We start from the raw sequence: 62,597 nt of genomic DNA, 5'->3' as shown, positions 1-62,597 counted from the left end.
ATTTTAAATATTTATATTTATGTTTTTATATCTATGTTATTGTGATTAAAATTAATATAGAATTAAAAAAAAAAATTTAGAGCGAGAGAGAGAGAGATGGTGCCCCACTGACAATTTGTGCCCTACACAAACTCTGCATATAGGTAGCAGCGGTACTGCTCAGGTGTCATTATTCATTGTTTCTGGCACCTATTCCAGCAGTAACAATTTTATCTAGTACTAATTTGATAGACACTATTAACTATTGGACACTAATGTGAATTCCAGTTGTTACTAGTCACATTTTAAATCTTACTAGAAGATAGCAGTACAAACTAGTAACAACTATAAAGTAAAATTTTTGATTAGTCATTGCATATGACACGTAAAGCAACTGTAGAAATGTTACATATAAAACATCAGCAGAAATGCTACTAGTAACAGTTGATATATATACTAGTGTTCATAAATAGGTATTTGTCTAATAAATAAGTACTAGTAAAACAATCAGTAGATGCTACAAACTACTTATGTAAAATAAAAAATCTTTATTTTTAAAGAATAAATGTTAAAATGGCTTGCCATATAGGTGCCTCACTCATGATGTAATAGTCCTTATATGGGAGTCAAGAGGCCACATATCAGCAGTGATGATGATGGCACATTAGAGGTCTTCTAAGAACAAATGCAATATGGGAGAATGAGTCACCCCCTATTACCATTTCTAGCACCCCTCCTGTATGGAGTGGAGGATTTTGGGGATGATACAATTATGATAAAATTTGGGGTGGTGTGTCTCATGTTTTGTCTATGCCCAGAAAGGTTATAGATATGGAACAGACAAACAACTTGGTTCTTCATATGGGTCATTTTACAAGACGGGTGTAATTTCTAGCCCTTAAATAGGGGAGACTGGGTCTATTTGTAACCTGGGGAATTTGGCACAACGTTTAACTCATCTTTAGCATTCTCTTTATGAAGTCATTTTCTATTCATTGTTCTCTATAAGTAGGTAATTGAAAAGTATCACAGATAAAGCTGGCCAAAATATGGAACAACCATACTTAAATAAGTGCCAGAATATGGTAATTACAAATGGAAAATTCCAGAATAGAATAGAATAGAATATGGAAGTGTCAGTGAAATGGCAATTACAAATAGGACATTTCAGAATATAATAGAATTTGGAAGTGTCAGAAATGGCTTCAATAGAAAATTATAGAATAGAATAGAATAGAATAGAATAGAGTATGAATGTGTCAGAAATAAGGTAATTACAAACAGGAAATTCCAGAATAGAATAGAATAGAATAGAATAGAATAGAATAGAATAGAATATGGAAGTGACATGAATATGGTAATTACATATATGAAATTCCAGAATAGAATAGAATAGAATATTGAAGTGTCAGTGATATGGTAATTACACATAGAAAATTCCAGAATAGAATATGGAAGTGATATGAATATGATAATTAGATATATGACATTCCAGAACAGAATAGTTTATAATAGAATAGAATATGTACGTGCTAGGAATAAGGTAATTACAACCAGGAAATTCCAGAATAGAATAGAATAGAATAATAAAAACAGGAAATTCCAGTATAGAATAGAATAGAATAAGGTAATAAAAACAGGAAATTCCAGAATAGAATAGAATATGTGTCAGCAATAAAGTAATTACACATAGAAAATTCAAGAATAGAATAGAATAGAATATGGAAGTGATATGGATATGGTAATTACAAATAGGAAATTCCAGAATAGAATAGAATATGTAAGTGATATGGATATGATAATTACATATATGACATTCCAGAACAGAATAGTTTATAATAGAATAGAATATGTACGTGTTAGGAATAAGGTAATTACAAACAGGAAATTCCAGAATAGAATAGAATAGATTAGATTAGAATAGAATAGAATAAGGCGATAAAAACAGAAAATTTCAGTATAGAATTGAATAGAATAGGGTAATAAAAACAGGAAATTCCAGAATAGAATAGAATAGAATAGAATAATAAAAACAGGAAATTCCAGTATAGAATAGAATAGAATAAGGTAATAAAAACAGGAAATTCCAGAATAGAATAGAATATGTGTCAGCAATAAAGTAATTACACATAGAAAATTCAAGAATAGAATAGAATAGAATAGAATAGAATAGAATAGAATATGGAAGTGATATGGATATGGTAATTACAAATAGGAAATTCCAGAATAGAATAGAATATGTAAGTGATATGGATATGATAATTACATATATGACATTCCAGAACAGAATAGTTTATAATAGAATAGAATATGTACGTGTTAGGAATAAGGTAATTACAAACAGGAAATTCCAGAATAGAATAGATTAGAATAGAATAGAATAGAATAGAATAGAATAAGGCGATAAAAACAGAAAATTTCAGTATAGAATTGAATAGAATAGGGTAATAAAAACAGGAAATTCCAGAATAGAATAGAATAGAATAGAATAGAATAGAATAGAATAGAATAGAATAGAATAGAATAGAATATGTGTCAGGAATAAGGTAATTACACATATTAAATTCCAGAACAGAATAGAATATAGAAGTGATATGGATATGGTAATTACATATATGACATTCCAGAACAGAATAGTTTATAATAGAATAGAATATGTAAGTGTTAGGAATAAGGTAATTACAACCAGGAAATTCCAGAATAGATGCTGTTTTACATTACCAGTCAACAGTAGAACTGTGAATCAAATTTTTTTCTATAGCATCTGGTTTATAGAATATCTCCACAATATTCTACACAATTTTGGTTCTCCTTAGGTAGGTCCATGCAAACCATTTTTTATTTTTTTGTTGTTGTTCACAAAGGATTGTCCTGAAAAGGTGAAAAGGACATGCTGGGTTACTTCCTTGGCGATAATACGGTTAACAGCTAGCTCTACTTGGCACAGTTCAGAACGGATGGCTCAGCTAATCGGCATGGCTGTGAGCAGCAGGACTGGGCCAAATCCAATGCCAGAGTCTTATTCCTTTTCCTCAGTGCTTCAAGTCTGTCCTTTTTCACTGTAATATGAATTTTGTTAATTCACTAAAGAATTCTGTAGACTTTAAAAAAAAAAGAGAGAAAAGGACTTTGACGTTTCAGGTTTGCAGTTGGGGACGTTTCAGGTAAAACTGATCCATTTCCCCCAAGAGGATTAGTCTCAGGCAGATTATCTTGTTTACCTCTCTTAACACTAAAGCTATAGGGAGCATATGGGTGTTTGATAACCACCTGTCTGCCTACTGAGGGGACTTCAGACGGACAGTCACAGGCATAGAGGAAGAAGACTGGAATGATTGGGCTGGATGTCTATCTGTATCCAGATGGTCTTAGGGTTGCTACACCAGAAGATATAGAGAGGTGGGAATCAGAGAGGGAAATGTATGAGCCGGATGTGCGCCTCTTTGTGGCTTTGTTCTCATACAACCCTGCAGTGATGTCACCAAACCCTGAAACAATGGAGGAGGAACTTCCTTTTGATCAAGGACAGATCATTAAAGTAAAGATGTTTTTTTTTTTTAAATCTCAATTCACAATCAGTCACAAATACATCATCTTCTGATCATTTCTGCTTAGCTCATGTTGTGATGGGAAGCCTCAGAGTCAGGGATATGTTCTCTCGTAGGTATATGGAGATAAAGATGCTGACGGCTTCTATAGTGGGGAGACTGGTGGCCGCTTTGGTTTTGTGCCAAGCAACATGGTATCTGAGATTCCCGTGGAAGACGGAGAGCTTAAACATCATCTGTTCCAGCAGGGGTATTTACCAGAGGAGACGCCTTCTATAGGCAAGTATTCTTTATTTTTATTTGGTAAAACTATCCACGTAATTATTAAAAGTATTAAACTAATATGGATTTATTGATTGATTCATGGATACTTTGTACTATTAATATTAGCACCCAGTGAAACTTCTAGTGTGCCGGATGGAGCGAAGGTCCACAGGATGGTGGCCGTTTTTGATTACGACCCTTGGGAAAGTTCTCCAAACATGGATATTGAGGTGATCGCATTTTCTAGTTGTTTGATTCCCTGACATCCATTAATTATTGTAAAAAATGGTCACTTTTATATATCTCCATGTGCTCTGAATATTAATTGTACATACAGTATCTGTGTGTGTGGTCCTGGTAAACTCGTTATGAGGACAAAATGTGCCCACAAAGATGGCAATATCTGAAATCCTTTGCCTTGTGGGGCCATTTTTTGGTCCCCATGTGGAAAACAGCTTATAAATCATACATACATAATGTTTTTTGAACATGTAAAAATGCAGAATGTTTTCTGTGGTTTAGTGGTAGGGTTATGGTTAGGGGTAGAATATACAGTTTGTTCAATATAAAAATCATTATGTCTATGGAAATTCCCTATGTCCCCAACATGTGTGTGTGTGTGGTCCTGGTAAACCCTACATTATGAGGACAAAATGTCCCCACAAAGATGGCAATATCTGAAATCCTTGTCCTTATGGAGCCATTTTTTGGTCCCCATGAGAAAAACAACTTATAAATCATACAGAATAATGTTTTTTGAAAATATAAAAATGCAGAAAGTTTTCTGTGATGGGTAGGGTTAGGGTTAGGGGATCGAATATACAGTTTGTACAGTATAAAAATCATTATGTCTATGGAAAGTCCCCATGTCCCCAACATGTATGTGTGTGTGTGTGTGTGTGTGTGTGTGTGTGTGTGTGTGTGTGTGTGTGTGTGTGTGTGTGTGTGTGTGTGTGTGTGTGTGTGTGTGTGTGTGTGTGTGTGCTTTTGTTTATATTACATTGTGGGGACCAAATGTCCCCATGATGTAATATAAACCTGAGTTCACCTACACCGTGGGGACCAGCCAGCGGTCCCCACAATGTAAATGGGTTTATAAATCATATAGAATGAGTTTTTGTGAAAAAGTAAAAGTTTGCACAGTTTCCTGTGAGGTTTAGGGGTAGGGGCAGGGTAGGGGGATAGAATGTACAGTTTGTTCAGTGTAAAATGCATTGAAGTCTATGGAAAGTCCCCACAATTCACAAAAACAAACATGTGTGTGTGTGTGTGTGTGTGTGTGTGTGTGTGTGTGTGTGTGTGTGTGTGTGTGTGTGTGTGTGTGTGTGTGTGTGATTTATTTAAAAAAATATATTTCATAAACTATTTAAATAATAAAATATAAAATATTTAATTGTTAAAATATTTTGATAATAAAATGATTTAATTGTTAAACTATTTTGATATTGAAATTATTATTATTAAACTAATAAGCTTAATGTTTTATATTAAAATATTTAAATAATATTCCAATATTATTGTATTTTTTAATATGAAAATATTATATCAATATAACAAGTCTGGAATATTATTTATTTATTTATCAAATAATAATCAGGACAACATCCTAGCTATTTATTTGTCCTTTTTTTTTATAAAATACCACATGAATGAATCTTAAAATATCAAATATAATTTTAAATCAGTGTATTTTGGTTGTTTTCTTCTTTAGGATGAGCTTCCCTTTCGTGCAGGAGACATTATATATGTTTTTGGGGAAATGGACAGTGATGGATTTTATTATGTGAGTATTATGACTCCATCTATATGTATTATTTTTTTATATTATTTAAAATATTAATATATGTAATTTTTTTCATGAGTTAAAGAACGTCTCGGTTACAAAGGTAACCCTCGTTCCCTGAAGGAGGGAACGGAGACGTACGTCGGACAGACCGACGAATAGGAATCTCGCTAGAGAGGCCAATCTACTTCGAGTGTAACTAAAACGAGCCAATGCACATTGGCATGCAATCATATGCATCAGCTGCTCGCCTCGCAGCACGGATATATAATGAGCAGCAGGTGCGTTGCATCTTCAGGTTTTCGCTGAGGAGCCGAACCGGATAGGCGGCAGCATCAGCGGGGTACAGCGACTGTGGCGACGGGACGTACGTCTCCGTTCCCTCCTTCAGGGAACGAGGGTTACCTTTGTAACCGAGACGTTCCCATTCAGTCGGTCACGTTCGACGTACGTCGGACAGACCGACGAATAGGAATCCCTACCAAAGCGCCACAGGAGCTGCCCCCTTCCAGCGCTCTGTTGTAAGCCACCTGAACCCCCTTGCCTGAGGATGGTGGGACAGGGCTAACACAGAGAGAGTCGATCACTGCTGTTCCCCAAAAACCCATTCAGTGAGACTATTGGATAACGCTGGGAAAGCGTACCCTTCGCTGGGAAAGGAACGCTGCGGAAGCCACATCCTTCCCCGAAGGAGTTATGTGGAGAAGTACATATGGACTAACCCTGTAGGGCTGTGCTACATATGGAAGAACTGGGGTGACTCCAACTCGATAGAGATGGGTTCTCCCAGAGGGAAAGACACGGGCTTCGTTTAAGAGCAGCCGTGGAAAAAGCCATATGGGATCCCCGTAGGGTCACACATATGGAACCCAGCCTAAATCCGGTTCTCAAGGATACAACGGAGTATAGGCCTGGCGCCAGACGCTCCGCCACGTCGGCTGCCGAAGGGATATCGGAGGACTCAACAGGGTCTGCCCGTAGGGACTCTCTGGAGAAAAGAAGCGCATGTAGCGCAGCAAGCCGACACTAAGCCAGGGCCTCTCCGTGCCTCTGACCTGAGGCGAGGACACGGGAGGAGACCGGCTCGACACGAAGGCTATAGTATCTAGCGAACGTGTTAGGTGTCGCCCAGCCCGCAGCTCTACAAATGTCTGTCAGCGAGGCGCCACGAGCCAGCGCCCAGGAGGATGCGACACCTCTCGTGGAGTGAGCATGCAACCTGAGCGGGCAGGGCACGCCCTGAGCTTGGTAAGCCAGGGCGATGGCATCCACTATCCAGTGGGCCATCCTCTGCTTGGAGACAGCCTTTCCCTTCTGCTGGCCTCCATAACAGACAAGAGCTGGTCTGAGGTCCTGAGGCTTTAGGTTCTGTTTATGTACAGTCGCAAAGCGCGGACTGGACAGAGTAAAGCCAGGGCTGGGTCTGCCTCCTCCGAGGGCAGCGCTTGCAGGCTCACCACCTGGTCCCTGAAGGGAGTGGTAGGAACCTTGGGCACATAGCCAGGCCGGGGTCTTAGTACCACGTGGCTATCACCCGGCCCGAACTCCAGGCACGATTCGTCGACCGAAAATGACTGCAGGTCCCCTACCCTCTTGATGGAGGCCAATGCCACCAGCAGCAAAGTCTTCATAGACAGAATCTTTAAGTCTGCTGACAGCAAAGGCTCAAAGGGAGCAATCTGAAGTGCTCTCAGCACCAGAGTGAGGTCCCAAGAGGGTATGGAGAGGGGACACGAAGGATTTCACCGTCTCACCCCCTAAGGAACCTGATGACCAGGTCGTGCTGACCAACAGATTTGCCATCTAAGTGGTCGTGGTAAGCGGATATAGCAGCAGTATGGACTTTGAGGGTGGAGGGGGGACAGCCTACGCTCCAACTCTACTGCAAGAAGGAAAGCACGACTCTGATCGAGCATATTCGGGGGTCTTCCCGGCGAGAAGAGCACCACTCGACGAACAGGTTCCACTTTGAGGCGTAAGCACGTCTCGTAGACAGTGCACGTGCCGAAGTGATGGTGTTAAGTACCTCAGGGGGTAAGTCACCTAGAACCTCCGCATCCCGTCCAAGGGACCAGACATGGAGTTTCCAGAGGTCTGGACGCGGGTGCCAAAGAGTGCCCCGTCTCTGAGAAAGAAGTTCTTTCCTCAGAGGGATGGGCCAGGGAGGGGCTGTCGCGAGGAGTGAGAGTTCTGGGAACCAGGTCCGGTTGGGCCAGTAAGGCGCAACTAACAAGACCTGCTCCTCGTCCTCCCTGACACAGGGTTCTTCTGTGCAAGTAGGCTCACTGGGGGAAACGCATATTTGCGCAGGCCCCGGGGCCAGCTGTGAGCCAGTGCATCTGTCCCGAGTGTCCCCTCGGTCAGAGAGTAAAACAACTGGCAGTGGGAGGTTTCTGGTGAGGCAAACAGGTCTACCTGAGCCTCTCCGAATTCTCTCCAGATCAGCTGAACCACCTGGGGGTGGAGTCGCCACTCTCCTGGCAGCGCAGCTCGTGATAGCTCGTCGGCCACACGGTTGAGCACACCGGGGACATGAATGGCGCGAAGCAACCTCAGAAGCTTCCGACTCCACAGGAGGAGATGGGGGGCGAGTTGCGACATGCGACGGGAGCGTAGACCACCTTGACGGTTGATGTACGCAACGGTCGCAGTGTCCGTACGGACCAGTACATGCTTGCCCCGTAGCAGGCCTTTGAGGCGGCTCAGAGCAAGGCGTACTGCCAGCAACTCGAGGCAATTGATGTGCCAATGCAGATGGGGTCCCGTCCAAACCCCTGAGACTGCATGCCCGTATTACGTGGCACCCCAACCGGTGGCAGAAGCATCTGTGAACACCACAGCATGCCGGGACACCTGTTCTAGGGGCACTCCTGCCCGAAGAAACAAGGGGTCCGACCACGGACTGAAGGTTCGGCGGCACTCCTGAGTGATTGGCACCCGGAACGTGCCGCGCTGCCACGCCCATCTCGGGACTCCGCCGTGAAGCCAGTGCTGAAGCGGTCTCATATGAAGCAGACCGAGCGGTGTTACAGCCGCAGCAGCCGCCATATGCCCCAGGAGCCTCTGAAAGAACTTCAGTGGGACCGCTGTCCTGCCATTGAATGTATTCAGGCAGTTCAACTCCATACCGAGAAAAGAGATCCTCTGCACCGGGGCGAGTTTGCTCTTTTCCCAGTTGACCTGAAGCCCCAACTGGCTGAGGTGTCTGAGCACCAAATCCCTGTGTTTGCACAACTGATCCCGGGACTGTGCTAGAATGAGCCAGACGTCGAGATAGTTGAGAATGCGAACACCTGGTTCTCTCATGGGAACAAGGGCTCCCTCCACGACTTTCGTGAAGACGCGGGGAGACAGGGCCAGCCCGAAGGGTAGGACTCTGTACTGATATGCTCGACCTTCAAACGCGAATCTCAGGAATGGCCTGTGTCGCGGAAGAATTGAAACATGGAAGTACGCGTCCTTCAGGTCAATCGCTGCAAACCAATCTCGGGGACGGATGCACTCGAAATGCGTTTCTGCGTGAGCATTTTGAATGGTAGCTTGTGGAGGCTCCGATTCAAAACTCGCAGGTCCAAGATCGGTCGTAACCCGCCGCTTTTCTTGGGTACAATGAAGTAGGGGCTGTAGAACCCCGACCTCAAATCGGCTGGAGGGACCGGCTCTATCGCGTCCTTCGCCAGTAGGACTGCGATCTCCGCACGCAGGACAGGGGCATCGGCATCTTTCACTGTAGTGAAGAGGACGTCCCTGAACTTGGGGGGGGGGAAGCCGGGCGAACTGAATCGCAAAGCCGACCCTGATGGTCCGAAGGAGCCAGCGAGACGGACTGGGGAGCGCTAACCCGGCTCGCAGAGACCGTACAAGCAGGACCAAAGGGACCACCGGTGTACCCGCAGCAGGGCAGCGAGGTGGAACACAGGGACGCGGCTCGGGGGCTCTCTTTGTGAGGGCGGCCCGAAGCGGCGTCACAGTGTGCTAGGCAACACTTACCTGGCTCCACGGATGGACAGAGGGAGCAGTCGAGGCTTTGGCTGCCCGCTGCTCGCTGCTGTCCGCTGGCGACAGAAGAGGGGATGAGAGTGGTGAGGTTTTCTCCCCTCCCACTGCTCTCCAAACCCTCTTCAGACCTGGAAATGGAGGAACTGCTCTTTGAAATTTGGGTACCGCTGCCTCTTGGGTCAGTGGCGGAACAGAAACAAACCCAATAAAGGATTTACCACCTGGCCCTCCTCCAGGGGTGGAAGAGCAGCCCCACCCATCTCTGGGTCGCCCGTCTCAGGGGTGATTCTCACCAACCAGTTAAACAGCTGCAGAGACGTGAGGAGTCATCACCCCGCAATGGATACAGCAGAGCCTGCTGGGCAGGAGTTTCTTGCAGGGGACGACACCCTTGTCGACGAGCAGAATGAGGGCGACCCAAGAGGAACTCAATGGTTTGTCATGGGAAGCTCCCCGATCCGCTACTAACTGAGGAGAACTGCTGGGCTCAGTCCTCGACAGTGTCACCGAAAGGCCACCTCATAAGATGGGAGCATTGAGAAAGCATTTAGCTTGACAACCTCTCACACCTCACAAGGTAAGCCAGGGGGCACTTCCGGACCACGGAGGTGGACATCGTCTGGCTGAGGGCCTGCGCTGTGACTTTGATCACGGTTAGTCAACAAGCGCAGCTCAACCCCAGCACAGAACTACCCTCATGCAAAAAGAGTGCCTTGGCCTCACATGCAGGGTGGGTGTGGTCTGTGTTCAGCCACCCCATCCAAGAGGGTAGTGAGAGAGGAAAAACTTATGCAGATTCTGGCACCTTTGGCATTCCATATTTATGGCACCAATATACCCCCATACTGCCAAGTTTTCCATGCACATCTGGAAAGACCCAGGAAAGCATGGCTGTAAACTCTGAATCTGAGTCAGCATAAGCACACACCATTACAGTGGGCAGCGTCACCCTCATTTCCAGAGAATAACAGCACTCTCTCCGATGCTGCAATCGACGTCTGTCCCTCAGCTGGAGCTCTGAATGAAATGCTAGGTTCCCCTATGAAAAAGGACCAGCAATCCAATCCAGAAACTGCACAGCTTGCAATGCGCTAGAGAGGAGGGGCCCTAGGGGTTGGTTCCCCGAAGGAACCCCTCAACCTCATGTCACCCAAGCCATATCAGCAAAGTAGACCTCTTCTGGTGCACCAGAGAGGGCGCTACAATGGAGATTACGCAAGGGAACCGCGCATCTAGAGCGCCGAGCGAGCGCTGGGTTGCCGTGACAACCCGCGCTGCAGCCCGGCAGCTCGACGGCACACGACACGCAGAGGAGCGAGAGGTTTGCTCTCGCTGATCTCCGCGGTCTCCCAGAGTGTCGGGCAGACCCGCGGCTGTGCTTTTACACACAAGCGGCAGCTGGCCAACAACAGAGGGGACTCAAGCTTCCCGGAGAAAGAAGAGTCACGACCGGCGTGTCGACGTGATCATGTTCTCATATGAAAACATGAACACCCACGAACATCATTTCAGCACGCGCCCAGACATGCGAAACGGTGATCGTGGCCGTCAGTGAGGACAGGAACGATCGCATCCAGAAGCACAAGTAGGATGTCGTCTTTAAAAAGACGCGAATCTACTTGTGTAAGCTCTTTCAGGGACTTTACTCTTTTAGAAGTGCTGAAGCACGCAGGGGAACGGCCACCGCAACACAGACAGGGATTGTGTGCAGCCTGTCATGTGCTTTCTCTCTCTTTGAAGGCGCTCACTCTTACCAGCCGTAAAAACGGCTTTTCAGCGCTCAAAAGCGCACCGTACCGGCCGTGAGAACAGCCTTCTGACGCTGTCAAACAGCTATTTGCTCAAAAACGGCAAACGAAACAGAAAAAGAGAGGACGTCGACCCCGCTGCTGTGCTGTTCGCCCGCACTCGGAAAAAAAGAGAAGTTCAACCAAAAAGCTTGACTCGTCTTCTAGCAGACACTCACTTGCAGAGAACAGGAACAAACACCGTTCGGCTCCGAAGCGAAAAGCTGAAGATGCAACGCACCTGCTGCTCATTATATATCCGTGCTGCGAGGCGAGCAGCTGATGCATATGATTGCATGCCAATGTGCATTGGCTCGTTTTAGTTACACTCGAAGTAGATTGGCCTCTCTAGCGAGATTCCTATTCGTCGGTCTGTCCGACGTACGTCGAACGTGACCGACTGAATGGGAATGAATGTTTTATTGATCCAGGGGGATCTACATGGTTATCGAGGTCTTGTGCCATCGAACTTCTTGCAACCGCTGCCTTGGGATTGAATGAAAAGAGCAATCATAAATCAGGAACAGACGAGTGACCTCAGATTGATTCTAACCCACTTTACTGAATTCAGCTCCAGTATTGTTTTTTGTTTTTCTGTTCCCATATAAAGTGTCTTTTTTCCTGTAATGTACAGTAAATGGCTGTATTGTGTGCACCCCCTTAACGCATTGAATCTTCCCTCAGCATATTCACTACCTTTAGCTCAAATAAGTACATTAAAAGGAAATAATTTCTGAGTAACACAAAGCAGCTAGTGTATTATAGCCTTAAATTACTGATAATGGTAATTTAATAATTATCGTTTTTTACTTTATAAGTAAGTGTATCTTCTTTTCACTACTGATGTCTTTATATGATTTAAGCTATTTTTGTAATATCATTCATCCGTGTTATCTGAAGAACTTCACACATAAATACGCAGTTTCGCTTCATTTTATTTCTTAGTTTCCCATTTCATAGTTGTCTATACAAGTTATTGTGCATACGCTTTCAAAAAACATTGCCACATCACAATCAGTCATGAAACACAATCTTTATTAATGTTTCACAAATGGGACATTCATATTCAGCATCTTTGCAGCTCCATCGCAGCCAACAGTACACTCATCCATAAAGTAGGAAACACTACACTGTGTAGAGACCTTTAGTAGTGCTGTCTACTTTATGAGTGACTGCACTGTACCTCTGAAGTTCCCGCCTCTTCTCAATCGTTACATGCTTCCTCTTATCCCCATGTGCTCCAAATGTTCATTTTACAGCTATTTGTTCAATCTGTAAGAAATTAAATCATGCCAAATCATGTTTAAATACGGTTGGATGTTCAGCTGCATCAACTTCATTTGTTCATAGTGAGTCACTGTAAACCATAAAGAAGTTTAAAACAATGACTATATAGGTAAAAATGCAATATTACATGTGTAATGAACTAATCTACAACAGTATATTGTATAATACCTTCAGTTTTGCTGCTTTCTATAACAAAAAATATACATGTATTTAATGTGGAATGAATTCAGTGTGAACCTTTGAAATTGACTATTACATTTTGGTATTGCTATTCAAAAGTACTAGTAAAAATAAATGCGTAAAAATGAAAATGATTGTGCATTTATTGATTTTTTTCATTATTTTTTAATTTTAGCAAATTCATCTAATTCTATTCACAATCACATCAAGCAGTTTATAATCTTATATCTTATATTTATAACCCAAGTTTAAATAGTAATATTCATCCAATATTTTAGATTAAACCGAAGAGCAGCGACTTACCAGTTCTCTGCCAACGTGATCCCGGAAACAACAGAGAAAAGAGAAAGAAGTTGTCGCCTTTTAACACTTTTTAGGCCACATGGTGCAAACCACAGGAAGAGGCCCTGCAGTCGCATGTCTTAAAGATGCACAAATTCGCACGCCTATTGGACTACAGCAAGTTTCGTTCGAAGACAGACTCAAATCAATTCCTTTTAAGGGCATTTTAACCGATAAAAGTCAGATCAGAAATGACAGAATAAAGCCTGGTCTTTAGCATACATAAAAATCACACAAAGAAATAAAGAGGAAGTGTAGCAAACATGTGATCAGATTGCATCAGGCTTCCACATAATCTGAATTTGTCTCTTTAAACTAAGATACAATATTCCATCGTGCTTAAATAACAGCTGCGTATGGGAAAGTATCATCAATGGAAGATGTGCGCATGTTTTGTGTGAGTTATTATAAATAACTTCACAATGGCTTAAATATATGAAGCATAATCTTGCTTGCAGCTCTTTCCTGAGGGGGAGGGGTGGTTGCTATGTTGTGCAAAACCACAATATTTCATCAGCATATTACATATACTTTGAGACAAATATGAGGGTGTGTTGATGTGTCATATAAATGTCATTTGAGTGTAATTTAACATCATTGCTTGCTAATTTTACATCGCTTTACGGTAAGATGCTGATAAAATGAAACGGTTATGACCTTTTGAAATATTGTGCATGTGCACATATGTAATCGAACAGATATGAGACTATCAAGTCATATGTAAATCAAAATGTAATGTCAGACACTCTTCACTTCACTTCAGTGTCATTTTCCTCAGATGCTCGGACTTAAACACATTTGTCCCAGACTCCCCTGAGTTTATACTTTGATAAACAGGAGGCCGCTCTCCCATTTCCCTGAACACGATGTACACGAGATGGACTTGGTTGTCTAGACAACCCAAACCTCAAACTCTCGTTTGACATGCACAGAAGGAAGTGGGGGATGTGCAGACACTTCTCTATGATGTACAATGATAATGGACCTAGTGTTGTAAAAAAGAAATATACAGACATCCCATGAAATTTAAATGGGCGATTCTTCAAATACGGGCAGTTTTTGGACTTTTAGAAAGTAAACCTTCTGAAAACATACTTTTCACATTTTCATTAGTTTATTTAATTTGTTTAAAGGGTTAGTTCGCCCAAAAAATGAAAATTCTGTCATGAATTACTCACCCTCATGTTGTTCCACACCCGTAAAATCTTCATTCATTTTCAAAACACAAATGAAGATCTTTTTAATGTAATCTCAGAGCTTTCTGCCCCTCCAAAGACAGCTATGCAAGTGACACTTTAACGCTTCAAAAAGTTCATAAAGAGGTCGTGAAACTAATCCACATTTAGTCCACATTTTCTGAAGAGACATGATCTCTTTGTATGATGAACAGATTGAATTTAGGCTTTTATTCACATATAAACATTCTTCTTTTTTCTTCTTCTTTTGTGGATTTATTGGTGGGTTGCCAGTTTGTGCTGTCAGTTTCTGATCTGATCTTTAAAATATTGCATTACATAAACCTGAGCTGTGTTTGCACATGATACTGAGCCTTGCATAAGGTGCAATGTATAAATTTTAGGAGGATGTATTGACAGAAATGCAATATAATATACATAACTACATTTTCAGTGGTGTATAAAGACCTTACATAATGAACCATGTATGAGCCATTTCTCTTCGGAAATCTGATGGCTCCGTGAGGCCTCCATAGCCAGCAATGACATTTCCTCTCTCAAGATCCATTAATGTACTAAAAACATATTTAAATCAGTTCATGTGAGTACAGTGGTTCAATATTAATATTATAAAGTGACGAGAATATTTTTGGTGCACCAAAAAACCCCAAAATAACGAATTATATAGTGAGGGCCGATTTCAAAACACTGCTTCATGAAGCTTCGGAGCATAAATGAATCAGCTTATCGAATCATGATTCAGATTGCTTGTCAAACCACCAAACTGCTGAAATCACGTGACTTTGGTGCTCCGAACCGCTGATTCAACACGCTGATTCATTTGTGCTCTGATGCTTCCTGAAGCAGTGTTTTGAAATCTTCCATCACTATATAATTGGTTATTTTTATTTTTTTTGGCACACCAAAAATATTCTTGTCACTTTATAATATTAATATTGAACCACTGTACTCACATGAACTGATTTAAATATGTTTTTAGTACCTTTATGGATCTTGAGAGAGGAAATACATTAACACAAATTAAGATATTTTTGTTGAAATCTGATGGCTCAGTGAGTCTGACATTTCCTTTCTCAAGATCCATTAGTGCAGTGGTTCTCAAACTTTTTAGCTTGGAGTACCCCCTGAAGGGATTCCCATCCTTCTGCGTACCCCCTCTCTTCCACTTCGACTGCAGTCACACCTTTTCCATTAAGGCACAATATTTGCCCCCTAAATTGATTTTCCAGTGCATATTTTTACATTTATGAATAAAATAAATCATGTTTTAAATAAAAAATGTTTAATAGAGATATATGCAATGATGGTAAAACGAAGTGATACCTTTAAATATTAAAATAAAACTGCCAGTAGGTGGCAGCAAGTCACTGTTTTTATTAGTGAGTCATCGAGTCATTCATTCAGTAGGCTAATGAAGCAAGTGGCTGTGAATGAATCATTGAATCACTGACTCTCACGATTCGTTCAAAGCCGCATTCGTGTGTTGTAGTTCTGCTCTGGTTTTCGTTAGAAATATTTTTTTGTTGCAAAGTAGAGTAAATACTGACAGTACTGTGTTTAAAATGTACGTTTTGTTTTTTGACCTGTTGCATAATAATGCACGTTTGCAGTCATGTGGATATTTGGGTACAATTGCATTTGCTCGTTATGAACATTAAATACAAGAAATCACACAAGGTAGCCTATGTTTTTGTATCGAAGAACGTTTGAGTCTTAAATTGATATAAATCCACTATCTGTCTCTATATTTGTTCTTCATGCAAGTGCTAAATCTCTACTTTTACAAAGGTGCATTGTCGAGAACGACAGTAAATGCATGCTGCTTGTGTGGATGCAGTCATTTTAAACTGCAAAACATGAGGTAATTTGATTAAATGTAATGGATTTACGGCATTTTGCCAGTTAGAAATACATGCTCAGTTTTAATATTATTTTAAGCTATGGTAGAGTTAAATTAACTACTCCGCATTTTGTCACCTCATATGCCCCCAGGGGTACCCGAGTTTGAGAAACACTGCATTAATGTACTAAAACATATTTAAATCAGTTCATGTGAGTACAGTGGTTCAATATTAATATTATAAAGCGACGAGAATATTTTTGGAGCGCCAAAAAAAACAAAACAAAATAACGACTTGGTCATTCTACAGAAACGTCCACTTTTCTGTCCCTAGACTTTACAGAAATATTACACTTGAAAAACACTTTAGGATTACAATTTTTTTATATTTTAATATGAAACAATATGTTATTTGAACAATTAAACCTTCTTGAGCCATCAATGTGCCAATATTTGTTTTTTAATTAATTCTAAAAATTCCAAGCACCACAGAAGTGCTTGTCCCCACAGTCATGTACAGAGGGAAAGTGCTTTATTTTGAGCTCAGAAACAGGTTTTTCTACCATTTTAATTTCAATAATGTATCCATAACTATCAAATATATAATGTAAATAACATAAAAAAACCAAATGCCAAATAAATATTATAAAATATATAATGAATGTAGTTGTCCCCTGGTGTTGTGTCACTGGTGTTACCTTTAACAAAAATCTCTTATTTTGAAAGAAAAAGTCACACTGATGGCATCACTCGACTTCTTCCTGTTTCCTGAAGATCAATGAAGAAAGGCAAATGAAAAGTCCACTATCTCTTTTCAATTATCAGAAATTTTAATTAGAAAATCATAATTTCATACGAAGCTTTTAGTTGAAGTCACTGGTGTGACCTACTTTATTGCTAGGGAATTATAAAAAACTAGAATACAAATGGATTAAACTACTTGATTTAGTGAATATATCATGATTGACAACATGTGGGTTGACACCTTGCAGCAGCCATTTTGTAAAATGCATTTTTCATGAAAATTGTCACTGGTGTTACTGTCACTGGTGTTACCTTTTTATGAAAATGTCACTGGTGTTACCGTCACTGGTGTTACCCATTTATAGATAAACTTTATTTAAAGCTATTCATTTAGTTCTTTTGCATAAAATAGCACTAAGATTACATGATTATAACTCTTCTTTCTCATTGTTAATTCTCCTTTCGGCAGATATGGCTAAATTAAGGGTATTTGGTTAAATTCAGAGCAGCGACTTTACAGACAGTGTATTTTACAGACAGTTTTAAAATGTTGTTTATGATCTTTTTCTGACTGTTTTCACTAAGTGTCAAAGATAAGTCTTTTATTGTACACCAAATGTAAAAATTTAGTCCAATCTACTTAATTATAGTTGAAAAATTAAGGATCTTTGGTCCTACGTATACGTCACTGGAGATTCATTTTGTCACTGGTGTTACTATTTTTTGTCTGTCACATTAAATAAAATGTGTCATATGTGACATGATAATAATTTTACATCCATTGAATTCTGCTACACTCAAGAATTAAGATTTAAAGGATTGCATCATTACTTTTCATAACTGTTTTTCCAAAATTTTCATTGTTATAGCAAATACATGGTTGCGAAATTGAATTATTATCATTCAATCACACTTTTAACTAACCTGATTAAAATAAAAAACACATAATCTCCTTATTTTTTGCATTATCATTATTATTCTGTAACTCTGACTGCATGTGCTGAAAAAAAATGAGAAATAATATTTCATAAAATTGTTTAAAAATGCCAGAAAAGTAAGTTAACACCAGTGACAAAAAAGGGGACATGCAGTCTTTAAATAAATGTACAAAAAAATTTAAAAATCATTAAGCTGTCATTTATGTGTATTCATAAAGTCAAAGTGTAATATAATAATGTGGTCTAAGTTTAAATGTTAGAAAAATAAATACATTTTAAGACATTTTGTCATACCAAAAGTGGACGTTTCTGTAGAATGATTTCAAAACACTGCTTCTGGAAGCTTCGGAGCATTATGAATCAGAGTGACGAATCAGCGGTTTGGAACGCCAGATTCACGTGATTTCAGCAGTTTGTCACGCAGGTATGGCTGAGTTTCCGTTTATGTTCGCTGATCAATGTTTATATGTGAATAAAAGTCTAAATTAAATCTGTTCATCATATAAAGTGATCGAGTCTCTTCCGAAAATTTTGACTAAACCCCTTAAATCATATGGATTAGTTTTACGATCTCTTTATGAAATGTTTGAAGCCTCAAAGTGGTCGTCGAGTGGACTTTTTTTTCAGTTTCCTCACACATTTCAACTCATTCACATATTTCAGCTCATGCGCTTTACTGACATGTTTGTCACCTTGGTAAACAAATATACTGCCATACTTTAGAGCACCAAGGTTATTCTCTAAAGTACAGTATATAAATAAAAATAAATTATATCATTTTTTTTTTTTTTTAAATGTATAAATATAAAAATGTTTTACCATTATTTCACTTCTTGTTTCTTTGTTAAAATATAATAATGGATCTTTTTACAATGAACTTTTATGATGTTTTATGATTGTACAGCTGTGTCTGGGACAAGGTTCAAACAATAAAATTTACACATAAAAGGTATTTAAACATAGTAAAAAAAAAGTGATGGAGGAAATTTTCTAAGATGGTTAATTTGTTATGTCTGACCTCTGACGATCTGTTAGTAATAAAATTCAATACCTGAGACATGAAAGTGCCGGAAGCTGAAAAAAACAGCCTACTACTCTAAGTAAATTGCTCTATTTCAGATCATTTGCAGCAGTTTGCATATCCTGTGTGTGATACACTAGCATCAGACCTTATGAGAGCTGAAGGTTGAATCTAAGGTCAAACCTAGAGGACGTCATTTGCCTCCCTTTTATCAGACACAAATCACCCACTGAGCAATTCTCTGTGACGAATGGATCAGTTATCAACTCTACCATGAACTTTATAGAGTTTTAAAACTTGGTTCAATGCTTGTCCTATAAAAAGTATACTCACTGTTTGAGCAGGAGGGGTTGAGCCTGGACTTGCATCATACACCTATTTCTGTACAATACTGGATTAACTCCTGAAATAAACACCACGGTATAGATAGCGTCTTTAAACTAACTGCATGAGAAGATGGGTATTATCTAGACAGGTTTAGATCAGGGTTAACTCAATTATCTTCTTTACCTTAATATGTAAGATGAGCTAAATGCCTTCTTTGTTCGCCTTTTAGAGACATAAACGTTACAGATTTAATGATTTCAGACATTTCAAATAGGCTACAATCAATGTATTAATCAAGAAATTGTCATTAAAGCTCATTAAACATTTAAAGTGAAAACTTTTACATAACAATTACATTCTTAGGGCTGCAGAAAAGGTCAGGAAAAGGGCCAAATGTTGCATGACCGCAGATATTATATTTTGTAGATTTGTATTTGATGGCAAAGCTATTTAAATATGTCCCGCTCAGAGACTGTACCTGCCAAAAACAACCATCTGTTACATTATGATATATCCATGCATCAAATCTTTTAATACACTCTCAGAAAAAAATGGTCACTTGGTAAAAAGGTTCTAATACCTCTGAGGAACTAATATACACTCTTAAGGTACAAAGATGTACCTTTTAAAAGGATACTGCCTCTGTGACAGCTTTTTCACCTTTTTTTCTGAGAGAGTACACAGAGCAGTTAATACATGTAACCTTTTTATTATGTTTTCAGTCATTTCAATGTTTGCTTACTGCAACAACATAATCTATTAATTAGCGATAACTGATAATAAGTGACAATAAGTGTTTTTTTATGTAGTAGTTGAAAACAAGCAAAGGTTTCTTATGGGTGGAGGACAACTTTAACAGATTAGATACACTGAATTACTCATAATTATCAGGAAACTTTATTATCTTAAAACAAATGAGTTTTATGGTCACTAGGTTTTGTGCTGTAAAACTTAAAAAGGAGGGGGCACCGAGATTGCGGCGTTATAAAAAGCACCAGCGATGAATCCCATCATAAAATACATTCTGTCCTCTTTAGCTGGATTGATGTGAATTCAGGTGGATTTTTTCAATCCAAATATTAAGGATGAATGTGCTTTATCTTTCCTTACTTACTGTTTTATGCAGGTTTGCTTCAAGTGAAGGTAGGTGGGTTAAATGGTTTGTGCATATGTCATATTATTTATCATCAAATTTATGGAGCTTTGAGTTCATCAATCCATCATTTGGGATTTTAGTTTTATAGGTTTTTAGTGAACATTTGTACTGTATGTGTACAAAGGCCTGTCTATACAGCAGGTCAAATTATCTTTGTCTGAGTTAAAAATACACCAGAATTATAGAATATCAAGATTTATGAGAATCTGCCAACTAGAGTTGTTGAAGCACATTAGACTGAATAGAATAACTGAATGACTGAACATAGATATTTGTCTGTGTTCATGTAATGTGTTGCATTATTCATTTTTAATACGTTTACAATCCATATCAATTTGATTAGAATGACTGAACTTTGTTTTCTTTCAGATTGGTGTTATCAGACCCAAGTCACTTGCAACAAAACGTGTGCGGGTGAGAATTGAACTTTGTTTAATGTCATATATCAAATTATAAGGCAAAAATACAATAGTTTGGTATTTATTTATTTATTTATTTATTTATTTTTTTACTGTATGTTTGATCAAATAAGTGCAGCCTTGGTGACTTCTTTCAAAAATTAGGGGGAAAAAAACTAAATTTTTGAACAGTAATGTATGATTTATACTATAGCATTTATTTATACTATATCTCTTTTTTTCTTTCATAGGACCGGATGAATGGGAAACCGTTGCCCCAGAATGTGGAAATAGAAAACAGTCACCCATTAATATTGTAACAAAGAATACTTTGACAGACAGTCGTCTGACCCAAGTGCAGTTTACAGGCTATCAAGAGGTGATCAATACTGTCATTATAAACAATGGACACACAGGTAGGCTAAGTATACCTTTTTTCAATATAGTAAATAGCCTTTACACATATTATTTCACTTTATAAACACTTTTTTTTTTTTTGTCATTTTGTCATTTTTAGTGCAAGTGAATCTGCAAAATATAGCAAGAATTGACGGGGCCAATTTAGGAGCCACTTACAAAGCTCAGCAGCTTCACCTGCACTGGGGCAAGAATGGAGGACCTGGATCAGAACATACTATAGATGGAGAGAAATACCCTATGGAGGTATTAAGCTTTTGAGACATGTTTTATTCTTAAACCTAGGGCTGTCACTAATGATTATTTTGGTAATTGAGTGATCAGACGATTATTGAAGTAGCCTAATCCGATTTTTTGTGGCACAGGCCTAATAAAAATAGACCTAATCAAAGACCTAAGCATTTAAAATGACGTAAAATACACATGGTTTTATAGAATAACACTGCTAAAATACATAATGTAGGCCTACATTATATAAACAATCGTCTTGTGTACATTAAGTAATGCCTGCAGAGGGCGCCAACGGCCTTGATCAAACCCTTGTTCAATATTGGTCAAACTATACATTTCATTCAAATGTTCAATTAATATTTAATATATGCCACTTGTTTACGATTGAAATGCTACAGCCACTCTAATTTCTTGATCAAAAATATGTAGACATTAAAACAGGCAAAATCAGAGCGAGGGTTTAAACTTTTATTTTGAAATGTCAGCCTTTGTGAGTTCACAAAAGCAATATATGCTATAGTATGCTATAGTATTTTTATGCTTTTTAATACATTGTACTAGAGCTGGGTGATATGACCAAAATCTTATATCATGATATGAGTAGCCTAATTTTATATCACGATAACGATATATCAAAATATAGTTATTTTTGCTTTAAATAAGATTTTTAAGATATCAAAATTTTCTATATCATTGAAATTTCATAATTTTCATAAATTTCAATATAATTAAAAAAAATTTATTCTAGCCTAAAAAACTCTCAAGCTTACTGAATTCAAATAAACTGATAAAGAGAAAAGAAAACAAACTACAATAGAACAAAGACAGACAAAATAGACAGACATGAAAAAACTTCAAGCACTAGAAAATGTATAAAGTAATCAAAGGTAGGCTATAAAAAACAATGCATAGTCTTTACTGTGTAAATTAAACATACATTTATTCTTATTAAAGTTACAAATGCAAGCAGTGAGAGATTTTCTCTCTTTTTTGTTGTTTGATTAGCATTAATAATAACAGCAGGCAAATTTGGATGCTGTCCCTTTAAGACTGACTGCACTCGAGCCTCGTCTTTCTCAACTGTACCTTCACTTAAGACATAAATTGCTCTGTTTACTTGCAAATACGTGGTTACTTTGACACATAGGTATGTGTATTTAACCGTTCAGGCCCAATTAGGCATCGGAAAGCACTCACAAGTTCAGTCCTCACGTGCTTTCTGAGCAGCTGCTTCATGACGCGCATCTCTTAGACGACGCTAAAAAAGACGACGTCTCTTCAGAGAGCGTGTGCATATGCTGAAATGAGTTGTCTTTCGCTTCTAATTGCACTTAAACGGTTTAAAACCACTTTTTTTTTAAACCGCATTGCTTAAAAACTCATGCAAATTATAAGCTTTCGTGACCGCGCAGCATAGCAACCTCACGCGACCGAGACGATCGTCCAAAATCTCTACCAGTTGGCAAATTTCTACTGGTTAATCGTGTCTATATCTTCATATCGCACAGCCCTACATGCCACAGCATTAGAAAACGGTCTAATAATGCGGTTCATGGATTTTCGTCCGTGGAATGCACAACTTCCAGTATTTTGCCGGTTAATCGACGCGGGTAAATTGCAATCGTGGATTTTTTTTAAACCGAGTACTCAAATTTAATCGAGGAATCGTGACAGCCATACTTACACCTATTTGTGAATCGATAAGGAACTATAATAAGCATATATTTTGTATCTTTAACAGCTGCACATTGTACATATAAAAGAAAAGTACAGCTCTGTGGAACAAGCCATCGGTGACCCTTCTGGAGTGGCTGTTCTTGGATTTTTTTATGAGGTAAAACCTGATGCATTGGTCCCACTTTAAATTAAGTGTGTACTTACATTTAAATTAAGCATTTAATACAATGCACTGTACATACATGTTTTACATTGTACTTGTATTTAAAAAGAAATACCTGCATTTAATTAGCTGTAATTAACTTATGTAAATTGACACTGTTGACCCTTTCCTTGCCCTCAAACCAACCCACACCACTAAACCTGTCCCTAACATTATCCCATCTCAATAGCAGCAAGTGTTTTGCAATAGAACATGAACACAATCAGTATATTGTACCTAATAATTTATTTTATTATGTATGCACATAGTAGTGTAAGATGCCTAATATAAGTGTGACTGATGCAGTTATAAATGTTTGTTATTTATAGCTAATAAAACCATATTTTATTGTATCTTATCTTCCAGGAATCAGAAAATGCCAATAAAAAATATGAAGGCATCATAAATTCTCTGGAAAATATCACACACCCTGGTAAGATTTTTTTTTTATCTCACTTCAAAGTTTAATAAATATGTTGTTTTATCGCTTCTTGATGAAGGTCAGTCAAGGTCACTAAAGGTTATCTCTAATATGGGAGGTGCCTGTATAATGTATTACTGTTCACACATGCTATATTTAGAGATAAGAAGAGGAACTTAATGACAGTTGATGAACATCTTTTTTTAGGCACCAATGTAACACTTGGAGATATATCATTAGACATGCTTATTCCCTCTCATGATAAACTGGAGAAGTACTATCGCTACCAGGGCTCCCTCACCACACCGGCCTGCTCTGAAGCAGTGGTCTGGACAATATTTGAGGAACCGATACCACTCAGCAGAGAACAGGTAGTTTATTATATGCATCCACCTTATTTTGCAACGCAGAAGTAAAGGTTTGTTCACAGCATGATGAAAGTACAGCAATTTTGAGGTTTCAGCTTGTAAAGTGTCCACATCCTTGTAGAGCTCGTAATCACATCTTATAAGATGGGACTTTTCTGAGAGCTCCTACTTGACCGCTGTACCACCTGACCACTGCAGATTAATTTAGGCTTTGATAGTGGTGCTACAGAAACACATAATTCCCAGTCCGAGGATGTGAACAGCTCTGAATAGAACATTACGTGCTCTCGAGTCAACGGTAATTACAACATGGTGTGAACGCAGCATAAGCTCTGTGAATGTGAGAAACGTCCGATACATTAAGAGGAGGCAAGGGAGGCAGTGTGTCCTTACAAAAATGTAATGAGAAAATAACCCATATCACAAAAATAAAACAACGCAAATATTACAAAATGTGTATAAATCACTCGTTTTTCTAAAGTAACACTGTCTAACAGCGACACCTGCAGGTAAAGTTACAGCGGGATGCTTGCCTCCCCTGAGCCTATTGGGTTTAAAGGTGCCGTAGAACGTTCTTTCACAAGATGTAATATAAGTCTAAGGTGTCCCCTGAATGTGTCTGTGAAGTTTCAGCTCAAAATACCCCATAGATTTTTTTAACTTTAACCACATTTAACAGTACATTAGCAACATGCTAAGAAAGAAAATTTAGAAATATCACTAAAAATATCATGTAATCATGGATCATTTCAGTTATTATCGCTGCATCTGCCATTTTTCGCTATTGTTCTTGCTTGCTTACCTAGTCTGATGATTCACCTGTGCACAGATCCAGACGTTAATACTGTCTGCCCCTGTGTAATGCCTTGAACATGAGCTGGCATATGCAAATATTGGGGTCATACATATTAATGATCCCGACTGTTACGTAACAGTCGATGTTATGCTGAGATTCGCCTGTTTTCCGGAGGTCTTTTAAACAAATGAGATTTATATAAGAAGGAGGAAGCAATGGAGTTTGAAACTCAATGTATGTCATTTCCATGTACTGAACTCTTGTTATTCAACTATGCTGAGGTAAATTCAATTTTTGATTCTAGGGCACCTTTAAACAGACCCCCTAAAGCATGTGGTGGGTTCAGTGGGGGGTAACTGAAAATTAATGGGGGAAAGTCACATGAGAGGAGGCAATGCCTCCATCGCGCTTTGATTAGATATGATTGGTTATGATTAGATATGATTGGTTCTTGCAAAATCCTGCCTCTTGTTTTCGTGTGTGGCCCGAATGAAGAATATGATAGCGTTAATGAGAAGACTAATTAAAAAGTAAACAGCTCATCCACTTAGATATCACTGTTTTATGTCATGACAAAATCAAACTTAAAATGCCCTGAAAACATGATGATTGGGGGGGGGGTTAGTGAGCCATCAGCTTGGTGAAGTTAAAGGTAGCCTACAATTTTGTGTCTTTGACAGTGTTTTCTGAGCTTGATGACTGATGAAAATAAGTTGACTATTAACTCTCATGCGGTGTTCAGGTCATTTTGACCCGGAGAACATTTTCTTTTCCCCGAAAATACTAGTTAATGTTTTTTTTTTTTTTTTTTTTTACCTTGTCACACTTGTGGTGTTCCTGGTCAAAAATGACTGGCTTTCAAAAAAACGTGTTTTTTTGTGGATAATTTTGTCAATTTTACAAAAAATATAAAAAAAAAAAATGCATTATTTATCACACTAGTGTGCTGTAAATAATGTTTAAGCAGAAAATGTGTTTTGAAATGTTTTTATCTTGGTTTTTATTTATTACAAAAAGGCATAAAGTCACACTTGTGGTGTTCCCGGTCAAAAATGACCGGCTTTCCAAAATATCTTATAAATCACTTGTTACGCTATTACCACCAAATATTGGATTCAATCTTTTTGTCAACTTGTTTTCTTTGAATTAGGACAGGTTTTGTATTTATTTTTGAAACTGATTGATTGTAGGCCTCATTGATCTGAGCTTCTATTGATCAGAAATGACCACCCATTGAAAATGAATGAGGGAGTCGAAAATCAGAGAAACAATTAGTGTTCAGGAGCATGTTCATCAGGTTCATTTTCACATATATAACCATGTTGGCAAGAAAAAATACAGGCCTCAGACCTCTACATGTGTGGATAAATCCATACTCGTGTATCCACATACACACACGTTCATGTATACAAACAAACCCTTTTGAGTATTACAGGCTTTAATTTTCACAGAGATGAACTTTATTCTCAAATCAGTGAGGCTCAGATCAATGAGGCCTATGATTAATCAGTTTCAAAAATGAATACAAAACCTGTCCTAATTTAAAGAATCTGATAAAAGATTGAATCCAATATTTGGTAATAAAATAGCGTAACAAGTTCTTTTTCTGCAGACTGGTCATTTTTGACTGGGAACACCACAAGTCTGATTTTGTGCCATTTTGTAATAAATAAAAACAAAATAAACCATTTCAAAACAAATTTCCTGTTTAAACATTAAAGCACACTAGTCTGATAAACATTGCAAAAACATTTTCATATTTTGTGCAAAATTAACAAACTTATCCACAAAAAAAAAACACTTTTTCACTCAAAAACTAAGGTACATAAGCTCAGATAAATAAGGCCTACGATCGATCCATTCCAAAAATAAACACAAAACCTGTCCTAATTAAAAGAAAACAAGCTGACAAAAAGATTCAATCCAATATCCAGTGTGGGTACCAGTGTGTTAACAATTACGACAATACATTACAATAATATGGTACTATAAATATAAAATACCAGTTGTCAATATCAAGCAGCATAACAAGTAACGTACTCGGTTACTAACGTAACCTCGGTTCCCTGAGATACGGAACGAGTACTCCCTTTTTCCCCGTTACTGAAGCCTTTTTCAATAACGCAGTGTAACTGCATCGTCATTGGTTCACTCAAAGACAAGTCGTTGAACCAATGACGGCGCGGCATAGCTGCGCGACCTATGGCGAGAGCGTGCAAACTTTCCAGTCGAAATGGGCGGGGTAAAGGGCTATATAAGCAGGCCTTTCGCCATAGGATTTCAGGCCAATCGACTGAAGCGACGACACTGAAGCCACAGCCTCATGGCACGGCAAGTAACGCAGTACTCGTTCCGCATCTCAGGGAACCGAGGTTACGTTAGTAACTCGTACTGCGTATGGGGAACGAATTCAACAGCGCCGTGCCACGGCAGGGAACGACATAACTTGTTTTGGACACCGAGAGGGGACCAAGAGAGCAAGTAAGAAGGCAAAGCCGTCGTAAACCCTTGTTACACCACAAGAGGAGATAACTCTTGATCGGCGAGAGGCGGAACTCGAAGAGGCCGCCTGGTTACACCGAGAGGACCCGGGCTTGTAAGGTCGGAACGTCCAGATGATAAAATCTGACAAAAGTGGACGGCGAGGACCAGCCGGCCGCCTCACAGATGTCTTTAATGGAAACTCCATTAGACCAGGCCCAGGAGGAAGCCATTCCTCTAGTGGAATGGGCCCTAACTCCTAAGGGGCATTCAATGTCCAGGGAGGAGTAACAGAGATTAATCGTGGCGACTATCCAACGCAAGAGACGTTGCTTTGAGACCGAAGACCCTTTGGTGCGGCCACCAAAACAGACAAAGAGCTGATCTGACTGCCTGAAAGGCTGTGATCGCTCTACATAGGTCCTCAAAGCCCTGACAGGGCAGAGTAACTCCAGCTCCTGTTCATCTGCGGAGGGAGGAAGAGCAGAGAGCGAAATGACCTGAGCTCTAAACGGAGTAGAGAGCACCTTGGGGACGTAGCCATGCCTAGGTTTCAGTACGACCTTAGAGTCATTAGGCCCAAATTCGAGGCACGCAGGGCTCACAGAGAGTGCCTGCAAATCGCCAACACGCTTGACCGATGCTAGTGCAAGTAGTAGAGCGGTTTTCAGGGTTAAAGTTAAAGCTGAACTCAGCGGCTCGAAGGGGTTTCCTTTGAGAGCCCTAAGGACCAAAGAAAAGTCCCAAGTGGGAACAGTAAGGGGATGAGGAGGATTTAATCGCCTAGAACCCCTTAAGAAACGAACCACAAGGTTGTTTCGACCCACTGACTGGCCAGTGATAGGAGCATGAAACGCTGAGATGGCTGCTACGTATACTTTGAGCGTTGAAGGGGCGCGCACCAGATCCAAACGCTCTTGCAGGAAGGACAGTATCGGAGATACGTCACACCCCACGGGGTCTATGTTGCGTGTGGAACACCAATCAACAAAGACTGACCATTTCTGGCATAGAGGCGTCTTGTGGACGGGGCTCTCGCCTGAGATATGGTCTCTAGTACGTCCCTGGGAAGGTCAGTCGGCTCCCATCGAGGGACCAGAGGTGTAGAGCCCAGAGCTCTGGCTGGGGGTGCCAGATTGTTCTGTTCGCCTGAGAGAGGAGGTCCCGCCTCAGGGGAATGGGCCATGGGGCTCTCGTGGAGAGCCTGAACAGCTCTGAGGACCAAATCTGGCTCCTCCAGAGCGGGGCCACTAGAAGGACTCTGTGTCTGTCTTCCCTGACTCGCCTGATGACCTGCGGGATCAGTGCGATCGGGGGGAATGCGTAAAGGAGTGTGCTGGGCCAGGTGTGGGCCAGCGCATCGACTTCCTTTGAGAAATACGTTGGGCAATGAGAGTTGTCTTCTGAGGCGAAGAGGTCTATCTCTGCTCTCCCGAAGAGCTCCCAAATCTTGAGAACCATCTGGGGATGGAGCATCCACTCGTCTGAGGGGACGTTGCTCTGTGATAGCATATCTGCACCCAGGTTGGTTTTGTCAGGTATATGAGTCGCCCTGAGCGACCGAAGCCTTGGTATTGCCCACTCCAGAAGACGTTTCGCCAGAGCGCATAGACGGCTGGACGAAAGACCGCTCTGGTGATTTATGTATGACACCACAGTCATGCTGTCCGATTGGACTAAGACGTGGCGTCCCGTCAAGTGAACCTGGAACGCTTGCAGGGCTTTCATCACTGCCAACATTTCGAGGCAGTTGATATGGTGATGGCTTTCTTCGTGGGACCACGAGCCGAAGGCCGGTCTGCCCTTGCACAAAGCCCCCCAACCTGAGTTGGATGCATCCGTCAGGAGCACCATCCTTCGTGACACCGCCTGTAGGGGTACCCCAAGACTGAACCAAGCAGGGTTCATCCAAGGTTTCAGGGCTAAAAGACAGGCCCGATTGACCTTGAGACATAAGCGGCTGTGCCGCCAGGCATGTGGGGGGACCCGGGATTTCAGCCAGAAATGTAGTGGCCGCATCCGAAGAAGGCCGAGCTGCAGAACTGGAGAGGCGGAAGCCATCAGCCCTAAGAGCCTCTGGAAGAGCTTCAGAGGAAGATAAGCTTTGTTCTTGACGGAAGCCGCGAGCTGCTGTATCACCAGGGCGCGCTCTGGCGAGACTACTGCCGTCATGCGGACTGAGTCGAAAACTGCACCCAGAAACGAAATGTGTTGGCTGGGGAGCAGTGAGCTCTTGGCTAGGTTGACCCTGAGACCCAGGCATTGGAGATGGCTGAGGAGCACGGATCTGTGGTGTTCCAGCTCGACTCGCGAATGGGCCAAAATGAGCCAATCGTCGAGGTAATTCAGAACCCGGATTCCCATCTGTCTCAGAGGGGAAAGCGCTGTGTTCATGCACTTGGTAAAAGTGCGAGGAGCCAAAGACAGCCCGAAGGGCAGGACCGTATATTGGTATGCCACTCCCTCGAACGCGAATCTCAAGAATCGTCTGTGAAGGGGGGCTATCTGGATGTGAAAATATGCATCTTTCAGATCCAGCGAGCAGAACCAGTCCTCGTGGCAAATCTGTGCGAGGATCTGCTTCAGCGTCAGCATTTTGAACTTCCGTCTCATGAGGGAGCGATTCAAAAGTCTGAGATCTAGGATGGGCCTGAGGCCGCCATCCTTTTTGGGGACCAGAAAGTAACGGCTGTAAAAGCCTGACTCGCTCTCTGAAGGGGGAACTATTTCTATAGCCCCTTTCTTCAGTAAGGTCATGACCTCGGTCCGGAGGACGGGAGCATCGTCCGGGTTCACCAAGGTTTGAAGCACCCCTCCGAAGCGAGGGGGCCGTCATGCAAACTGGAGCGAGTAGCCCTGCTTTATGATCCCGAGGATCCAGCTTGACACGTCGGGGATGGCCTGCCAGGCCTCGGCCCGAGTGACAAGGGGTTGAATCATGTCGGATGAGGTGGAAGTGGAAATTTGCTCTCTTTTTGAAGAAGTAAAATAGTGTTCGCCGTGAAAACGGCGTTTTGTTTGGGCGCAACATGTGTGGGCCCAGCTACAACACAGAGCATTTCTCCCACGCCCGGAATTAAACGAGGCGGAGGGCAGACTGCACGAGGGAGCTTTTGGGGTGGTCCGGTCGCAACGGGACATTCCCCAACCCGCTTCCTTCCTGCTGGATCAGGACGTCTTCGGAGTCACCGGGTCCAGCACAATCTTGGGCCAGGGTCCCTGGCGTCTCGGGAAGGAGGATTGGCGCTTAGCAGGGCGAGGGCGCTGACGATGCTCCTTAGGCGGAGCTGCTTGAGAGGTGGATGGGGCAGGTTTGGTCTGCTGCACCGAAGCAGCTTGGCCTGCAGAGGTGTAGGCTCTTCCAGCCAGAGTAGAGGTGGTTCTGCAGGGCTTGGAAGGCAGGGCTCTTTTGGTCTTCCATCCCACAGCCGCGGGAGGACAGAGGTGAGCTGCCACCGCTTCATCCAGGGGCGGCAAATGCTCATAGCCCTTCTCTTCTGCGCCGTCGACAGCAGTGAGGGCAGAACGGTGCGTTGTGTGGAGGCGGGCGGAGTACAGAGCGCACCATGACTTCGTAAGCTCTTCGTGCACCTCAGGAAAAAATGGAGCGGAACGCTGGCGAGGGGCTTGGCGGCGGCCTGGCAGGAACCACTCATCCAGGTGGCTACGCGATGGCTCCTCCGGAGGGGCCCAGTCGAGGTCTAGCTCTTCCACTGCTCTGGATAGGATGTGGAAGAGCTCGGCATCCATACCCTGGCCGTGATCAATGGGCTCCAGAGGAGGCGGGGGAGCAGGTTCGTCCGGCTCGCCAGCCCATCCTTCCGCTTCAGAAGCCGCAAGAGACATGGAGTCATCCGGCTCTTCGTCAGATCCTCCAAACAAAACGAGGTCGCTCGCATCTGCAGAGGGAAGCTGCTCTGGTCGGGAGAACATGACGGGAGAATGTTCTCTCAGGGGAGAAGGCGAGGCACGCGGGGGCTGGGCCGACGTGAGCTCGCACAACTCCGGGCGCTGAGTCGCTCTACCCCGCTGTCTCTTCCTGGCCGGCTCGCGGGAGGAAGGAGACGGGAGGGCGCGAGCAGCAAGATCGCCTTCAGTGAAGAAGGCGACCCGCGAGCGCAGAGAACCGAGGCTCATGCTCTCGCAGTGCGGGCATGAGGCTCCAGCGAGCGCTGTCGGCGTGGGACTTGCCCAGGCACGCGACACACTCGCTGTGTCCGTCATCATCGTGCAGAGGGGCTCTGCACGTGCCACAAGAGTGGCGCGGCATTTGCAGCATTGGTGGGGCTCTTTTAGAGCGGCGAGGGCCGCGGAAGCTCTTTTAGAGTGGTAGAACCGCTGAGGAAACGCTCTTTTAGAGCGGCAATAAGCCGCGGGAAAGCTCTCAAGGGGCGCACCGGATGGCGGCAGGAGACACGCTGAGAAGGCGGCAGTCAGCGAGGGCGCCGGCGCTGTCTCCGACCGGCGAGTTCAGCTGGGTCCGCTGCGGGGCCTCTTCAGACGGCGGCGGGAGCTTCTCGAAGGCGGCGTGCTTCCTCAGGCTTCAGGCGGAGATCAGCGAGGAGATGCGTTGTCGTCGCTGAAGGACAAAGGACTGAAATCCTATGGCGAAACGCCTGCTTATATAGCCCTTTACCCCGCCCATTTCGGCGGGAAAGTTTGCGCGCTCTCGCCATAGGTCGCGCAGCTATGCCGCGCCATCATTGGTTCAATGACTTGTCTATGAGTGAACCAATGACGATGCAGTTACACTGCGTTATTGAAAAAGGCTTCAGTAACGGGGAAAAAGGGAGAATTTTCCCCATACGCAGCACGAGTGAAGTATCGAAAGGGAACTATAGAATCGAATGACACCGGAAACCAGATACATTCAATTTACAAATGCCCACATGTTACTCATGTTAAAAAAATTGGTTGTTAAACAAGTGAAACTTTATCACAGAATGACAGAATACCATATAGTCATCTTATCTTTGTCTTGCAGCTTTCTGCATTTTCAAACTTGACGTTTCATGATGGGACTGCCATGGTAAACACATACCGACCCGTTCAGCTGCGGTACGCACGTGAGGTGTTTTATTCTAGGAGTTATGCTTTCTGTGTTAGCACTGCCTTATTGATCAGCTCTGTTTTCACATCAATCTATGTTCTCATGGTGTGATTTATGCATTTCTTAATAATTCAAGACCAATCAAACTTTATTGTTCTTCAGCCTGTGGCTTCAACAGGATAACATAAAATGAACCTGAAGCACATCCTACGTCAGAGGCCTTCTCAAATGTATCTAATGAAATTTATTTATACAGAAGTCATCATTTGATTGATATTGTTGTAAAAACTGTTGTAAAAGTACAATATTTAGCTGTGTCTGTTATAAGAATTTATAAATATATTTTGTCCTATTTTGAATCCCATTTGTTACTGTATTCTTGTTTTTTCTGTATTGGTAGGCCCAATTGTTCAGTCCAAATTTTAAAACATTAAAAATAAACTGATGAACAAACAATTATTCGTTGATAATTGTTTATTTCAATGTATAATGAATAACTAAGCCTGTGAAAATGTTATAGCCTGAACATTTTCTACCTACTGTAGATTTTTGTAGTTAGATAGTTGTATGAGATAAAAAGGAATTGTTTTCATTGGCCAGATTCTCTGAAGACAGATTATTCATTGACATGCCAAGTTGGGTGATTTGATATTGGTATCGAATATCTGGCAACCGAAAAGAGGAGAGGGAGAGAAGGAAGTGGGAACTTTAGGAATTTTCCATTTAAAAGAAAATGTAATTTAATATGTAGACTATCAAAAAGACTGGGAAAAATGAAAAAGCATTGTAATAAGTTATATGCATAGTTCTAAGCTGAAGTATCAAATAAAATAAATCATATAATATACACAAATCAGATAAATGGAGGGGGAAACAGGGGTAAAAAAACAAAACAAAACAATGCTAAATGTGTACTATGAGGTCCTGGGTGGAAAATCCAGCAGTTGTCTGAGTTCAGGTTTTAAAACTTTGGGCCGGAAAGCTTTGCTGGACCTGGCAACCCCCTGATCATCGCTGCACAAAAGTGTGACTGCACAGTCAGCTGTCCAGTGTCCAGCACTTGATCTTCCTGAGAGTAACCTGCAACATGGATCGCTGGAAAGGCAGGGTTGCTCTTGTCACTGGTGCTTCAGTGGGAATCGGAGCTGCAATCGTCAAGTCTCTTGTGCAGCATGGCATGAAGGTGGTCGGATGTGCCAGAAATCTACAGCAATTAGAGGTAATCTACCATTAACGAGCAAACAGCAGTACAGTTCACTGCTTACGAGAAGTAAATAAAGGCCTACTAAAAAGTTGAAGAATCGTGTGTTTTTTGTCTTGCAGAATTTGGCAGCAGAATGTGTCAGTAGTGGATTCAGCGGCACTCTTTTCCCGTATAAATGTGATCTGTCTGTAGAGGACGAAGTGTTATCCATGTTCTCCTGGATCAAAGTTCAACATCAGGGCATTGACGTGTGCATTAATAATGCTGGTTTGGCTCTTCCAGAGCCTCTGTTGAGTGGCAAAACCAGTGGCTGGAAGAACATTATGGATGTAAGTAAATGAGTCAATTATTCATTTATGTCATCACATGCTCTCTGAAATCACGGCGTGCATATTACGTTGCTGTTTTTTTGTTACATTTATTATTAAAAGGAAAGGTTCACGTCTAGTTTGTTGTATGCGCCAGTTTATAAAAACGATTTACTTTTACAATTAAATTTACAATTATAATTTTCTCTGTTTGAATACAATGCTATTAAAAGCAGCTGTTTTCTCTGTTGAAAAATCACATATAGCCAATTTGTTGGGCTATTAAAGTCATTTTTTATTTATTTTTTGCTTTATCAATCAAGAAACTGGTTCACTCCAAAATTGTTGGTTTAAAAAAAAGACATGAATCTCGGTTTACTGAGTCAAGTGAGCTGTTGAACTCCCCAGACAAAACCTTTTCATAAAATAATAAAAATGTTTTTTGTTTTTCAGGTGAATGTCATTGGCCTGTCAGTGTGCGTCCGTGAGGCTTATCAGTCAATGAAGGAAAGAAATATTGATGATGGCCATATCATTAATATTAACAGGTACAAGAATGTTTTATTAGACATTTTTGCCTGTATTCTAATTCAAACCTGTGCTGAGGCAAAAACATTCAATATCCTTAAATATCTTGGTGTTTTAGTATTTGTGGACACCGGGCCGTTAACAACGCTGATGTACACTTCTACGCTGCCAGCAAATATGCCGTGACTGCTCTGACTGAAGGTCTCCGACAAGAGTTACGCGAGGCCAAAACCCACATACGTGCCACAGTAAGAGCTGCTTTAGATCAACACTATATTTATGTAATATGATCATTGTATGTCCAAAGACTTGTTGGCACTAAGATTGCTCTTTTTTTTAACAGTGTATATCTCCTGGTTTTGTGGAGACAGAATTTGCCTACCGGTTCTTTAGTCAAAACCCAGAAAAGGCTGAGGCTTTATACAAAAGTATAAAGGTATAGACAAATCCTGATTCTTGTTTATGCAATATGTTGTACATTATTGTTTACACCTTTAAATATTTAAATGTTATTCACAGTGTCTGCAAGCAGATGACATAGCGAACGCGGTGGTATATGTCCTAAGTGCTCCTCCTCATGTTCAAGTAAGCATCATCCATCACTGTAGAAAAATGTACTTGGTTACAAACATAACATTGGTTTCCTGAGATACGGGACTGAGTACCGCAGATGGGGGAAAAACGTACTCGGTTACTTAACGTAACCTCGGTTCCCTGAGATACAGAACGAGTACTGCCTATGGGGGAAAAGTCTCCCTTTTTCCCCGCTACTGAAGCCTTTTCAATAACGCAGTGCAGCTGCATCGTCATTGGTTCACTCATTGCAAGTCGTTGAACCAATGACAGTGCGGCTTTGCTGCGCGGCCTATGGCGACAAAGCGTGTGAACTTTCCCACCGAAAGGGGCGGGGTAAGGCCCTATATAAGTGAGCATTTCGCCATAGGCTACTCAGGCCATATTGACTGAAGCGACGACACTGAGCCGCAGCCTAGTGGCATGGCAAGTAACGCAGTACTCGTTCCGTATCTCAGGGAACTGAGGTTACGTTAAGTAACCGAGTAAGTTCCCTTTCGATACTTTACTCGTACTGCGTATGGGGGAACGAATTCAACCACGCCGTGCCACTGCTGGGGAAATGACTGGACTTGACCGGACACCGCGAGGGGACCGAGTGTCAAGTGGGAAGGCCGAAGCCGCCGTAACCCTTGTGCACTACGAGGGAAAAACTCCCAGGTTTCGCGTAAAACTAGAAACAGAACTATAATGGCCGTGTATTTACGCCGAGAGGACCCGAGCCTGTAAGGTCGGAATGTCCAATTGATAAAATCTGGCAAAAGTGGACCAGCCGGCCGCCTCACAAATGTCTTTAATGGAAATTCCACTGGACCAGGCCCAAGATGAGGCCATACCCCTAGTGGAGTGGGCTCTTACTCCTATGGGGCAAGGGGTCCCCACCGAGGAATAACAGAGCGTAATAGCGTCGACAATCCAACGCGAAAGATGTTGCTTTGAGACCGGAAACCCTTTGGTGCGGCCGCCAAAGCAAACAAAGAGCTGATCAGACTGCCGGAAGGGTTGTGATCGTTTGATGTAAATGCGCAGTGCCCTGACAGGGCAAAGTAATTCCTGCTCCTGATCGCCCAGCATAGGGGGAAACGCGGAGAGCGAAATAACCTGCGACCTGTTTCAGCACGACTCTAGAATCGTCTGGCCCGAACTCAAGGCATGCAGGGCTAACAGAAAGGGCCTGCAAATCACCAACACGCTTGATCGATGCCAGTGCATGAAGCAGGGCGGTTTTTAGCGTCAGGGGCCTAAGGTCTGCTAGGCGCAGTGGCTCAAAGGGCGGGCCCTTTAGAGCTCTGAGGACCAAAGAGAGGTCCCAGGAAGGAACCGTAGGGGTCCGTGGTGGATGCAACCGCCTGGAACCCCTTAGAAACCTCACAACAAGGTTGTTCCGACCTACTGACTGGCCATCAATAGGAGCGTGAAACGCTGCGATGGCTGCTACATAAACCTTGAGCGTGGAGGGGGCTCACCCCGCGTCCAGGCGTTCTTGGACGAAGGACAGTATAGTGGCTACGTCGCATTTCTCGGGGTCTATGCTGCGTGTAGAACACCAGCTAACAAAGACCGCCCATTTTGAGCATAGAGGCGTCTAGTGGACGGGGCTCTAGCTTCTGAAATGGTATTTAGCACGTTCTCGAGGAGGTCAGATGGCTCCCATCAAGGGACCACAGGTGCAGAGCCTACAGCTCCAGCCGTGGGTGCCAGATTGTTCTGTTCGCCTGAGAGAGAAGGTCCCGTCTCAGGGGAATCAGCCAGGGGGCTTTCGTGGAAAGCCTGAATAGCTCCGAGGTCCAAACTTGGCACCTCCAGAGCGGGCCACTAACAGAACTCTGTGTTTGTCTTCCCTGACACGCCTGATCACCTGAGGGATCAGAGCGACCGGGGGAAAAGCGTAGAGAAGGGTGTTGGGCCAAGAGTGGGCCAGCGCATCGTCCTTCTTTGAAAAATAAATTGGGCAATGAGAGTTGTCTTGAGAGGCGAAGAGGTCTAACTCCGCCTTTCCGAAGAACTCCCAAATGGTGTGAACTATCTGGGGATGGAGCATCCACCCGTCTGAGGGGACGTTGCTCCGGGACAGCATGTCTGCTCCCAGGTTGTTCTTTCCGGGGATGTGGGTCGCTCTGAGTGACCGAACCCGTGAAGAAGCCCATTCTAGCAGTCGTTTCGCCAGAGCGCATAGGCGACTGGACGAAAGACCCCATTGGCAGTTGATATATGACACCACTGTCATGCTGTCCGATTGGACTAAGACGTGGCGATCCGTCAAATGAGCCTGAAAGGCCTGTAGGGCTCGAATCACTGCCAGCATCTCGAGGCAGTTGATGTACAGATGGCTTTCCTCGTGGGACCACAAGCCGAAGGCCGGACTGCCCTCGCACAGAGCGCCCCAACCCAGGTTGGACGCGTCCGTGGAAAGCACCGTCCTCCGTGACACCGCCTGTAGGGGTACACCAAGACTGAACCAAGAGGGGTTCGTCCTGGGCTTCAGGGCTGCTATACAGGCCTGATTGACCTTGAGGCGCAGGCGGCCGTGCCGCCATGCGTGAGGAGGGACCCGAAATTTCAGCCAGTACTGAAGAGGCCGCATTCGTAGCAGGCCTAGCTGCAGCACAGGGGAGGCGGAAGCCATCAGCCCTAGCAACCTCTGGAACAGCTTCAGAGGGAGGTAGGCTTTGTTCTTGACGGAAGCCGCGAGCTGCTGAATGGTCAGAGCGCGCTCTGACGAGACTACTGCCGTCATACTGACAGAGTCGAGAACTGCACCCAGGAACGAGACACGTTGAGTGGGAAGCAGCGAGCTCTTGGCTAAATTGACCCTGAGACCCAGACACTGCAGGTGGCTGAGGAGCAGGGATCTGTGGTGTTCCAGCTCTGTCCGCGAGCTGGCCAGGATGAGCCAGTCGTTGAGATAGTTCATAACGCGTATACCCATCTGTCTCAGAGGGGAGAGCGCGGCGTTCATGCACTTCGTGAAAGTGCGAGAAGCTAGAGACAACCCCAAGGGAAGGACGGTATATTGGTAAGCCACACCTTCGAATGCGAATCTCAAGAATCGCCTGTGCTTAGGGGCTATCTGGATATGAAAGTAAGCATCTTTCAGGTCCAGCGAGCAGAACCAGTCCCCGTGGCAGACTTGTGCGAGGATCTGTTTCAGCGTTAGCACTCTGAACTTTCGCTTCATGAGGGAAAGGTTCAGAAGTCTGAGGTCCAGAATGGGTCTGAGACCGCCGTCTTTCTTTGGAACCAGGAAGTAACTGCTGTAGTAGCCCGACTTGCTCTGCGAAGGGGGAACTATTTCTATAGCCCCTTTTCTCAGCAGAGTTAAAACTTCGGTCCGGAGGACGTGAGCGTCATCCGGCTGTACCATAGTTTGAATCACCCCGCCAAAGCGCGGGGGCCTCCTGGCAAACTGGAGCGAGTAATCAGAATCAGAATCCAACTTGACACACCGGGGATGGCCTGCCAAGCCTCGACCCGGGCAGCAAGGGGTAGAATGACATTGGATGGCGGCCCGCTTAGAGGGGGGCCGCACACCGATATGGGAGGAAGAGGAAATAAGCTCTTTTGAGGAGTATGTAAAAAATTGGCGGTTGTTGAGGACGCAACAAGTGTGGGCCATATTATTGCAGACAGCATTTGTCCCGCGCCCGGAGTTAAACGAGGCGGAGGGGAGCATGCACAAGCGAGCTTTCGGGGTGGTCCGGCCATGGCGAGACATGCCCCGATCCTCTTCTTTTCTAGCTGATCAGGACGACTTCTGAGGCGCCCGGGTCCAGCACAATCTTGGGCCGGGGTCCCTGGCGTTTCGGGAACGTCGTGCGCTTAGCAGAGCGCGAGCAGTGGCGGTGCTCTTTGGGCGGCGCAGCCTGAGAGGCAGGAGGGGCTGGTTTCGTCTGCTGAGCCGGCGCAGGCCTGGGGCAGCTAGGAGCAGATGCGGAGCTTGAACGCTTGGGCAGGAAATGTCTCATCGCTTGAGAAGACTTCTGTGCTGCCGTGAAACGCTCTGTGAAACCTTCCACTGCCGGTCCGAAGAGTCCTGACGGGGAGACAGGCGCATCCAGCAAGGCCGTCTTGTCCTGATCTTTGATCTCCGTCAGGTTAAGCCACAAATGGCGCTCCAGCACCACCAGGCTGGCCATTGATCTGCCAATGGCCTGGGCCGCTGCCTTCGTGGCCCGCAGGGCTAAATCAGTCGCGCTGCGGAGGTCCTTGAAGGCGGTCTCTTCAGTGCCAGACTCGTCCATGGCGCGGAGAAGTTTGACATCCAACGCACATCCAACGCACTCGCAGTGGCCATCTGCATCGAGCAGAGGGGCTCTGCACGTAGTGCAGTGGTGAGGCATTGAAAAATGCCGGGGCGCTGTGAAAACAGCGATTGTGGTGCTCTTAGACGGCGAGGGCCGTAAGCGGTGAAAACCGCTGTGAAAAGTGCTCTTAATGCGGTGTGGAACCGCGGAAAAATGCTCTATTAGGCGCGCCGGATGGCTGAGACAGGGCCGGAAGCAGGAAGCGGGAGGCAGTGTCTCGTCGACGGCGCGCAGTCGGCGAGGGCGAAGGCGCTGGGGAATCCGGCGACTCAGCTGGGTCCGCTGCAGGGCCTCTTCGACGGCGGCAGAGCTTCTTCCAAGGCGGCGAGCTTCTTTCCAGGCGAGCAGGCTTCTACGAGGATCAGCAAGGAGAAGACGAGTCGTCGCTGAAGGAGAAAGGACTGAGTAGCCTATGGCGAAATGCTCACTTATATAGGGCCTTACCCCGCCCCTTTCAGCGGGAAATTTCACGCTTTGTCGCCATAGGCTGCGCAGGAAAGCCGCGCCGTCATTGGTTCAACGACTTGCAATGAGTGAACCAATAACGATGCAGCTGCACTGCGTTATTGAAAAGGCTTCAGTAGCGGGGAAAAAGGGAGACTTTTCCCCATACGCAGTATGAATGAAGTATCGAAAGGGAACTCCTTTTTTTCGATTCGCTGAAGCCTTTTTCAATAACGCAATGTAAATCACGGCCATTGGTTTGAGCAGTGTAACTTTTTGAAACAATGATGGCGTGGCGGAGCTGTGCGAGCCTATGGCAATGCAGCGTGCCAGAGCCGGGGGGCATCTGTCTATATAAGCGGGTATTTCGCCATAGGAAAACAGGTCAATCTGAAGTGATGACACTGAGTCGTGCAGCTCATGTAGCTTGGTATGATTTATAAACAAGCAACAGTACTTTAAAATCAATTCTAAATGCAACTGGAAGCCAGTGCAAGGACCTGAGGACTGGTGTGATGTGTTCATGTTTTCGGGTTCTGCTCAGAATCCTGGCAGCGGCATTCTGTACGAGCTGCAGCTGTCTTATGGTCTTTTTGGGAAGACCAGTGAGGAGCCCATTACAATAATCCACCCTGCTGGTGATGAAAGCATGAACAAGTTTCTCGAAGTCTTGACTGGAGACAAAGCATCTAATTCTTGCAATATTTTTGAGATGATAATATGCTGATTTAGTTATTGTCTTTACATGGCTACTGAAACTCAGGTCTGACTCCAAAATCACACCAAGATTCCTGACTTGATTTTTAGTTGTTTGACCCCTAGAGTGAAGGTACATGTTCACTTTGAGAACTTCATCTTTGTTTCCAAACACAATGACTTCAGTTTTGTCTTTGTTTAACTGAAGGAAGTTTAGGCACATCCAATTTTTAATTTCATCAATGCATTGACACAGGGACTCAATGGAGCTGTAGTCATTGGGTGATAGGGCTAGGTAAATCCGGGTGTCATCTGCATAGCTGTGATATGCAATTTGGTTCTTTCTCATTATTTGGCTCAGTGGCAGCATATATAGGTTGAACAGGAGGGGTGCAAGTATTGAATCTTGAGGGACTCCGCATGTCATGGATGTCCACTCAGACTTATGGTCACCGATACTCACATAATAACCTCTGCCTTCTAAGTATGACCTGAACCATTTAAGGACCATCCCAGAAAGCCCAACCCAGTTTTTGAGCCTGTCAAGAAGAATGTTGTGATCAACAGTGTCAAACGCAGCACTGAGGTCAAGTAGAACCAGCACTGATAATTTACCTGTATCTGTATCATTTATTATCTTTATGAGTGCTGTTTCTGTGCTGTGATGCGGTCGGAAACCAGATTGAAAGTTATCAAAGTATCCATTCAAGCTTAAGAACTTGTTCAGCTGATTGAAAACAACTTTTTCAATGATCTTGCCTATGAAAGGAAGATTTGAGATTGACCTGTAGTTGCTCAATATGGTGTTATCCAGATTGCTCTTTTTCAGGAGGGGCTTAACAACTGCAGTTTTCAGGGATTTTGGAAAAGTCCCAGAGAGAAGTGAGGCATTTACCACTTCTAGGAGATCTGCTTCTAAACAGTTTAACACTCTTTTGAAAAAAGATGTGGGAAGTGTGTCAAGGGCGCAGGTTGATGATTTAAGGTGCTGTACTGTTTCTTCCAAAATTTTACCATCAATTGCTTCGAAATCCGACATAATAGCTACTTTCTGAGGTTGTGATCTGATCTGTTTTACCCCAGTGCAGCTCAAGGATGTGCTGATCGCCTTTCTGATATTATTAATTTTCTCAGAGAAGAAGGAAGCAAACTCACTACATTTGCTGTCTGAGAGCATTTCACTGGGAATCTGACTTGGGGGGTTTGTTAGTCTCTCTACTGTAGCAAAAATAGTGCGGGTGTTGTTTAAGTTTCTGTTTATAATATTTGAGGAGAAGGTCTTTCTAGCTTTGCCTAATTCCACATTGAAAGCATGAAGAATATCTTTATAGATGTTATAATGGATTTCAAGTTTTGTCTTTCGCCACATGCGCTCAGCTTTTCTGCATTGTCTTTTCATATTTTTCACTGCTGTTGAGTTTCTCCATGGTTCTTTTTGTCTGCCAATATAGCCAGATTCCCCGCCCAGTTTGGCGGGCTCTGGCACGCTGCATCACCATAGGCTCACACCGTCATTGGTTCAAAAAGTTACACTGCTCGAACCAATGGCCATGCAGCTACACTGCGTTATTGAAAAAGGATTCAGTGAATCGGAGAAAAAGTTTTCCCCCATCCGCAGTATGAGTGGAAGTATCGAAAAGGAACTATTTTGCTGTAAATTATCACTGAGATTGTTCATACAAATATACAATGAGCTTGAGCTGCAGTGGGAATTTTCTGTAGTGTATTTTCTAGGAAGATTTCATGTAATTGTTTTTGCCTTCCTCATCTCTAGATTGGTGACATTGTGATGAGACCTGTGGAACAGTTGACTTAACCTGAGGAGATAAACAGGATCAGGAATCGCTGACATCTTAATCATCCTAAAGGCTCATATATACTTTCAAATATTATGTGGAAAACCACATGAATGTCTCTATAAACTGTTTCTGCACCCCAGATCTTTTCAAATACAAATAACAAGAACACTGATCTGTCTAATCATAAAGTTTACATTTTTTAATTATTTATCAAATCTGTTATTAAAAAAAAGAAAGTTTTGAAAAAAAAAGAAATTATTCAAAGTACGCTTTTGTGCTCAAGTAATGAGTTATCAATCTTGCAAAATGCAGAATGTGTAATTTTTTGCTTTACATTGATTATAGTGATGAACATTCACAACAATGTTTTGAAAATTGAGGAAATCTGATGCTTTTTATACATTTCTGTTCAGTTCTACCAGAAAGACTCGGGGAGGTAAGATAATGTGACAACCATATTTATTAACAATCAGCATGCAAAATGTTGTAAGAAAGTTCTTTGGCATAGACCCTGTCCGTAGCTCAGATCCTAAAGGGTTGCGGACTCTGCATTTCCTGCCTGAAGATGAAGGCAGGGGAGTAGCCGACCCCCCTGGGTATGGACAGAGACCATCCTGGTTGTGGTGGGGAGGATGGAGGTGAAGGTTTGCGTCAGCATTTGCGGACTCAAACATGTGTCAGCAAACTTATATACTCCAAGTGCAAGATAATGATTGGTTAGCTCCAAACTTATTGGTCAACATTGAGTCTTCCTGGCAGAACTTATGCTAGAGCTTTCATTTCTGTGCCTGTAGTTCTGAGCTGCTATGTATTTTTTAAGTGATGCACTAATAAAAAAAGAGAGAGGGATTTATGTCATGCTTTTCTTCAAGTGTTTGTGATGAAACTATCAAATAGTTGTTTTGTTTTTTTCTTTGAAAAGAAAAGTGTCAACTGTTAAACAAAGAACTGACAACATTTATAAAGTCAAGGAGGGGACAAAATCAGCACATTTAATTGCCTCACAAACATGGCTGACGATTTTAACGTATGTAACGCTTAATGTTACAGGCCCAAAAGAGCTGAATTTGCAACTGCTTTTATAAAAATGAAATGTTACATGTGCATATTTTTTGTTGTTTTTCAGTGAAACCCACCAATATTTATCAGTGCCTACAATTACCTCTAAATATTTTAGTGTATTAAAACTGAATATACAGTCAGCATTCAAGTTTTCAAACAACATGATGCAATAGCCTATTTATTTCTTTATACTTCTCTATACCTTCAATTTGAGAAGGCCTCATTTTGTGTCTGTGTTCAGTTAGTCATTTCCATTTGGAAGCATCAAGTTCCTGGAGTGCCATTCAAAATTCGCCTTTAAACCTAACATAAATATCAATATTAATTATATATTATATATATGAATTATTATTATTTTATTATATTATATCCTATTTTGAATCCTATTTGTTACTGTATTCTTGTCTGTATTGGTAGTCCCAATTGTTCAGTCCAAATTGTAAAACAGATGAACAAACAATTATTCATTGATAATTGTATATTTCAATGTATAATGAATAACTAAGCCTGTGAAAATGTTATAGCCTGAACGCTTTCAACCTACTGTAGATTTTATTGCACCGGTTATAGTTGTATGGGATAAAAAGGAATTGTTTTCATTGGCCAGATTCTCTGAAGATTATTCATTGATATCCCAAGTTGGGTGATTTGATATTGGTATCGAATATCTGGCAACCGAAAAGAGAGAGGAGAGGGAGAGAAGGAAGTGGGAACTTTAGGAATTTTCCATTTAAAAGAAAATGTAATTTAAGATTTAAACTATCAAAAAGACTGGGAAAAATGAAAAGGCATTGTAATAAGTTCTATCCATAGTTCTAAGCTGAAGTATCAAATAAAATAAATCATATAATATACACAAATCAGATAAATGGAGGGGGAAACAACAAAACAAAACAAAACAGAAAAATGCTAAATGTGTACTATGAGGTCCTGGGTGGAAAATCCAGCAGTTGTCTGAGTGCAGGTTTTAAAACAACTTTGGGCCGGAAAGCTTTGCTGGACCTGGCAACCCCCTGATCATCGCTGCACAAAAGTGTGACTGCACAGTCAGCTGTCCAGTGTCCAGCACTTGATCTTCCTGAGAGTAACTTGTAACATGGATCGCTGGAAAGGCAGGGTTGCTCTTGTCACTGGTGCTTCAGTGGGAATCGGAGCTGCAATCGTCAAGTCTCTTGTGCAGCATGGCATGAAGGTGGTCGGATGTGCCAGAAATCTACAGCAATTAGAGGTAATCTACCGTTAACGAGCAAACAGCAGTACAGTTCACTGCTTACGAGAAGTAAATGAAGGCCTACTAACAAGTTGAAGAATCGTGTGTTTTTGTCTTGCAGAATTTGGCAGCAGAATGTGTCAGTAGTGGATTCAGCGGCACTCTGTTCCCGTATAAATGTGATCTGTCTGTAGAGGAGGAAGTGTTATCCATGTTCTCCTGGATCAAAGTTCAACATCAGGGCATTGACGTGTGCATTAATAATGCTGGTTTGGCTCTTCCAGAGCCTCTGTTGAGTGGCAAAACCAGTGGCTGGAAGACTATGATGGATGTAAGTAAATGAATTAAAGCCAGTCAGTGATTCATTTCCGCGAATCGGTTCTTTCAGTGAACCGGTTTGACCAATTCAGTGATTCATTTACGTCATCACGTGCTCTCTGACATCACGGCGTGCATATTATTATTATTATTATTATTTTTTTTTTTTAAAAATTGTTTTTGTTTTGTTAAATTTATTATTAAAGGATAGTTCACCGAAAAAAATTAATTTAATTTAAAATTAAATTATAATTTACTCACCTTTTAGTTTTTCCAAACTCATATGTGTTTCTTCCTTTTACAAAGGAAGATATTTCGAAGAATGTCGGTAACCAAAAAGTTGACAATAACCATTGACTTCCATAGTAGGAAAAAAATACTATGGTTATCAACATTCTTCACAATATCTTCCTTTGCGTTCAACAGAAGAAAGAAACTCATGAGTTTGGAACAACTTGAGGGGGAGTAATTTTAACTATCCCTTTAAGGGTTTTTATTATAAATTCATGTCCACGTTTTTTTTTTTTTTTTTTTTTTTTACAATTATAATTTGAATGCAATGTTTAAATGCTATTAAAAACTGTTTTCTCTATGTATTGTTATTAAACTGTTGAAAAACACATATATAACCTATTTGTTGTGCTATTTACAAATTTTTTGCTTATCAGCCAAGAACCTGGTTTACCTCAAAATGTCTTAATCATTGGATTTAAAAAAGAAAGGAATCTCAAGTAAAGAGTTGTTAAACTTCTCAGACTATATACCATTTCATGAAATATTTTTTTTTTTTTACTTTTTTTTTCCAGGTGAATGTCATTGGCCTGTCAGTGTGTGTCCGTGAGGCTTACCAGTCAATGAAGGAAAGAAATATTGATGATGGCCACATCATTAATATTAACAGGTACAAGAATGTTTTATTAGACATTTTTGCATGTATCCTAATTCAAACCTGTGCTGAGGCAAAAAAAAACATCCTTAAATATCTTGGTGTTTTAGCATGAGTGGACACCGGGTCGTTAACAACACCGATATACACTTCTACACTGCCAGCAAATATGCCGTGACTGCTCTGACTGAAGGTCTCCGACAAGAGTTACGCGAGGCCAAAACCCACATACGTGCCACAGTAAGAGCAGGATGAACAAGAATTGTTTTGGAAGAGCACTTTATTTAGATAGACTGTTTATTGTGTGTCTGTTCTAAGACTTTAAGATTGCTCTTTCTTTAACAGTGTATGTCTCCGGGTTTAGTGGAGACAGAATTTGCCTACCGGCTCTTTAGTCAAAATCAAGAAAAGGCTGAGGCTACGTACAAGAGCATAAAGGTATAGACTAATCCTGATTCCTGTTTATACAATATTTTGTACATTATTGTTTACACCTTTAAATAACTAAATGTTCATTACAGTGTCTGCAAGCAGATGACATAGCGAATGCGGTGGTGTATGTCCTCAGTGCTCCTCCTCATGTTCAAGTAAGCATCATCCATCACTGGAGAAAACTGTTGTGCTGTAAATTATTGCTGAGATTGTTCGTATATAGAAATATACAGTCTGCTTGAGCTGCAGTGGGAATTTTCTGCAGTGTATTTTCTAGGAAGATTTCATGTAATTCTTTTTTCCTTCCTTCTCTCTAGATTGGTGATGTTCAGATGAGGCCTGTGGAACAGTTGACTTAACCTGAGGAGATAAACAGGACCAGGCATGAGGAGATATGGAGATAAATAGGATCGCTGACATCTTAATCATCTCAAATCTCATATATGGGCTGTTCTACAGAATTGGTTTAAAGTCAGAATTGCAAACATCTTGAAACAAATTGTCCTTTTTCACAATTATTTTTTTCATTTTTATGTATGCAAATTGTATAATATCCAAGGTACACATTTCTAGTAATTGTGCAGTTAAAATATTTCAAGTGTAATTTATGAGATTAGTTGCATTTTGAATCCAATCTTTCTTTGTAAAAGGCATAACGTTTATCGTACTGATTTCAAAGTTAAGGATTCATTAATTTGAACATATATTGAACCAAACACTATAATAACATCTTAATTGATAATTCAATATACTTTATTTTTGATAAAACATCCCATGTTTCGGTCGTGACTACACATTTTTGGTAGCGACCACATCTTATAGAATTTTAACTCGCATACTAAAACATACTAAAATACTAATGATTTGCATAACTGTACTAAAGTTTTGCTTATTTTTCCCCAAATAAATGATTGTTCCCTTTTGTCACTACCAAAACAATGAAGACATGTTTCGGTAGTGACAATTTTCGACACTTTTGAGCCTAGCTCAAAGATGCTAATCAGCACATGGTTAGCTAGCACAGTTCTGAACAATTGTACACACACAAAAACTAAATTTTATCGAATAACCCCCAAAAAACGATGCTGTTTTGGTAGTGAGAATTTTAGATACTTTTGAGTCCAGCTCAAAGATGCTAATCGGCACATGGTTACCTAACACAGTTCTGAACAGTTGTACAAACATAAAAACTAAATTTTATGGAATAACACCCAAAAAAGTGTGCTTAAATGCAGAAAAAGGGTGTTTGGTAGTGATGTTCCTTAAAGTTACACAGATTTTCAGACTTTTGAACACATTTATCTCAAAATGATGGGATCTACTATGAAAGAGAGGCAATGAGAGAGTGGGACACAGGAATATTTCCTGATCAAAAGTGTAGAAGTGTTGTTAAATCAGTCTCAGCCAATGGAACTTTCCATTGGCTTTCCAACTTCTTTCCAATGCTAAAACTTTCACTGTTTTCGGTAGTGACATGAAAATGCGGGACACATTTTTTACATAAAGTTTCATGATTTTAAAATAAAATAAAAAATAAATGTTTTTTTTTAGCTTCACTTTTTTTTATAAAAAAATCTAAAATATATTTTTAAGAACAACAATATTTTCACAAGTTGAAATTTAGGGGTTAGGGTTCGGGAGAGCCACCTCCCAATTGAAAGTACCCAATAAATGATGATTTTATATGATAGCTTACTGATATTTTAAATTTTATTGTGGCATTCAATAGATAATAGAAGGATCTTAGTAAACTTCTAAAATCTGAATACTTAATGCTTTTTAAATGTGTTTTTGGTTGTGGGAAAGCAGTTTGCACCAATTCTCTAGAATAGTTTCAAATATTAAATAGGGGAAACCACAATAATGTCCCTATAAACTGTTTCTTCACTCCAGATCTTTTGAAATGCAAATAACAAGAACACAAAACTGATATGTCTGATCATAAAGTTTACATTTTTTTTAATAATTATTTATCAAATCTATGTTATTAAAAAAAGAAAGTTTTGAAAAAAAGTTTTTGTGCTCACATATTGAGTTATCAGTCTTGCAAAATGCAGAATGAGTGTATTTTTTGCTTTACATTGATTATAGTGATGAATATTCACAAATGAACAAATGTTTTGAAGATTGTTGAGGAAATCTGATGCTTTTTATACATTTCTTTTTCATTTCTGTGCCTGCAGTTCTGAGCTGCTATCTATTTTGAAGTGATGCACTAATAAAAGAAGAGAGATTTATGTCATGCTTTTCTTCAAGTGTTTGTGATGAACCTATCAACTTGCTTTTTTTTTCTTTGAAAAGAAAAGTATCAACTGTTGAAAAGAGAACTGTCAACATTTATAAAGTCAAGAAGGGCAAATATTCACACATTTATTACCTCACTAACTGAGGACTTTAAGTACCCTGTGTTACAGGCCCAAAAACAACTTCTTTTATAAAAATGAAATGTTATGTAGTAGGCCTAAAAATATAAATCTAAACATTTTAGTGCATGAAAACTGAATATACAGTCAGAATTCGAGTTTTCAGACAACAAGATGCAATAGCCTATTCATTTTTTATACTGTATTGAATATTGATATTTATGTTAGATTTAAGGAAGAATTTTGAATGGCACTGCAGGAACGTGACAGAAGTGACTAACTGAACACAGGTACAATATGGGACGCAGAATTTGCAGAAGCAATTACACACGTTTACTGAACTGAATTTAACTGCCTCACTGGAAAATGCAGAAGACGCAATAACAATCTACTACTATTATTTAAAAAAAGTGCGAATAACCTATATGAATTCGCATTATTTACTTGCCACCACAAAAATCTCGGAGGAACTGAGGAGTGATCTGGTGTGGCACAGTAGAAGAATCGTGCATTGCTATTGGCTAGATTCTCAATGAGTATATTCATTGACCACAGGGAATGCATATGGAGTAAAGATCACTGCAGACTGTCAGCAGCTCTTCTGTAACAGTTTTGTGATTATGGATCGCTGGAAAGGCAGGGTTGCTCTTGTCACTGGTGCTTCAGTGGGAATCGGAGCTGCAATCGCCAAGTCTCTTGTGCAGCATGGCATGAAGGTGGTCGGATGTGCCAGAAACGTGAAGCAAATTGAGGTAATTTGCATTATGCATTTGTAGCAGAGGATTAAAGGTTTGCGTATGATGAAGTACACACGAATGAATAATGCATGGCTTAAAACACGAGCAGTGAGAATATGTGTCGTGGGTCACCATTGATTCATTATTGATAACCTTTCTGCTTACTTTTTAAAGTTTGTCAGCGCCCTGGTCAGTTAATGGAGAAAAAAGCAGCGTGAACATTATTCAAAATTTACACAATAAAAACTCATAAAAAAAAGATTGAAATGATTCGGATTAGTCATTAAGCCAACAATTAAAATGCTTTATAACATTTCATATTTCTTATAGAGTTTTATCATGCTACAGTGCACAATGTGTTTATAAGGACGAAGTTCTAAAACTTAGTTTAATAATTAACATCATGATGTTTTATGCCTGGTCCCTTATTGCTTGCTGTTCCTCTGCCAATGGTTTTGAGCTTTGACCCTTACAAATAAAGGTTCTTTGTTGGCATCTATGGTTCCATCAAGAACCTTTAACATCCATGGAATCTTTCCATTCCACAAAAGGTTCTTTATAGATTTTTATAGAATGTTCTTCACACTAAGAAAAAAAGGTTCTTTTTAGAACTGTTCATTGAAAGGTTCTGTTAGGGAACCAAACATGGTTCTTCTATGGCATTGCTGTGAAAACCCCCTTTTGGAACCTTTATTTTTAAGAGTGTTCATGAAATTTAAATTTCAAAGTGTTTTCCTTTCACAGAATTTGGCAGCAGAATGTGTCAGTAGTGGATTCAGTGGTACTCTGTTCCCGTATAAATGTGATCTGTCTGTAGAGGACGAAGTGTTATCCATGTTCTCCTGGATCAAAGCTCAACATCAGGGCATTGACGTGTGCATTAATAATGCTGGTTTGGCTCTTCCAGAGCCTCTGTTGAGTGGCAAAAGCAGCAGCTGGAGGACTATGATGGATGTAAGTAACTCAGCATAAACAAATAAGCAGATAGGGCGAGTGGGGTATAGCCATTTTTACTAATGTAGTCCTCAAGATAAGGGAAAATGAGGCAGAAGTATGATGAAAGTATCTAAAGCAATTATCATGAAAGCAATGATCAGAATACATATATGACAAAGGGTTCGAAAAATATGGCTTCTTATAAAAAAGTGCTCAATTTAGCCCAGGTTAGATCTGAGTCAGTGGGTAAGTTTCAAACTGGCCATCAAATCTGAATCAAACCCATGTGAAACTGCAAAGATAATTTACCTCTTTTAAAAACTATTTTAATAATATTTCTGTGTACAAATAATCATATTTTTTAAAGAAATGATTGGTGGTTCCATAATATATGATCACATGACAATAAAAATGTACAGTTGCCAAGTGGCTCATCTTACCCCACACTCCCCCTATTCCTGCCAACATGAAGAATGTGTGATGTTAGTCATCTCAAAATGTTCAAATTTTCAGGTGAATATCTTTGGCCTGTCAGTGTGCACCCGTGAGGCTTATCAGTCCATGAAAGAAAGAAATATTGATGATGGCCATATCATTAATATTAATGGGTATATAATGTCTTATTGGAAATTTTCGCACATTTTTCTGCATTTATGTTCCTATACCAGTGCCAGGCACCAGAGCATCGATATCTTTAAATATCTTCCTATGTTTTAGTATGTGTGGACATCGCGTCCTCCACAATGCCGATCTACACTTCTACACCGCCAGCAAATATGCCGTGACTGCTCTCACTGAAGGTCTGCGGCAAGAGTTACGTGAGGCCAAAACCCACATACGTGCCACAGTAAGAGCAGGATGAACTTTATTTATGAAAACGATTATTGTGTGTCCAATGTTCAAAGATGTGTTGGCACTAATATTGCTCTTTCTTTAACAGTCTATAAGTCCTGGTTTAGTGGAGACGGAGTTAACCTACCGGCTTTTTAGTCAAAACCCAGAAAAGGCTGCTGCTACCTATAAAAGTATGAAGGTATAGACAAACCCTGATTCTTGTCTGATTCTTGAGCATTTTGTAGGTCATTGTTTCTCTTTATAACATTTAAATATCATATTTACAGTGCCTGCAAGCAGATGATATAGCGAACGCAGTGGTGTATGTCCTCAGTGCTCCTCCTCATGTTCAAGTAAGCATCATCCATCATTGGAGAAAGTTATTGTGCTGCAGCATTAGCATTAAAGGGGGGTGTAATGCTATTTCATGTATTCTGACTTATTTACACTGTTAAAGAGATGGATTCTCATGCTAAACATGGCCAAAGTTTCAAAACATGAGTTGGAGTATTTCTTTGCCAAAAATACTCTTCTAAATCCTCATAAATTTCACGGCCTATTTTTTGAGTATGGGCCTATGTGATGTCAAGAAGGTTAAAATTCCTTGTACGGGCACTTCTCCCGGAAGAGCACGCACGCACACGTCGACCAGAGCGAAAGAGCAAGAGCACGCCCATCAACATGCGTTCGGCTTTACGGAAGTCGTCGGCAGTGCTGCACAGGTCACAGGACTTGGAAATCAACAATGTCACCAAAGAAGTGTGTTTTTGGTTGTGAGGGAAAGATAACATTGCTTCCCAAAGAACCCAGCGTTAAGTGGAGCTGAGAGTTTTGTGCTCACTCATTACATTGATGCGCTCTCGATATTTGTTATAAATAGAAAGATGAAGTTATAAATACAAACCCGATTCCAAAAAAGTTGGGACACTGTACAAATTGTGAATAAAAAAGAAATGCAATAATTTACAAATCTCATAAACTTATATTTTACTCACAATAGAATATAGAAAAGTGAGACATTTTGAAATGTCATGCCAAATATTGGCTCGTTTTGGATTTCATGAGAGCTACACATTCCAAAAAAGTTGGGACAGGTAGCAATAAGAGGCCGGAAAAGTTAAATGTACATATAAGGAACAGCTGGAGGACCAATTTGCAACTTATTAGGTCAATTGGCAACATGATTGGGTATAAAAAGAGCCTCTGAGAGTGGCAGTGTCTCTCAGAAGTCAAGATGGGCAGAGGATCACCAATTCCCCCAATGCTGTGGTGAAAATTTGTAATAGCAATATCAGAAAGGAGTTTCTTAGAGAAGAACTGCAGAGTTTGAAGTTATCATCATCTACAGTCCATAATATCATCCAAAGATTCAGAGAATCTGGAACAATCTCTGTGCGTAAGTGTCAAGGCCGGAAAACCATACTGGATGCCCGTGATCTTCGGGCCCTTAGACGGCACTGGATCACATACAGGAATGCTACTGTAATGGAAATCACAACATGGGCTCAGGAATACTTCCAGAAAACATTGTCGGTGAACACAATCCACCGTGCCATTCGCCGTTGACGGCTAAAACTCTATAGGTCAAAAAAGAAGCCATATCTAAACATGATCCAGAAGCGCAGGTGTTTTCTCTGGGCCAAGGCTCATTTAAAATGGGCTGTGGCAAAGTTGAAAACTGTTCTGTGGTCAGACGAATCAAAATTTGAAGTTCTTTTTTGAAAAATGGGATGCCGTATCATCCGGACTAAAGAGGACAAGGACAACTCAAGTTGTTATCAGCGCTCAGTTCAGAAGCCTGCATCTCTGATGGTATGGGGTTGCATGAGTGCGTGTGGCATGGGCAGCTTACACATCTGGAAAGGCACCATCAATGCTGAAAGGTATATCCAATTTCTAGAACAACATATGCTCCCATCCAGACGTCGTCTCTTTCAGGGAAAACCTTGCATTTTCCAACATGACAATGCCAGACCACATACTGCATCAACTGCAAAATATTGAAATTTGAAACTTCCACATCATTGCTTCCTTTTTTTATTCCAAATTTGTACAGTGTCCCAACTTTATTGAAATCAGGTTTGTAGAAAGATGGAGCAGTCACAGCAGTAATGATCCCAGTCATTAGTCGGAACGTCTCGGTTACATAAGTAACCCTCGTTCCCTGAAGGAGGGATGGGAGACGCACGTCGGACAGACCAACGAATAGGAATCTCGCTAGAGAGGCCAATCTACTTCGAGTGTAACTAAACGAGCCAATGCACATTGGCATGCAATCATATGCATCAGCTGCTTGCCTCGCAGCGCGGGTATATAATGAGCAGCATGTGCGTTGCATCTTCAGGTTTTCGCTGAGGAGCCGAACCCAGCAGGCGGCAGCATCAGCAGGACAACGCCTGTGGCGACGGGGCGTACGTCTCCGTTCCCTCCTTCAGGGAACAAGGGTTACCTATGTAACCGAGACGTTCCCATTCAGTCGGTCACGTTCGACGTACGTCGGACAGACCGACGAATAGGAATCCCTACCAAAGCGCCACAGGAGCTGCCCTCTTCCAGCGCTCTGTCGTGAGCCACCTGAACCCCCTTGCCTAAGGACGGTGGGACCAGGCTCACGCAGAGAGGGTCGATCACTGTTGTTCCCAAAACCCACTCAGTGCGACAATTGGATAACGCTGGGAAAGCGTAGCCTTACATGCGATAAGGAACGCTGCGGAAGCCATATCCTTCCCCGAAGGAGTTATATGGATAAGTACATATGGACTAACCTTGTAGGTTGTACAACATATGGAAGAACTGGGGTGACTCCACTCGGTGAGAGATGGGTTCTCCCAGAGGGAAAGACACGGGCTTCGTTTAGGAGCAGCCGTGGAAAAAGCCATATGGGATCCCCGTAGGGTCAGACATATGGAACCCAGCCTAAATCCGGTTCTCAAGGATACAACGGAGTATAGGCCTGGCGCCAGACGCTCCACCACGTCAGCTGCCGAAGGGTAACCGGAGGACTCAACAGGGTCTGCCCGTAGGGACTCTCTGGAGAATAGAATGCGCATGTAGCGCAGCAAGCCGACACTAAGCCGGGGCCTCTCCGTGCCTCTGACCTGAGGCGAGAACACTGGAGGAGACCGGCTCGACACGAAGGCTATAGTATCTAGCGAACGTGTTAGGTGTCGCCCAGCCCGCAGCTCTACAAATGTCTGTTAGCGAGGCGCCACGAGCCAGCGCCCAGGAGGAAGCCACACCTCTCGTGGAGTGGGCATGCAACCTGAGCGGGCAGGGCACGCCCTGAGCTTGGTAAGCCAGGGCGATGGCATCCATTATCCAGTGGGCCATCCTCTGCTTGGAGACAGCCTTTCCCTTCTGCTGGCCTCCGTAACAGACAAAGAGCTGGTCTGAGGTCCTGAAGCTTCGAGTTCTGTCTATGTACAGTCGCAAGGCGCGAACTGGACAGAGCAAAGCCAGGGCTGGGTCTGCCTCCTCCGAGGGCAGCGCTTGCAGGCTCACTACCTGGTCCCTTGAAGGGAGTGGTAGGAACCGTGGGCACATAGCCAGGCCGGGGTCTCAGTACCACGTGGCTGTCACCCAGCCCGAACTCTAGGCACGATTCGTCGACCGAAAATGACTGCAGGTCCCCTACCCTCTTGATGGAGGCCAATGCCACCAGCAGCGAAGTCTTCACAGAGAGAATCTTTAAGTCTGCTGACAGCAAAGGCTCAAAGGGAGCAATCTGGAGTGCTCTGAGCACTAGAGTAAGGTCCCAAGAGGGTATGGCGGGGGGACGAGGAGGATTTAACCGTCTCGCCCCCCTAAGGAACCTGATGACCAGGTCGTGCTGACCAACAGATTTGCCATCTATGTGGTCGTGGTAAGCGGATATGGCAGCAGTATGGACTTTGAGGGTGGAGGGGGACAGCCTACGCTCCAACCCTTGCTGCAAGAAGGAAAGCACGACTCCGATCGAGCATCTTCGGGGGTCTTCTCGGCGAGAAGAACACCACTCGATGAACAGGTTCCACTTCGAGGCGTAAGCACGTCTCGTAGACAGTGCACGTGCCGAAGTAATGTTGTTAAGTACCTCAGGGGGTAAGTCACCTAAAACCTCCGCGTCTCGTCCAGGGACCAGACATGGAGTTTCCAGAGGTCTGGACGCGGGTGCCAAAGAGTGCCCCGTCTCTGAGAGAGGAGGTCCTTCCTCAGAGGGATGGGCCAGGGAGGGGCTGTCGCGAGGAGTGAGAGTTCTGGGAACCAGGTCCGGTTGGGCCAGTAAGGCGCAACTAACAAGACCTGCTCTTCATCCTCCCTGACTTTGCACAGGGTCTGTGCAAGTAGGCTCACTGGGGGAAACGCATATTTGCGCAGGCCCCGGGGCCAGCTGTGAGCCAGTGCATCTGTCCCGAGTGTCCCCTCGGTCAGAGAGTAAAACAACTGGCAGTGGGAGGTTTCTGGTGAGGCAAACAGGTCTACCTGAGCCTCTCCGAACTCTCTGCCGATCAGCTGAACCACCTGGGGGTGGAGTCGCCACTCTCCTGGCAGCGCAGCTCGTGATAGCTCGTCGGCCACACGGTTGAGCACACCAGGGACATGAATGGCGCGAAGCGACCTCAGATGCTTCCGACTCCACAGGAGGAGATGGCGGGCGAGTTGCGACATGCGAAGGGAGCGTAGACCACCTTGACGGTTGATGTACGCAACGGTCGCAGTGTTGTCCGTACGGACCAGTACATGCTTGCCCTGAAGCAGGCCTTTGAGGCGGCTCAGAGCAAGGCGTACTGCCAGCAACTCGAGGCAATTGATGTGCCAATGCAGATGGGGTCCCGTCCAAACCCCTGAGACTGCATGCCCGTTGTACGTGGCACCCCAGCCGGTGGCAGAAGCATCTGTGAAAACCACAGCATGCCGGGACACTTGTTCTAGGGGCACTCCTGCCCGAAGAAACAAAGGGTCCGACCACGGACTGAAGGTTCGGCGGCACTCCTGAGTGATTGGCACCCGGAACGTGCCGCGTTGCCACGCCCATCTCGGGACTCGGCCGTGAAGCCAGTGCTGAAGCGGTCTCATATGAAGCAGACCGAGCGGTGTTACAGCCGCTGCAGCCGCCATATGCCCCAGGAGCCTCTGAAAGAACTTCAGTGGGACCGCTGTCCTGCCATTGAACGTATTCAGGCAGTTCAACACCGACCGAGCACGTTCCTCTGTGAGGCGTGCTATCTGTTCGACCGAATCCAACTCCATACCGAGAAAAGAGATCCTCTGCACTGGGGCGAGTTTGCTCTTTTCCCAGGTGACCCGAAGCCCCAACTGGCTGAGGTGACTGAGCACCAAATCCCTGTGTTCGCACAACTGATCCCGAGACTGTGCTAGGATGAGCCAGTCGTCTAGATAGTTGAGAATGCGAACACCCTGTTCTCTCATGGGAACAAGGGCTCCCTCCACGACTTTCGTGAAGACGCGGGGAGACAGGGCCAGCCCGAAGGGTAGGACTCTGTACTGATATGCTCGACCTTCGAACGCGAATCTCAGGAATGGCCTGTGTCGCGGAAGAATCGAAACATGGAAGTACGCGTCCTTCAGGTCGATCGCTGCAAACCAATCTCAGGGACGGATGCACTCGAAAATGCGTTTCTGCGTGAGCATTTTGAACGGTAGCTTGTGAAGGCTCCGATTCAAAACTCGCAGGTCCAAGATCGGTCGTAACCCGGCGCTTTTCTTGGGCACAATGAAGTAGGGGCTGTAGAACCCCGACCTCAAATCGGCTGGAGGGACCGGCTCTATCGCGTCCTTCGCCAGTAGGACTGCAATCTCCGCACGCAGAACAGGGGCATCGGCATCTTTCACTGTAGTGAAGAGGATGTCCCTGAACTTGGGGGGGGGCGCCGGGCGAACTGAATCGAATAGCCGAGCCTGATGGTCCGAAGGAGCCAGCGAGACGGACTGGGGAGCACTAGCCAGGCTTCCAGAGACCGCGCAAGCGGCACCAAGGGGACCACCGGCGTACCCGCCGCGGGGCAGCGAGGTGGAACGCAGGGACGCGGCCCGGGAGGCTCTCTGTGTGAGGCGGCCCGAAGCGGGGTCACAGTGTGCTGTGCAACACTTACCTGCTTCCACGGGTGGACAGAGGGAGCAGTCGAGGTTTTGCCTACCTGCTGCTCGCTGCTGTCTGCTGGCGACAGAAGAGGTGAATGAGAGTGGTGAGGTTCTAGCCCTCCCACTGCTCTTCGAGCCCTCTTCGGACCCAGAGATAGAGGAAACTGCTCTTTTATTGAAAATTTGGGCGAACTGAATCGCATAGCCGAGCCTGATGGTCCGAAGGAGCCAGCGAGACGGACTGGGGAGCGCTAGCCAGGCTCCCAGAGACCGCGCAAGCGGCACCAAGGGGACCACCGGCGGAACAAAAAGGGGAAACAAAAGATTCTTCACCCGGCCCTCCTCCGGGGGAAGGAGCGGTGCGGTCACCACCTCCTGAAGAGCAGTCCCGTCCATCTCCGGGTCGCCCGTCCTAGGGCCGCTTGGACTTGGCCTTGCCACCCTTCTTCTTAGGGGGTGGCTGGACGGGCTGGGCACCCCGCCCGCGACCGGCTCCACGACGCCGCTTGGATGGAAGCTGCTGCTGCTGGGGCGTGGGAGCGGGGGCGGCTGCAGGGGGGCGCCCTCGGCGACGGGCAGTCTGAGGTGCCGCCGGCGGTGGAGGTGCAGCAGCTGACCGCCTCGGCAGGATGTGACTGATGGCCTCTGACTGCTTTTGTACAGCCGAGAACTGTTGGGCAAAGTTCTCGACCGCGTCGCCGAAGAGGCCGGTCTGGGACACAGGGGAATTAAGAAACCTGACTTTGTCGGTATCCCTCATGTCCGCAAGACACAGCCAAAGATGGCGTTCCTGGACCACCATGGTGGACATTGCATGACACACTGACCGCGCCGTAACCTTCGTCGCTCGAAGCGCGAGGTCCGTCGCGGCACGAAGTTCTTGTAGAACTTGCGGATCGTGACCACCCTCGTGCAGGTCCTTCAGTGCCTTGGCCTGATGGACCTCCAACAACGCCATAGCGTGTAAGGCGGAAGCGGCTTCCCCACAGGCCTGATAAGCCTTGCCGGTAAGATCCGACGAGTACTTACAGGCCCGGGAAGGGAGAGACAGCTCCCCCCGCCAGGTGGAGTTAGGGCACAGTTGCATAGCAACGGCCCGTTCCACAGGGGGTATGCGCGTATAACCCTTAGCCACTCCACCATCAAGGGTGGTGAGGGAGGAGAACCCACCGACACGGCTTCGGGCAGTAAAAGGTGCCGTCCACGTGCCAGTGAGCTCTTCATGCACCTCCGGGAAGAAAGGCACTGGGGTGCGGGGCTGAGAACCAGCCCTTGCCACCCCGAGATACCAATCATCCAACCTCGAGGGCTCGGGACACGGTGGAGGGTTCCACACGAGCCCGACCCTGTTGGCGGCCCGGGAAAGCATAGCCATCATTTCCGGGTCTGAATCGGCCACAGTCGTCACTCCCGATGGAGGCAGCTGCGCCGAATCGTCATCCCCAGAAGCGTCAGGCTCACCCTCCGATGCAGCGATCGACATCCAGTCGTCTTGGGGAGCTCCGAAGGATACGGATGGTACACACCTCTGGGGTGGTCCACCGCGTTCCCCCGGCAGCTCTACTGGCTGCGGAGCGCAAGAGGGGTGAGGGTTCCTAGGGGGTTGGTTCCCCGAAGGAAACGTGCTCACCGTGATCCTCAAGTCACCAGCCCCGCCGCCCGAAGCAACCCTCTGAGGAGGATTGGAACGAGGCGTCGGGACCGGGACTCCACCCCTTTGCAGAAAGTGGAGTCTCGACCGCAGCTCCGCGACGGTCATCTTCCCACAATGGGTACATGACTCGTCCACAAACGCCGCCTCAGCGTGCCTTAAGCCCAAGCACGTGATACAGCGTTGGTGACCATCCCGAGGCGCCAGGTAACGACCGCATCCAGAAACACACAAGTAGAACGACATCTTTAAAAAGACGCAAACTACTCGTGTAAGCTATTTCAAGGACTGACTCTTTTAGGTGCTGAAGCACGCAGGGGAAAAGCCGCTGCAGCACAGACAGGGAAATGTGCGGCCTGTCGTGTGCACTCTCCTTGAAGGCGCTCTCTTACCAGCTGTAATAACAGCTTTTTAGCGCTCTAGGCGCACCGTTTCACCAGCCGTGAGAACGGCCTTCACGCTGATTACAGCTTTTGCTCAAATAAAAAAGGCAAAGAAAAACAAAGGAGAAATCGGCCCCGCTGCTGCGCTGTCCGCCTGCACCGCAACCAAGAGACGTCTCGAAGAGCAGACTCGTTCACACTCGTGCTTTCAGTAGCTATCTTCTTCAGTGTTGAGAAGGTTTGGCTCCGAAGCGAAAAGCTGAAGATGCAACGGAAGAGCGCTGGAAGAGGGCAGCTCCTGTGGCGCTTTGGTAGGGATTCCTATTCGTCGGTCTGCCCGACGTATGTCGAACGTGACCGACTGAATGGGAACGTCTCGGTTACATAGGTAACCCTCGTTCCCTGAAGGAGGGAACGGAGACGTACGTCCCGTCGCCACAGGCGTTGTCCTGCTGATGCTGCCGCCTGCTGGGTTCGGCTCCTCAGCGAAAACCTGAAGATGCAACGCACCTGCTGCTCATTATATACCCGCACTGCGAGGCAAGCAGCTGATGCATATGATTGCATGCCAATGTGCATTGTCTTGTTTAGTTACACTCGAAGTAGATTGGCCTCTCTAGCGAGATTCCTATTCGTCGGTCTGTCCGACGTACGTCGAACGTGACCGACTGAATGGGAACTGCAGGTGGTGAGTAAAATGACTTCAAATGTCTGTTTTGTTGGCAATAGGTGCCTAAGTGCATATAATGTAAACAACAGGAACGTAGGTAATTCATAAATTCATTATTCATCATTCACTATATACGCTATAATCATTATAGTGATTCAAAAGTTATCCATGGATAATGCGATGGTGTATTGTGTGTGTTTAAACACAATTTTTTAGCTGACCATTGATAGCTTGCAGAAGATCTCTACAAAAAAACGGTGCATACTCGTGATAGCTCGTCACTCTTTAGCTCTGCTCACACGGCGCGCCTCCAAGCGCTCGGGTGTTTTCAGAAAGACTCATTACAGCGTATGTATCTTTTATAAATATGATAAAACTAAAGACTTTTTGGAGATATGAAGGATGCACTACTACTCTATAGGTACTCAAGATTAACATGAGATTGGCAGAAACTGTGTGTGATACACCCCCCTTTAATGTTTGCTGTCTTTCAGCAATATGAGTTAACAATTTGTTTAAGGAAGAAACTTGATGATTTAATAATTTAAGAGTTTTTTCTTTGCTTTTTGTAGATTGGTGACATTCAGATGAGACCAGTAGAGCAGTTGACATAAACTGAGCAGATAAACATGATCAAGTGCCCGTATCAAGGATCAGCATTCACCGATTATCAAAGATCACAGACATGTCCAATATAATTGAATACTATGATGTAAATTATTGTGAAGTCACTACAATTTTTAAATGCAGTTTGTAAAAACACAAAACACTTTTCTGTCTCATGATGTTTGTTTTTATTGTAACTGAAATGATTTGAGAAAATATGATAGCTTTAATGAGTACATTAATGTGATAAATACTTTAGGTGCTTTTCTAATAGCTCTTTCTGTTTTTGTTTTGTTTTGTTTTGTAATAAACTGAACTGCAAGCATGTAATATCAAGGATATAATACAGTCTATTTATTATTATTTTTTTTACCTCACAAATGTGGTTTTATCTTATGTATTGGAACCTATGTGTTCCCATGTTTTTATTTTAAAGAGTTCTCAAGTATTGTCCAGAAGGGAAACGAAAGCAAAGGTCAAATACTAATCACTGGACGGGACGCTTTTAGGGTCATTTCAAACACAAGCGTCAGTTGTGGTTTTGGACACAGAGTTGTTGTTTGCCGCAAAACTAATTTTTCTGTCGAAATGAAAACCGGGGACATTTCCGATGTGAGTGGTCAAAATACCCCCAAAATCTCATTTGTTATTATCTATTAATTAAAAATAGGGGACAGTGCATTTTTGATTTTTTTTTTTTATTGTTGTGGGTTTCACATTTTACATTATTAAATATTAGGATTTAATTTTATTATTAGGATTTTTGGTCTGGTTTTAATACAGTTGACCAAAATAACTAGCCAGTAGGCCTAACTACAAAAAACTATTACACTATTTTGAAAAATCACAAAATATAATGTGAGATAAATAACACAAATAATATTTGCAACATTTATTATTGAATTGAATATTTTAATTTTCACAAGCTGTTATACTGTACGAAATTACAACTTTTGTCCAATGACATTTTAATTTTCTGTTAACAGCTTTACTGAAATAAAAAGGAGATTTGTTGTAGTATTCTTGAGTAAAGTTCATAAAATGTAGGCTACATTATTATTTCCCATTGGAATTTGTAAAATGTTCTGTATACCCCCTCTAGGTAAAATGTAAAATTTTGTACATTTTAAGGTTAAATGCATCAATCTGGTGGACAGTGTGCAAAATTGAACAAAGAAATAGCATTGACTTGTACCTGGACATTAAAGAGGGTTCAAACATCTTTTTAGTTGTGATATACAGGTGTTTTAGGATGCCAAACAATTATTACAATAAAATAATAATATAATAATGTTTTAATCCTATATAATTATTCATATGACAATAATATCTATATATATATATATATATATATATATATATATATATATATATATATATATATATATATATATATATGGATATTATTGTCATATGAATAATTATATAGGATATATATTTATATATATATATATATAAACAAATGCACTCTTTTTTTTGTTTGTTTGTTTGTTTGTTTGGCTACTTTACACAACGTAGCCTATAGGGAAATTAAAAATACTAGTTTGTAGCCAATTTCTAAGATAAATCCTTGAGCTTTTACAAACAGTAGGCTATATATACTTAATCACTACATTTTGCTGTTTTATAAAGGCACAAAGCCATATCACGGTTTCGATTTTAGTTCGTTGGCAAAATAAAATGTTAGAGACCATTATGTTTTAAATTTTCGGTTCATTATGAAACGATGGCGGCGCACAGGGTCATTAATGGGAAACACTGAATGAATGTTTAGCTGACACATGTGCTAAAGTTGTCATATCAGGTGTTACATCATAACAAAACCCCTTCAACCGGACTGAGAGAGAGTCTCGAGAATGAGTGACAGGAGGCGTGTCTCTGTACTGCGGTGTGTGTGAACTCACTGCCGGTGTATATGGATACTGTAGAAAAGCGCTATTGAACATATTTTAATAGAGAGATATGTTTAGAAAAAGATATATATATATATTAACAGCACTGTTAAGAAAGCTGTATGCTGGCCAAACTTTTTTGCAATGTATTTGCGGATTATTTTGAACGAGATATAAAACGGGGATATTTCCGGGGACAGCTCCAGTCGGGGACGGAGCACCAAAAACCGGGACTGTCCCCGGAAAAC

General features: G+C 42.9%; 5 protein-coding genes and 1 long non-coding RNA gene across 6 annotated transcripts; 5 read left to right on the top strand and 1 right to left on the bottom strand.

Moving 5' to 3' along the window:
* The first annotated feature begins 3,310 nt into the window (after window positions 1-3,310).
* Window positions 3,311-11,969, top strand: si:ch211-105f12.2 (RIMS-binding protein 2-like). Its single transcript, XM_067366226.1, has 5 exons — window positions 3,311-3,517; window positions 3,644-3,806; window positions 3,918-4,021; window positions 5,503-5,574; window positions 11,792-11,969. The coding sequence occupies exons 1-5, from the start codon at window positions 3,311-3,313 to the stop codon at window positions 11,855-11,857; spliced, it is 612 nt and encodes a 203-aa protein (XP_067222327.1). The 3' UTR covers window positions 11,858-11,969.
* Window positions 11,970-12,165: 196 nt separating this feature from the next.
* Window positions 12,166-13,327, bottom strand: LOC137005362 (uncharacterized). Its single transcript, XR_010892235.1, has 3 exons — window positions 13,131-13,327; window positions 12,816-12,833; window positions 12,166-12,632 (listed from the first exon to the last, which is right to left on the bottom strand). It is a non-coding gene; the product is annotated as an uncharacterized lncRNA (long non-coding RNA).
* A 6,961-nt stretch (window positions 13,328-20,288) lies between these two features.
* Window positions 20,289-32,826, top strand: ca4b (carbonic anhydrase IV b). Its single transcript, XM_067365908.1, has 8 exons — window positions 20,289-20,378; window positions 20,761-20,805; window positions 21,041-21,205; window positions 21,307-21,452; window positions 23,179-23,271; window positions 23,683-23,749; window positions 23,945-24,108; window positions 32,367-32,826. Exons 1-8 carry the CDS (start codon window positions 20,321-20,323, stop codon window positions 32,541-32,543), a joined length of 915 nt encoding a protein of 304 aa, XP_067222009.1. The 5' UTR covers window positions 20,289-20,320; the 3' UTR covers window positions 32,544-32,826.
* A 671-nt stretch (window positions 32,827-33,497) lies between these two features.
* LOC137004852 (dehydrogenase/reductase SDR family member 11-like) lies at window positions 33,498-43,164 on the top strand. Its single transcript, XM_067365511.1, has 7 exons — window positions 33,498-33,651; window positions 33,756-33,965; window positions 34,398-34,492; window positions 34,591-34,720; window positions 34,816-34,908; window positions 34,992-35,057; window positions 42,264-43,164. Exons 1-7 carry the CDS (start codon window positions 33,520-33,522, stop codon window positions 42,303-42,305), a joined length of 768 nt encoding a protein of 255 aa, XP_067221612.1. The 5' UTR covers window positions 33,498-33,519; the 3' UTR covers window positions 42,306-43,164.
* Window positions 43,165-44,364: 1,200 nt separating this feature from the next.
* Window positions 44,365-48,422, top strand: LOC137004758 (dehydrogenase/reductase SDR family member 11-like). The gene is made up of 7 exons (XM_067365368.1): window positions 44,365-44,578; window positions 44,682-44,891; window positions 45,685-45,779; window positions 45,875-46,004; window positions 46,110-46,202; window positions 46,286-46,351; window positions 46,514-48,422. Exons 1-7 carry the CDS (start codon window positions 44,447-44,449, stop codon window positions 46,553-46,555), a joined length of 768 nt encoding a protein of 255 aa, XP_067221469.1. The 5' UTR covers window positions 44,365-44,446; the 3' UTR covers window positions 46,556-48,422.
* A 757-nt stretch (window positions 48,423-49,179) lies between these two features.
* LOC137004990 (dehydrogenase/reductase SDR family member 11-like) lies at window positions 49,180-60,688 on the top strand. The gene is made up of 7 exons (XM_067365728.1): window positions 49,180-49,311; window positions 50,041-50,250; window positions 50,746-50,840; window positions 50,950-51,079; window positions 51,173-51,265; window positions 51,354-51,419; window positions 60,424-60,688. The coding sequence occupies exons 1-7, from the start codon at window positions 49,180-49,182 to the stop codon at window positions 60,463-60,465; spliced, it is 768 nt and encodes a 255-aa protein (XP_067221829.1). The 3' UTR covers window positions 60,466-60,688.
* The last annotated feature ends 1,909 nt before the right edge of the window (window positions 60,689-62,597 follow it).

The sequence above is a fragment of the Chanodichthys erythropterus genome, chromosome 17 (genome assembly GCF_024489055.1).
Source record: "Chanodichthys erythropterus isolate Z2021 chromosome 17, ASM2448905v1, whole genome shotgun sequence".
In the NCBI taxonomy this organism is placed as follows: Eukaryota; Metazoa; Chordata; class Actinopteri; order Cypriniformes; family Xenocyprididae; genus Chanodichthys; species Chanodichthys erythropterus.
The sequence above is the reverse complement of the archived record's forward strand: the minus strand, read 5'-3'. Positions and strand labels throughout refer to the sequence as shown.

Bases quoted from the DNA above. Each gene is read 5' to 3' on its own strand.
- LOC137004852 (XM_067365511.1), top strand. From the start codon at position 33,520: ATGGATCGCTGGAAAGGCAGGGTTGCTCTTGTCACTGGTGCTTCAGTG. The intron at 34,493-34,590 runs GTACAAGAATGT...TTGGTGTTTTAG, and splicing joins CATATCATTAATATTAACAG to TATTTGTGGACACCGGGCCG. The intron at 34,721-34,815 runs GTAAGAGCTGCT...TTTTTTTAACAG, and splicing joins AAACCCACATACGTGCCACA to TGTATATCTCCTGGTTTTGT.
- ca4b (XM_067365908.1), top strand. From the start codon at position 20,321: ATGAATGTGCTTTATCTTTCCTTACTTACTGTTTTATGCAGGTTTGCT. The intron at 20,806-21,040 runs GTGAGAATTGAA...TTTCTTTCATAG, and splicing joins TTGCAACAAAACGTGTGCGG to GACCGGATGAATGGGAAACC. The intron at 23,272-23,682 runs GTAAAACCTGAT...CTTATCTTCCAG, and splicing joins TTCTTGGATTTTTTTATGAG to GAATCAGAAAATGCCAATAA.
- si:ch211-105f12.2 (XM_067366226.1), top strand. From the start codon at position 3,311: ATGATTGGGCTGGATGTCTATCTGTATCCAGATGGTCTTAGGGTTGCT. The intron at 3,518-3,643 runs GTAAAGATGTTT...GTTCTCTCGTAG, and splicing joins ATCAAGGACAGATCATTAAA to GTATATGGAGATAAAGATGC. The intron at 4,022-5,502 runs GTGATCGCATTT...TTTCTTCTTTAG, and splicing joins CTCCAAACATGGATATTGAG to GATGAGCTTCCCTTTCGTGC.
- LOC137004758 (XM_067365368.1), top strand. From the start codon at position 44,447: ATGGATCGCTGGAAAGGCAGGGTTGCTCTTGTCACTGGTGCTTCAGTG. The intron at 45,780-45,874 runs GTACAAGAATGT...TTGGTGTTTTAG, and splicing joins CACATCATTAATATTAACAG to CATGAGTGGACACCGGGTCG. The intron at 46,005-46,109 runs GTAAGAGCAGGA...TTTCTTTAACAG, and splicing joins AAACCCACATACGTGCCACA to TGTATGTCTCCGGGTTTAGT.
- LOC137004990 (XM_067365728.1), top strand. From the start codon at position 49,180: ATGGATCGCTGGAAAGGCAGGGTTGCTCTTGTCACTGGTGCTTCAGTG. The intron at 50,841-50,949 runs GTATATAATGTC...CCTATGTTTTAG, and splicing joins CATATCATTAATATTAATGG to TATGTGTGGACATCGCGTCC. The intron at 51,266-51,353 runs GTATAGACAAAC...TCATATTTACAG, and splicing joins CTACCTATAAAAGTATGAAG to TGCCTGCAAGCAGATGATAT.